The sequence below is a fragment of the Microtus pennsylvanicus genome, chromosome 4 (assembly GCF_037038515.1).
Source record: "Microtus pennsylvanicus isolate mMicPen1 chromosome 4, mMicPen1.hap1, whole genome shotgun sequence".
Taxonomy (NCBI): Eukaryota; Metazoa; Chordata; class Mammalia; order Rodentia; family Cricetidae; genus Microtus; species Microtus pennsylvanicus.
Genome location: NC_134582.1, coordinates 23,982,165 through 24,053,446, shown reverse-complemented (window position 1 = coordinate 24,053,446; position 71,282 = coordinate 23,982,165). Strand labels below are relative to the sequence as shown.

At 47.1% G+C, this 71,282-nt stretch overlaps 1 protein-coding gene across 4 annotated transcripts; it reads right to left on the bottom strand.

Moving 5' to 3' along the window:
- Nucleotides 1-22,304: 22,304 nt before the first annotated feature.
- Arhgef37 (Rho guanine nucleotide exchange factor 37) lies at nt 22,305-61,510 on the bottom strand. 4 transcript variants are annotated; one of them, XM_075968526.1, is made up of 14 exons: nt 61,356-61,510; nt 55,302-55,418; nt 49,754-49,950; nt 48,684-48,807; nt 45,333-45,480; nt 38,117-38,316; nt 36,486-36,616; nt 35,927-36,031; nt 34,889-34,999; nt 33,076-33,405; nt 30,775-30,903; nt 28,069-28,264; nt 26,427-26,587; nt 22,305-24,892 (listed from the first exon to the last, which is right to left on the bottom strand). In XM_075968526.1, the coding sequence occupies exons 3-14, from the start codon at nt 49,937-49,939 to the stop codon at nt 24,683-24,685; spliced, it is 2,031 nt and encodes a 676-aa protein (XP_075824641.1). In that variant the 5' UTR covers nt 49,940-49,950; nt 55,302-55,418; nt 61,356-61,510; the 3' UTR covers nt 22,305-24,682. The 4 variants fall into 4 exon arrangements, with proteins under 4 accessions (XP_075824641.1, XP_075824640.1, XP_075824642.1 ...); XM_075968525.1 differs by lacking the exon at nt 61,356-61,510 and adding an exon at nt 61,136-61,353; XM_075968527.1 differs by lacking the exon at nt 61,356-61,510 and adding an exon at nt 57,706-57,892.
- Nucleotides 61,511-71,282: the final 9,772 nt, after the last annotated feature.

The window sequence follows — 71,282 nt, the reverse complement described above, 5'->3', positions numbered from 1 at the left end:
AGGGTTTTTCTGTAGCTTTGGGACCTGTCCTGGAACTAGTTCTTGTAGACCAGGCTGGCCTCGAACTCACAGAGATTTGCCTGCTTCTGTCTCCAAGTGCTGGGATTAAAAGAGTTCATCACCACCGCCCAGCTGAAATAGCTGAAATTCCGATTATTTAATTAAGTGTATTATGTGTGTGTGTGTGTGTGTGTGTGTGTGTGTGTGTGAGAGAGAGAGAGAGAGAGAGAGAGAGAGAGAGAGAGAGCGAGCGCAACAGGACAAGGCATTGAATCCCCAATGCTTGAATTACAGGCAGCTGTGAGTTACCCAACACAGATGCAAAGAACCAAACTGGGATCCTCCAGAAGAGCAACAAGGGTTCTTAACAACTGAGTCATTGCTTCTGGGGCTGGAATAATTTTTCTAAATGGACTTCCTTCCTCCTTATCCTGAAAGAATCGATTGCAAGTTTTGTACGACAGTGTACACCTGTAATACTGGTACTCAGAAGGTCGAGGTAGAAGAATCTCAAGTTCAAGGCCAGTCTGGGCTATATAGCAAGATCTTGTCTAAACACTCAGCTTGTTTGGGGTCAGGGTCCTGGCATCATGAGTACTCCCCAGTGAGGGACCGTGGTCTGGATAACAGCCCTGATTCTGCAGAAAGATTCAGCTTCAGTGGGAATTTGAATTCTCACTGGGCTGGGCTTATGTGTTTACACTGCTCAAGGACACACTTGGGGAACTTCTGCTGAGCCTGAAGGGACTTCAGTCTCCCCCCCCCCCCCCCCATCACGGTCTCCACCTCTGGCAACAATTGTAGCCATTACCTTTGAAACTTCCCTGTAAGCCAACTCCAGGGGCAGAAGAGGGCTTGCCACCGGAATCCACCCTGTGTATTCTCTGAGTGCGTGAGGTCTGCTGACTGCCATGGGGGAAACATGACCAAGGATGGAGCAAGAAAAGATCTGAGTCCTCCTGGCTCCCTTTATTCCTGGCACCCAGCCACTTGGAAGGCAAAACTTCTCAGCATCCTGAGCCAATACCCACCCCCACTTTTGTCCGAGCCCATTTTGGGTGGGTATGTGCCATGTGCAGCCAATGGATAGATCCCAGATGACCATGTGGGATCTATTGTGCCTCCTGGGCCTCAGACTGTGACTCCAGCTCACTCCCTGGATGTTTTTTTCATCAGGCCCAAGGTTGAGCAGTAGATCCCTGGAGGTCACTTTGTCCCATCCCCTCCTTGTGTGAGTAGGACATTGGGGGCCCTGGGACCAAGGACTTGCCCTGAGTCATACATACAAAGTCAACTAAGGTATCAGGCCCTTGGTTGTGTCAATAACTACACCCAAACCGGTGGGTGATAAGAGGCAACAGGCAGCACCAGAGGGCCAGCCAAGGTTCCTCAAGGACACGGAGCAGGCCACTTGGCAGCCCTCATTGTCTTTCTCTCACCGTCTCAGATTCTCTGGCTGTATTGGCAACTGGAATGAAACCTGTGGCAATGATAAGCCACACACGAACCATGATGTCCACCCAGGAACCTACCAACCCAGCTTTCACTGCCAACATGTAGGAAGCACATTACATTAGCTTTGTCTTTTGTTTTGTTTTGACTGTGGAATTTTATGTAGGGCAAGGTATGTGTTTCATCTTGGATACCTAAACTGTTTTCCTGGGGAAAGATAGAAGCAAGTACTGGAAGGAAGAGAAGGGCTAGGACTTTTCCCCTGGGAGACTGTCAGACACAGTCTTGATACACCCTCCAGAAACTAAGGGACAGTAGAAGACCAGGGGAAGCTTCCAACAATGGTGACAAACTGGAAGATAAGGCTTGGTCAGCAAACTGAAGGACGTAGGGAAGCAGGGAAAATAGCCATGGTCTGCAGCCTTAAGTCAGGATGATTTATACAGCTCTCCAGAAGGGCTGCCACCACAAAGTCACTGGCTGGAAACCATTCCCTTCTCACTGCCAGACTCAAAGCTCTGGGAAAGAGCATTTGAGAGTACGTGTTACCAACTGACTACCAAGAGGTGAAAGAATAGGGTCAGACCCTTGTGACTACAACTGAAGGAAGTCAGTGTGTAATACAGGAACCAGAATGACCCATTCTAACGTAGTGGGGAGCAGTCATTTCCCTCCATGGAATGGGGTATCTTTGGGAGGAGAAAGGCAAGTGTAAGACTCAAATCAAAAGCTCTGACCCTGCAGCCCAGAAAAGGTCAGAGCTGGGAGACTGCTTCTTCCAGGTACAGTTTGCCACTGACCCTGGAGTTTGTCTTGACCTTGCTTCCTTTGCATGCTACTGGGAAGTCTGGGGAGGCACAGACTTGGTTTTGAGTGCGTGTGAAGAGCTGTAACATTCAATGTTCGGGTCTGTGTGGCCACAAAGTGAGCACAGCTACATGGGAGAGCTTTATTCTTTTTCATAAAACACGCTGAGAAACAAATGCAAGATAGCTGAGTACACCATGTTGACCAATAAAGCACTAGGCTCCATCCCCAATCTCTCTGTCTGTCTCTCTGTCTGTCTGTCTCTCTCTCTCTGTCTGTCTCTCTCTCTGTGTCTGTGTCTCTCTCTGTCTGTCTGTCTGTCTGTCTGTCTGTCTCTCTCTCTCTCTCTCACACACACACACACACACACACACACACACACACACACACACACACGCTATCCTTAGGGTATAGGGACTTCATCTAGGCTGGGCCCCCAGGTGTTAGTGACTATTTCCAGGCTCCTGCCACCAAACAACCAAGCTATGTCTTTTCAGCATGGCCCTCATGTGTCAGAGCCCAGAGCTGCAGCCCCAAAGATCAGTTTATTTTCCTCTGGATATGGAAACTGAACTGCACAATCACCCCAGAGTTGCCCTGGGGGAGGGATCCCAAGTTGGAGAAAGAATTCAAAGGAGTGGTGGGAGAGAGCTTAAGTCACGCAACTTAAGCCTTAAAGATTTGTGTGACATAGCATCCTTGGTGAAAAAGGCCCGTCAGCATCCATCCCTTGGGTACCAGTCTCCTCTTGTCTCCAGTCTATCCAGCTGCCCTGAAGTCTATCTCATGGCTTTCTGCTGTGCTTGACTACTAGAACAAGAACTGCACAGTCCATAAGATGCCACTGTCAGTTCCTGGTCAAGAACACTTCAGGAACACACTTATTGAAGGGACGAGAGGAAATGGACACCCGCATGGTGTCCTTCAGGGGAAGAATGGAAGTTGTGTAACCCCCAGTCAAGAGCTTCTCACTCATGTGAAGCTTGTTGACCCTCAGCACAGATGTAAGTGTGGAAACTACTCGGGTTCAAGTTACCATCTGCCACTGAGTGACTTGGGGAAGATCATTTAATATATATAAGCCTTTGTCACTGTGGTGTCCCTGGGGCACGTCTTGCTCTGGGATCCAGGAGTCTTTGGGAGTTTTGTTTTGTTTTAAAATTACATTTATTTATTTATTTATCCATCCATTTAGGTAGGGGTGTGTGTGTGTGTGTGTGTGTGTGTGTGTAGGATGCACACCACACCAGCCCCACCCCTTTTGTCATGGTGATCAGGTTTTGAGCTTTTTCTGGTAGAAACCAGGGTCTCATGCATGCTAGGCTATCGGTCTACTCCGGGCTACTGCCCTAGTACCCAGAATGGGGTGTTGCTATCCTTGTTCCCCCTTAGTCCTTAACTTGAAGCTACTGGAGCAAGATTCTGGAATTCTCTGAGCCCCACGTCCCTTCTCAGGTAAGTGATCTCTGCACTGCTCACCTGAGGACCTTGATCATTGGTTTGAATGACATTAAAAGAAAAATAGCAATAAACCAAGCAGGAAGGTTTCTGGCTGCAGTAATGACTTGTTTTTGCTTTTGCCGAGTTCTGGTTCTGAAGAACAATTCATCTCTAAGATAGCATCTTCCTGTGCAGTTCAGGCTGGCGTCGACCTGTGACCATCCTGTCAGTTTCCTGACTTCCGGGATTATCGGCATAAGCCACCATGCCTAGTTGAGAAACAGTTCTTAAACAACCTCTACATGAGTGTGTCTGAGTGTGTGTGCCTGAGTGTGCGTGCATAGGTGTACAGGTGTCTGCAACTCTCAACTTTTTAGTGCCTCTGGGTCTGTCTCTTCTTTTGCCCTCTGCTTGCTCTTGTTCCCTCTCTACTGTCCTTCCCCAACCAGGCCAGAGCTGAGATATTTTCACAGACATCTGGGGGCCCGTTGAGTCTTCCCTCACTTAGTGGCTGTAGTTGACAAGGTTGGACCAAGGCAAAGCAACCTCTGGACTCTGCTGGGGTTCTGGCTCCAGACTCGGAACACTGAGCCTTTCTGTTGCTTACAAGTCCAGGGGCTCTGATCTAGTTTGCTTTCTATTGCCGTGCTAAACACTACGATCAAAATCAGCTTGGTTTACAGGTTACGGTCCATCATCAAGTGAAACCACGACAGGAGCCTGGAGGCCAGAACTGAAGCAGAGGCCAGGGAGGCGAGCTGCTTACTGGCTTGCTCCTCCAGGCTTGATCAGTTTGCTTTCTACACACTCCAGGACCACCTTCCCAGAGGTGGCACCACCCACAATGAGCTGGGCCCTCCACATTCATCAGCAATCAAGGAAATGCCCCGCAGGCTTGCCTAGAGGCCAATCTGATGTTATCAAGAGGCCTTCTTAACAGCTAACTCTGACTTGTGTCAAAGAAAAACAAAACCAACAAACAACAACCCCCCCCCCCCATACACACATACACACACACCCCTAGGGGCTATTGTCCTCAGTTCCTGGAGTAGGCAAGGAAGTTCTGCCAGCTCTTGGTGGACGGATACAGTCAAGGAAGACCAGGCAGTGCTGAGTCCAGCCTCCTGCCTGCCTAGCTAGCCCTCTTGACTCTGCAGGCCAATGGCTAGAAGTCTGACCCCGCCTCTCCCCGTATGCCTTGCATAAGTCTTTAACTTCCTCAACTCATTGCTGGGAAATGGAGGCGATAAAGGAAAGTGTCAGAATCTGGGACAGCACAAGGCAGGGCTGTCCACACACCACACAGGCACAGCACGTGAGTGGAGAAGGCATTTTAAACCTGTAATTCCAGGAACTCAGAAGGCTAAGGCAAAGGGATTGCGTGGTTGAGGCTGGACTAATCGACGCAGCAAGACCACGTGAGACACAAACAAACGGAACGAAAAGCAGCCACATTTGGTTCATGTTTGTAAACAGCTGGAAAGGAGTCAAGAGAAGATCATCTCGTGCAATCTGAAGGCTGCAACCAGACCTGCAGTAGCACACGGCACACGAGCGCACAAATATGTTGCCATGACAGCAATGGGAGCAGCTATGGCAGACTGTGTCTAGCTACCCTCTGTGTTTAAGATCCTACTTGTCCCTTTACAGAAAATGTGTGCCAGCCCTTGTTTACAGGTTTAGGGGTACAGACGACTCCATTTCAAAGTCCTGAACTGTCACCAATTTTGTGGTGTTGGGAAGGTCACTTAATCTGTATACACTTCAGTCCCATCTATCAATAGCGTTGGAGAACTGGCTCAGCAGTTTTTAAGAGCACTGGTTGCTCTTGCAGCAGACCCAGGTTCGATTCCTGGCACCTATACAGTGGCTCACAACAATCTATAATTCTAGTCCCAAGAAGTGAAATGTCCTCTTCTGACCTGCATGACTACTAATCACACGCATGGCACACATACATTTATGCAAGCAAAACACCCATTAAAAAATGAATGTAAAAAACAGTAGAAGGGGCATGTTGAGGGGCTCTATGAGGTGTTTCAGGGCTGACTATGTCAGTGGATGGAAATCACTGACTAGCTCTGTCATCATGCTATATTCGTAAATAAGCAAGATTGTGGCTAGGAAGAATTTCCTTTGTATTTTAACGTTACCTGGAAGGAAGGGGTGACCCTATACCTGTCCTGGGTACACTTTAATTGTCAGATACTCAAGTGAAGACTTCAGAGAAAGATAGCCAAGGCCACGAGGGTATGCAAATGAAAGGAGTTATAGTCTGTGGGTGAAATGTTGTCCCCATGGGGCCTTGGTGGTGCCATGGCACTGCTGTCCAGGTAAAAGGGTAGAGGGCGATCCTGAGAGTGCCCTGTGTGACCTGGCCTGTGGCTTGTTTGGATGCCATTCAGTAACAGTAATAGTCAAAATGATGAAAGAAATGCTGTTTTCTTGTCTCTGGCCACCACACCACTTCCCAAGAAAGGAGCTCTGACTCCTGGCATCCTAAAGGAAGACAAGTGTGGGAACGGTTCTCCCCAGATGGGAGAAAGATGAGAACACCTGAAATGACCATGGAGACTTAGAAGCAACACGTTTGATATTTGTTTAAATGCAAAGCAGTCGGTGTTTTTGGCTGTATTAATGGAAGTGGGTCTGTGCATGGGTTGCAAGATGGCCGAGCAGGTAAAAGCTCTTGCCACTGAAGCCTGATACCCTGAGTCCGGGCTGCAGAACCCAGTTCACTCTCACGTACACAGGCTGGTAAATTAAAGTGAAAGTAATGAACACACGGAGAGAAACAGAGAAGTCAATCTGTGTGAAGAGGCAGAGATCTGTCCCATCATTGTGGCCAGCCGGTGTCCTGTTCTAAGTCGTCTGAGAGGAACATGAATCTACTGAATGGCATCTTCATTGCAAGATACAGTTTTCCCCACATCTGTATCATCCCAGTTAATAAATACAAATAGCTCCCAGTCTTCCAGGAGCTATGCAGAATATCCTCAGCCCTGCACAATATCCCCAGACATGCAGAATAGCCTCAGCTATGCAGAGCATCCTCAGCCATGCAGAATATCCTCAGCTAGACAGAACTCACCATCTCTCCTCTAGCCAAAGTGTCCCTGGAGGATGGGTCCTGCTGCAGGCCAAGAATTCAGCCTTATCAGCAGCTCTGGAAACTTGAATGGATTCCTTGGGGCAGTTAAGAGCCTGTTTAGCAAGTCCCAGGCTCACAAGGCCTCAGGAAAGACTACATTCTCAATGATCTCAAAGATCAGGTGGCCCATTAAGGGTTGTCCTGCCTCACTTTCTAACCTTCTCACTCATTACAGCCCTCACACATCCATGCCTCTGCCACAAAAAAGCATCATCAAAGTCACCTGCTGTCTCCATTGCATTTTTTTGTTACAAGGACAGCACGCCAAGGGAGATGGATCATCAAAGAGATTTATGACTCATGTGACTGAAATGTCCTGAGTTTTCTGGCATCAGGCTCAGCCGGACCCAGTAGCATTGTAGGCTGGTTTTTCTTTGCTTTATGTCTAAAACCCACTTAGGAGTGAGTACATATTATATTTGTCTTTATGGGTCTGGGTTATCTCACTCAATATGATGTTTTCTAGATCCATCCATTTGCCCGCAAATTTCAAGATATCATTTTTTTTTCTGTGTAGTACTCCATTGTGTAAATGTACCAAATCTTCAGTCAAGGGGCATTTAGGCTGTTTCCACGGATGCCATTCCAGACTACTATACCCAGCACTCCCACCAGCAATGGAGGAGTGTACCCTTTACCCCACAACCTCTCCAGCATAAATTGTCATCAGTGCTTTTGATCTTGGTTCTTCTTACAGGTATAGGATGGATTCTCAGAGGTGTTTTGATTTGCATTTCTCTGATGGCTAAGGATGTTGAGCATTTCCTTAAGTGTCTTTCAGCCATTTTAGATTCATCTGTTGAGAGTTCTCTGTTTAGGTCTGTACCCCATTTTTTTTAGTGGATTATTTGTTCATTTGATGTCAAGTTTCTTGAGCTCTTTGTATATTTTGGAGATCAGGCCCCTGTCCGATGTGGGGTTGGTGAAGATCTTTTCCCATTCTGTAGGCTGCCGTTTTGTTGACTGTGTTCTTTGCTTTACAGAAGCTTCTCAGTTTCAGGAGGTCCCATTTATTAATTGTTTCTCTCAGTGTCTGTGCTACTGGGGCTATATTTAGGAAGTGGTCTCCTGTGCCAATGCATTCAAGTGTACTTCCCACTTTCTTTTCTATGAGGTTCAGTGTGTTTGGTTTTATGTTGAAGTCTTTGATCCATAGGACTTGAGTTTCATGCATAGCAATATATATGGATCTATTTTCATTCTTCTACATGCTGATATCCAGCTATGCCAGCACCATTTGTTGACTATGCTTTCTTTTTTCTATTTTATATTTTTTGCTTTTTTGTAAAAAATCAGGTGTTCATAGGTGTGTGGATTGATATTCAGGTCTTTGATTGGCTTTCATTATTTCCATTGAGAAGTCAGATATAATTCTGATAGGTCTGCCTTTATATGTTACTTGGCCGTTTTCCTTTGAAGCTTTTAATATTCTGTATGTTTAGTGTTTTGATTATTATATGGAGATGGGGACTTTTTTTGGTTCAGTCTATTTGATGTTTTGTAAGCTTCTTGTATCTTCATATGCATATCTTTCTTTAGGTTAGGAAAGTTTTCTTCTATGATTTTGTTGAATATATTTTCTGTGCTTTTGAGTTGAACTTCTTCTATCCCTATTACTCTTAGATTTGGTATTTTCATGGTGTCCCATATTTCCTGGATATTTTGTGTTAAGCTTTTGTTAGATTTAATGTTTTCTTTGACCAATAAGTCTATTTCCTCTATTGTATCTCCAGCGCTTAAGATTCTCTCTTCCATCTCTTGTATTCTGCTCTTTATTTGTGGTTCCTGATCATTTTCTCCTATTTTCCATTTCCAGAATTCCCTCAGTTTGTGTTTGCTTTATTGTCTTAATTGTGGTTTTCAAGTTTGAATCATTTCTTTCATCTGTTTGGTTACTTTTTCTTGATTTTCTTTAAGGGATTTGTTGATTTCTTCCAATTTTTTGTTTTTCTTTTTCTCCATTTTTTTGAGGGAATTTTTCGTTTCCTCTTTATGGGCCCCAAATATTCTCCTAAAATTATTTATTTATTTATTTATTTATTTATTTATTTATTTTGGTTTTTTCGAGACAGGGTTTCTCTGTGGTTTTGGAGCCTGTCCTGGAACTAGCTCTTGTAGACCAGGCTGGTCTCGAACTCACAGAGATCCGCCTGCCTCTGCCTCTCGAGTGCTGGGATTAAAGGCGTGTGCCACCACCGCCTGGCCCTAAAATTATTTTTAGGTCATTTTATTCTGCTTCATCTCTATTGGGGTGTTCAAATCTTGCTTTTGTAGGGCCACTAGTTTTTGTTGGTGTCGTGTTGTTCTTTGTGGTGTTGAATGTGTTTTTTACCTTGATCTACTCATTTTTTTCCTCTGATTGGTGTAGTTGGGGCTGTGTCTCTGGTGATCAATCTTCCAGGTGCCAGTGGATCCAAGGTTCAGATGGTTGCTCCTTGTGGTGTATTCGGGGCCGTGGTTCCAGTCACCTCAGAGGCCACTTAACATTCCTAGAGGTTGCTCAGCGCTCCTGGGTCACTCTGTAATCCCGTGGTCGTTCAGGCCTGTTCATGCTGAGGTAGCTGACTCTGGTGGCTGCCTGCTCTGACAGAGGTTGCTGGCTCAGGCCTGCTCATGTGGAGGTCCCTGGCTTGGGACTGGTCCTGCAGAGGTCTCTGACTCAGGCCTGCTCTGGCAGACGTCTCTGGCTCAGGTCTTGAGAAGCCCTGTCTTGAAAAACAAACAAAACCCAAGTTGTTGTAACAGTTTGCTTAGAGAAGGTCTATATGGGCTCATGGTTTTAGAGGTATCAGTCTAGGATCAATTGGCCTCGTTGCTTTGTGTCTGTGATGGCGTGCCATGGTAGGGGCATATGACACAGCAAACAACTCACCCTGGGAAGTAAAAGAGACAAGAAGGGACTGGGGTCACACAATCTCCTTGAAGGCCACTCCCTGATGACTCAAAGATGTCTCAGTGTTTTCCACTTCCTAAAACTTTCTTCATCTCCCAGGTAGTACTTTCAAAACATTGGCCACAGCATCCTTTGCTCTTCCTAGGAAATCTTCTACAAGAGCCACTAAACCAAATAAACACCTCTAGAACCACACTAAGGCAAAGCCCCAGAAGATGGAGCAGAGCCTTAGGGCAGACAGACACTCCCAGCAATGCTGGTCCCCTTCCTTCTTGAAGAGCCCTGCTTTGTTTACGAGTTTGTTTTGTCTTGTTTTAAACTTTCTATTATTGTGTTTATTTACTTGTGTGGGCGGATGAGTAAGTGTGCCCCCGTGGGTGGATGAGTAAATGGGCAAGTACCACAGCTTATATATGGAAGTCAGAGGAACTCTTGTGGAAATCAGCTCTCTCCCTCCACCACATGGGATGCAGGGATCAAATTCAAGTCCTCAAACTTGGTGGCAAGCCCCTTCACCTACTAAGCCTTCTTAGTGGTCCCTGTTCTGGGCTTTTAATCAGTCCCAGCCTGGAGCAAAACTATTCAGGATTTCCTGCAAAATTTGCTTGAGAAATACAAGACTCTCAACTTCATCTAAAGGAGTCAAAACTCAATAGGACCGAGGTGACAGCCAAATGATCTGAAGGGAAAACAACAACAACACACACACAAAAAAACTAGAACTTATTGTCAAGATTAAAGTAAGGCTGGATCCAACCAGCTTGTAGCATGCAGCCTGTCTCTCTGTGTCTGTCAACAGCCCCTCCCTCTTGTCCTGATTCGCTCTGTGTTGGCTCCCTTCTCAGCAGGCTGTTCCAAGCTGATGGGCACCAGCTTAGAACCTCTGATGGAGGAGGGCATTTCTCTCTCTCTCTCTCTCTCTCTCTCTCTCTCTCTCTCTCTCTCTCTCTCTCTCTCTCTCCTGTTATTAGGACTTCTACTACAGACTGGCTCTGGCCCTGGACTGTCATCTTCCTTTTGATTGGCCATGTCAAGGACATACTTATCCCCTCAAATTTCAGGGAACCAGTCAGGGTCTTACCTGAAACCATGTGAATTTAGGGGTTTAGGAATGCCTCCCTAAGGAAACATAGAAGCTCTCCTCAGAGAGGAAGCAATGGGTTCTAAGCAGGCAAAAAGTGCTATTGAGTCTCACAATATGTATTTCTTTCCTTGCCAGTTAATTCTGATCCATAGGCAAGATAGGGAATTAAGACATCATGCAGCCATGGAATCTCTTTTCCCTAGCAAATCTTCAACAGGAGTGGATACGGCAAACAGAGCCAGTGGTCTCTAATGTGCTAGGACAACACACGCATCACCTCCCAAGGCACTTGGGTCTCCCTTAATCTCCTCTCACGAGCCTCTGGAGGTGGCCCCCTTTGGCCCCCACCCTGCCGAAGAAGCCGATAGCGGTGGAGTAAACAAGGACGGAAGGAGCTGATGGCTGACTCAGGGGCACCGCAGACACTCCCCTTGGTTGGTTGCTTCTGGCTTTGAAAGCCTCATCTGGCCTCTGGCCAAATAACGTTGCAGCTTTGCAGAGCCCTGGGCCCTGGGGCTGCGTGGGCACTGATGACGCTCTAGTCTGCCAGTGACGGAGGAGATGTCAGTAGCGCCGCATCTGCTGGAGCCCAAGGAGATGCTACAGGGACGGGCTGGCTGGGGAGACTTGGTGGAGGATGAAGTCAATTTCACACTTTATTAGTCAGCTCAGGGCCGATTGAGGCCGTTCTGAAATGAGGCTGAGGCCCCGACTCTCTCTCTCTTTTCCCTTGCTAGCCAGAAAGGCCTCTGCAGCCTGACAGTCTTCTTGGTGAAGGAGAGGTAGTATTTCCACTCAAGACCCCCAACAGTCAGCCATAAACTCGGGATCCTTCTTACTCTGCAAGAGGGTGCTGAAGCAGGAAGAGGCCCAAGAGCCCAGAGAAGACAAATGAGGCCAGGTGGGGGCTTGGGCCGTAGTACTCGGTCACTCAGTAGCTCATTCCTCCCCTGAGTGCAATGGATGTGTTTGGGAGCCTAGGTGCAGCAAATACAGCTCCCATGGTGGGTGGCGGTAAATGCTGACGGTGGGGCCCTTGTTCATTTACTCAGCAGCGTTTCACCAAGCACCTGCCATGTACCAGATAAGATGCCAGGCACCAGGGCTGCAGCCTGGGCAGACAGACGACAAACACCCTTGTCCTTGTGGAGCTAGCTCAGTGGGAGAGATCCTAAAGGAAAATTTCACCACAAGAGAAGAGCCCCTAGACAGGCACAGCAGAAGAACGGCTAAGCCGAGCAAGGAAAGCTTCTTGGAGGAAGCGATGACTACTGAGATTTGAAAGGAGCTCAAAGTGGGAAAGCGGGGATACAGATGTTTTACTCAGATGCCAGAGTGGGTAGTGAAGAGGCCAGAGACATCAGTGTAGACGATTCTGCTCAGCCACAGGGCAGAGTTAGAGGAGGGAATGAAAACAGGAGCCAGAGCATATGGCCACGGTCAAGAGTCCTGAGAAGGATGAACAGTAAATCTGCATATCTGGGGCAGCCCTAGCGGTGTCCTCTGAAGACTAGAAGGTAGGCAGATGGACTGGAAGTGGGAAATACACACAGGCCTTGTGGGAGCCGACGTGAGTCCTCATGAAACCCAATCTTAGTGAGCAGGGAGGGAAAAGGTTGGTACTTTGGCGCTCTATCAGAGGGGTGTCATGCTCTGAGGAGTCTCTCTAAGGGTACAATGGACAGACTGGAGTCAGATGAAGGTGTGTTCAAATCCCGCGCTATTCTTAACTCCTAGATGGCCTTCAACACGGCTGTGGCCTCTAAGACTCCTTCACAGTTTGGAAGTCTTCACACTCATCATGTGGGACAACAGCGCATTGAAAACTGTGGAGACCCGTATGTAAGGGACATGAGGATGCCAGGAAAGACAGTGGTCAAAGGTCAAAGCCCCACCCACAGGAAAGGCTCCCCATGTGACCGTCTACTTTCTAGCCTCATCAAAGCCGAGATCCTGGTTCTGGACCTCTTTCCATGACTTTCTGGTAACTTGGTTGCCTCAAGTTTTCAAGTCTGTTTTCTCTTCTTTAAAAGGGAGCTAGCGATCCCTACATGACACCGATGTCATGGAGGCTGAGATGTGTATGACGTGCTCGGTACGTTTGTATATGGTGGGTGTGAAACCCACACTAACAATCCTAGTTAACACGCTCCCACACCGTGTTCACCCACCAAAGTCTGCTGCGTGCAAAACTCATAGTGTCTGTTAATATTTTAAGGGAGAAAGGGAGAATCATAACATCCCAAGTCTAGCTACTTAAAGAACTTATCCTGAAATCATGTAGTGGGTTAGGGGAACTTCGATTTGACCTATGGTCTGGCTCCAGGCCCATATGCCATCCTGCCTTTGGAGGCTCTTGGTCCTGAGCCCACTTTGGATCAGGTCCTTCTGCTGAGGTGACTTCATCCAACTGCCATGAAGACTTCCTTGGTTACTCACTCTGTACACCAGGCTGGTCTTGAACCCAGAGATCCACCTACCTCTGCCTCCCAGTGTGCTGGGATGAGAGGCATGTACCACCACTGCCTGGATCTCCTTGGTTCGAGCAACAGCGAGTCCATGGAGTAGCCGAGAGCCCTGGCAACTACAATCTGACTCCCAAGGCTCAGTTCTAGCTCTGCTACTTAGCATCTCTGGCACTGTGGCATGCTATTTAAAGTCCCCAGTCGTCGGTTCTTCCTCTGGAGAGAGAGTATGGTGGTAGCATCCTGAGCATCACTGTGAGGTAGCAGCATAAATGAGCTGTGTATCCAAAGCACGTGGCTCAGCTCCTGGAATGCACAAATGCTCAAGACATGCAGGAGAATGTTTTTAATCAGCAAGACAATTTATTGATACCTGGAAAACAAACCGTAGGAAAGCCAGGAGCATAGCTGACTTAGATGACGTCGGAGTCCGACAGGAATTCTGCTTCACCTCTCACCTTGTCTCGTGCCAGCTTCTTTCCCTTGGGAGCATGATCTCAAGACACGGCCCCACGGGCCTTGAGAAGGGTTGCCATTGGAAATACAAGGCACCTAGTTAGGTTTGAATGTCAGACAAATGATGGATAATTTTTCAGTATAAGCCTATATGCCAGATCATTTGAATTTGGCATTGAATAAAAGATAATGCCCCTACTTCCAGGAAAATTGTCTTTTTTTAATTTTTCAGATTTATGTGTTTATTATATATACAGTGTTCTGTCTGCATGTGTGCCTGCACACCAGAAGAGGGCGCCAGATCTCATTGCAGATGATTGTGAGCCACCATGTGGTTGCTGGGAATTGATCTCAGGACCTCTGAAAGAACAGCCAATGCTCTTAACTTCTGAGCCATCTCTCCAGCCCTGGGGATCTGTCTTCTAACAGAGGAACCACAAACAAACAAGTGACAACTACTAGCAAATTAAAGAAAAAAAAGTAGTCTGTTCTGTATTGATAGTTCATGGTTGTGTGGGGCGGAGTGGGACATTCGGACTGAGTGATCAACCTGACTGCCAGACATCTGTTACATTTCCCATCCCTGGAAAGAGTGCTCCAGGGTCACAGTGTCCTCCAGCTCACTGCTCCTCCACCGGACTCAGGATCATTCAGTGGGAGGACTGTGTGAGGGAAGGGGACAGCTAATGCAAAGGTCCTGAGTCAGAGCTAGGCTTGGAGGGATCAAGGCCACATAAGGGGGAGCAAGAAGAGAACGGTATACAGGGATGACACTGTGGGCTGGGCCTGTCACCCTCCCACGACAGAGAAGAGAGTTTGGATAGTGTTCCCGTTAAGCAAAGGAGAGGCATCCTCTAGTTCACCTTTTTGAAGAACTCAATCTGGCCGCTCTCTGAGGAGTGGGTCGTAGATGAAGGACATGAGGAGGCAAAGGACATCAGGGACCACTACACAGGTCCAAGGAGAAGACGTTGGGGAAAGTACTGGAGCCGGTGCGGGTGGAAGGGAGGCGGAGTGATCTCTGGAGCTCTTGAAGGGAGAGCCGAAAGGACTCACTGAAGGATTGCGTGTAGAGAACCGAGATGGAGAGAAACCAGAAGCACGGCCCTGGTTAGTGGCATGGACAGCTTGCGGAGGAGAAGACTGTGTGACTTGGGGGCCCTGGTGTGGGAGAGGCATCTCCAAATGTTCTAACTTTCAGAGAGCTAAAGAAGTATGACGCCCTCTGGGTGGAGCAAGTGAAAGAATTATAATTCAGTATTCGACCTTAGTAAATAAGTATTAGAGGCATATTTCAGTAAGTTATGAAAAATATCTTCACGATATGAACTATAGAAATAAATCCAGACATGGTGATTTTTGACTGTGGCTCTCATGGGGAGGGGGCGGGGCAGGGGGGGACACATGGCCCCTAAGGGATGTGCTATACTTTGGAATCTCTAGCCTGGAAGATGAGGCTAGGAGTATGTGAGGGGCAAAGGACAGATGTATAGATGTTGAGAGTTTTCCAAGCGCGCATGTGTGTGTGTGTGTGTGTGTACATGTGTGTGTGCATGTGTGTGTTTATCTCAGTTGCTGTTCTAGCCCACTGATTTAAAGAAGACGTTTTAAAAAGCAAAATAAAAACGTTAAGAAATTTGAAAAAAAATCAGAGCCCCAAAAAAGCAGGGGAAAGGAAGCGCTCTCCCTAACATCTTCCACAACAGCAAAATCGTACAGCTGCACCGTCAGCAGCTTGAGGAGGCTTTTCAAAGGCAGAAACAATCCAAGATGGCTGACGTGAATCCCAGAGCATTTGAGGACAGGACACACTTACTTCCCAGGGGAGCCACCCTTGGCCTCTGGAGACTTCTACTTGCTTTCCAGTTTGAAAACGTTCATGCAGCCTAGCAGAGTAAGTGGTAAGGAACAGGGGCATCATGGGAAAGGCTGAAGGTGCCAAGGTTAGTTCCAAGCACAATGTGGGGTTCTGAGCCTGTGAGGCTTGGAGGGGAAGCTGGAGAGGGCTTGGTGACCAGGAATCAACTCTGCATTGAGCTCTATGCAGAGAAGACACGCTGCCCAGGGCTGCCATGCTTTATTCGGTTTCACATCTCAGCAACCCTGTGACTTATCTGCAAAGGGGGAAATGAGGTTTATAAGAGATTGAGTAACTTGTTTCAAAGAGGTTACCCAGTCCACAACTGTGGGTCGGGGTTTGAACACAAGCAGCTTGCAAAGGAAAAAAAATCAGGGCTCCTGGTGGCTCCATTTCTTTATTCCCATACCATTTCCCCTAGTCAGCTCCCTTAGCTCTAAAAACCAACCTCTCCCCAGATGCAAGGCTTTGGGGGCAGCTCCAGGCTGGGTCTCCAAGGCCCAGCACAAAGTCCCTTGCTTATACCCCTTTCTCAATACTATCTCCCAACATTACGGTGGTGTCACTAAGATGCCTCCGTCCCCTGTAGGTTTTTATTTGAACTCTGGCCCAAAGCCTGAAACCCGGCTGCCCATGGTGTAACCTGGTTTTGACCTCTGTCTTGTTTGGACACCGTGAGATGCCTGTCCCCAAGTGTCCCATTGCGGCTGTGTCTGCTGGACACCTGCTGCTCCCCATCCCTCGGGAGAGTGCCCAAGGGTCACAGTGTCCTCCAGCTCTCACTGCTCTTTCTCCTGACCCGACCTTTCCAGCTCTGGCAACTAGATCTGTAGCCTTGGGCTCGGCTCTGCCTCAGGGGAGAGGCTGGGGCTCAATCCCAATGCCTGTCTCTTGGGGTACCTACAGGAAGAACTCCACAGGGGCTGGCTGCCATGGCTGCTGTTGAGGTTTGTTGAGATTGTTTTTTTTTTTAAGTGCTGCTCTTCAGAGCTTTCTATGTGATAGGACCTGGGTTAATCATGTAACGTGGATTCCCTCATGCACCCTCCCCACAGCCCTGTGAGCTCATTAAGGCTACTAACATGCTGGTTTGCTCTGACTCTCTATTGATGGACCCAGGAGCCAGAGACCCTGAATCAAGACAAGCAGCCCCGTCTCTAGGGCCCTTTCTCCTAGACCTGGGGTTCACTGCCCCTCTGGAGACACCATAGCTTCCGACTTTTGTTCCTCCTGTCCCTTTCCTCCAGAGCTTGGCCTCACCCACATTCCTGCCCTGATACCGTGGCCCATGGGTCTTCTCACGACTATCTACTCGGGGACCTGCCGTGATAGGCTCAGCTGGCTCAGATGGGACCAGCTCAGCAGATTCCTCTAGCCATTACTCAGCTGTCTGGAGCTAAGGCACTTCAGTAGCTCCAGGTGAGGAGAAAAGATGCTCCCTCGGCCCTGGACAGTGCAGGCCAAATTGGTCAAGGTCCCCAGTGGCTCTCATAGGATGGGGTCTCTGAGAAACCCAAGTAGTTGAAGACCCAGCTCTCCTTGAACCTGGCTTCTGTGATATATCAGTCTAGGCAGAAACCAGAACCCACTCTATTGCAGTTAGGAGGAATTTAACACAGGCGGTGGATTTTACAGGGGAAAGATACAGTCCAGTAATTAACAAGAGCATGGCATTTGAACACCTGGACTGAGGACCCCTGAGATGAGAGACCCACTGGTGGGCAGGACTTGGAGCCAGCCAACAGACACTGGCAGCCTAGCCAGGCCTGTGCAGCGTGGCCAGGGGCCAGGAGATGGAAGCACAGGAAAGACCACCCTCTAGCAGATAAGCAGAGAAAGGCAGGGGTTACCTTGGCTCCTCCCACCGGCCAGGGCCTCCCCTGGATCCAACCTACCAGCTGAGCAGAGGGCAAAAGAGCCTTGGAAATGTTTCACACCTGCCAGCGCAGGAAACCAGGAAGATGGGAGCAAGCCGTTCAGCAAGCATAGCTGCAGTTTCTGCCCTCCCTCTGCCTGAGCCACTTGGGAAATCAGGGATGAAATCAGGGATGGCCTCTATCTGCAGCCAATGTGAAGAGCTCAGACGCCACCCAGGTTCCAAAGAGACCCCGATTCCTGAGGACTCGTGACAAGCACACAGACAGGGGCTTCTACCCAGGGGTGTGGCCATCCCTCCTTACTAGGCCTCCTGCACTGAGGCAAACAGGCCCTTCAACCTTTATAAATTCCTCCATCTCTTCTCAAGCGCTCCCACGGCAATGACAACTCTGTGGTTGAGCGTAGATGAGCCAAACGCTGGGAAAGGGGATTTATCTGTGCGCCATTCACTTTCTCAGGGAACCTTGGTGACTTGCTCTCTGTGGCCCTCACTGGTAAGTGCAAGGAGCTGACAGAAAACTGACATCAGTAGTAACCAAGAGGAATGACACCAGGGGGAACCCACACATCCCAAATATCCAAGGGAGAGAAATTCATGTCCAGAGAAGTCAAGACACAACCCTGTTTCTTCCGGGGAGATCCTCCACCCAGGACAGTCAACCCACATTCAGTCATAGGTACAAAGGTGGGCCTGTTGTAGACCACATAGAGATTTCCATATGAAGAGGAGGGCAAGGCTGGGCATGGCAGCGCACGCCTGGAATCCCAGAGCTTCAGAGGCTGAGGAAGGAAAATTGCTGCAAGCGAGGGGCAAGCCTGGCTTAGGACAAAATGAAACAAGCAAAAGTAATAAAAGCCTAACAAAACCTCCGCCCTCTGGCTTAGTCTGAGAAGTCAGCCAGTCTGAAGCCGCCAGTGGTGCGCAGATGCAGCTAGCAGCCGTTGACTCGGAGCCAGGAAGCTGCAACGCTTCAGACGTGGTAGGCAGCTCCAATCCAATGCAGTCCCCACTCTCCCCTAATGTCCCGCCCCCAGCCCTTCTCTCTGCCTCACTAGCCCAGCTACCTGCGTTGGCATTTCAGTTTGAGCCTCCCCAAAGCCTCCATGGATTAATAGAAGGGCCCTGCTGCCCCCTGGTGGTCACAATTCACATATTTTCTCCATTAGCATCAATATTCAACCATTCAAACCCTTTCTTTTTGTCTCATTTAATTCTTTTTTTAAAAATTCTTTTTCAGGCCTAGGTGGTGGTGGCACACACTTCTAATCCCAGCACTTGGGAGGCAGAGGCAGGTGAATCTCTGTGAGTTCGAGGCCAGCCTGGTCTACAAGAGCTAGTTCCAGAACACCTTACCCTGTCTTTAAAAAAAAAAAAAGATTATCTCATTTAATTTTTTAAAGAAATTTAGACTTATCTATTTTATGTGAGTGTTTTGTCTGCATATATATGTGTACCACTTGTGTGCCCTTGTGTGCCCTCAGATCAGGAGAGAGTGTCAGATTCCCTGGACACAGACGGTTGTGAGCCACCATGTGGATGCTGGCAATCAAACTATGCAAGAACAAGTGTCCTTAACTACTGACACATCCAAAAAACTCTTTTTTAGTTATTCTTTTGGTTTTTTGTTTTATTTTTTTTTGAGACAGGGTTTCTCTGTGTAGCGCTGGCTATCCTGGAACTTGTTCTAGATCTCTGGGTCTCAGGCCAGCCTGGTCTACAGAGTGAGTTCCAGGGCAGCCAGAGCCATGTAATGGAGAGACCCTGGCTCAAAAGAACTAAAGAAGGAGGAGCAGGAAGAGGAGGAGAACCAAGTCCAGGGCCTAGACAGTCAACAGATGCATTTGCCATAGTCTCTATAGAATTTTATTGGGGGCCTCTAACTTGCCCAGCCTCCCCACTAGGCCCCCAAAGTAATGACTGGGAGGTAGCAACTCCTTTCTAGGGACCCCCAGCTCTCGCCACTGGGACCTGGTTGCTAGTATGGAAGAGCTGTTTTAGAGATTCTTCTGGTAGAGCAGCTCCAAATACTTAGGACAAGGAGTAACGCAAGAACTTGGGTCCACAGCTACAGCATCTTGGGTGGCTAGGATGCTGGGCAATCCATTCACTAAATTTTCTTTTGTTTTTTTTTAGATTGAACCTAGGGCCTTATGCATGCTAGGCAAGCACTCTACCACCCAGCTTTATCTGTAGCTCGCTCATCTGTTTCCTTCTTGCCTCCCTCCCTCTCTGCCTCCTTCTTCCCATCAGTGTAGCACAGGCCGGCTTCTAACTCACGACCTCCACTTCATCTCCAGCATGTGCCGATCCTGTGTGCCATGGCAACGGGCTCATCTGTCTTTTTAGTCATAATCCCCAAACTTAACTTTCCTGTGCAGAAATTCCTGTTCTTGGTGGTGTTAGGAATTAAATGAGAGAAGCCAGGCCTGGGGGTGTACATGTTTAATCCCAGCACTCGGGAGGCAGAGGCAGGTGGATTTCTGTGAGTTTTGGGCCAGCCTGGTCTACAAAGGACAGCCATGGGTGTTATACAGAGAAACCCTGTTTCGAATCTCCCCCCTCAAAAGAGAGAGAGAGAGAGAGAGAGAGAGAGAGAGAGAGAGAGAGAGAGAGAGAGAGAGAGAGAGAGAAAGCTGGGTGGGCCCCCTCCAAAAAAAAAAGAGAGAGGGAAAAAAAGCTGGGTGGTGGTGGTGCATGCCTTTGATCCCAGCACGTGGGAAGCAAAGGCAAGTGGATCTCTGAGTTCAAGGCCAGCCTAGTGAGTTCCAGGAGAGTTAGGGCTACACAAAGAAACCCTGTCTTGAAAAATCAAAGGAAAAAATTAAACATAAATAAATTAATTAAAAACAAACGAAAAAGACAGCACATACTTTTAACCCCAGCACTCAGGAGGCAGAGGCAGGCAGATAAATCCCAGGTCAGCCAGGGCTATCTGACAAGACTTAGTCTTGATAAATAAATAAAATTAAGAAAAACAAAACACCAACCTACCATAAAGACTGATTTGTGTTAGTCAACCATTTCTGAGCATGGTTGATATATCCAATGTCACTTTATTGAAGAAAATTGATTTTTCCTTCCTCCTCTTTCTCTGTCAACCGTATTTCTCTATGTAGCCCTGGTGTCTTAGAAATCACTCTTTAGACCAGGCTGGCCTCGAACTCAGAGATTCACCTCTACCTCTGCCTCCCAAGCATGGTGGCATGTGCCACCACCCCTTGACTCTGATTCTCCTCTCTCTTGACAGCTGTCAATTTCAAATGGCTTCTTGGTTGGGGTGGCACCTGGCTCGAGCTTGTCCAGCCCTGTGCCTGCTGTCACAGTCTCCGTGAGTTTGTGTGCACATCTGCCCTGATGTGTCTGTGCTGGGCTTCCCAAGAGCAGGCTTCCTCTAGCTGGAGATTTCTCTCTCTCATTTGGTTTCCTAATCTTGCTTCTCTTCAATCTACCCCCATCTCTTCCTGTGAGTCCCACCATGACCACCTTAGCCCCCCAAGTCTCCCCCTTGTCTTAGCACCTCTAAGCCTGGTCCAAGCAAGTCCTATGTTGTCCGCAGTACTGAACTCTGCAGGCCCAGAGAGTTGTGTGACCCTAGTATGCCTCCAGTTAGGAGGGGATTTCCTAAAGACGGGGTTTCAGTGTTCCTGCACCTTCTGTGATGCTTATCTATGTGATATGTATTAGACACCTCTAACTTGGGGCTCATGACAGAGGCTTGCAAGGTTCTGAAACGAAGTAGCACGCTCTGTCCTTGTAAAGTGTCGTCATCTATAGGCACATCAGGCACCTAGCCAGAGCCAGGTGATTTCCCAAAAACTGCAGCCCTGAGCATTTCACTCCTCTCCTTTAACTGCTTCAGTGGCTCCATAGACAATCTGAAACTCTCTGCCTTGCTGGCTTGACCTGCCCCTCTCTTATTAATCATGTATACGGTGTTCCGTCTGCATGTTTGCCTACATGCCAGAAGAGGGCGCCAAATTTCATTATAGATGGTTGTGCACCACCATGTGGTTGCTGGGAATTGAACTCGGGACCTCTAGAAGAGCAATCAGTGCTCTTAACCTCTGAGGCCGTCTCTCCAGGCCCCAACTAACGTATCTCTTACTGCCTCTGCCACATCCCTCCATCCCTGCATTCTGGCTCCATAGTCTTTCAGTTTTGCTATCTGCTGCCACCTCTAGTTATTGCATATGCTCCCCTGACCACCTAAGCTCAGGTGTTCATTGGGTCTGAGGTCATATATCACTTCCTTTAGGAAGCTTTCCTTGGTTACCAAGTCCAGGTCAGAGCTCAGCACCTCCCTTGGGCTCCAGCTTCTGCCCTATCCCTTTCCTGACACCTATACTCAGAACTGAGGGCCGACTTGTCTACCTCCCTGCCCAGACTGTGGGTTCAGAAATGACACAGTTCATCTAGCTGATGTCTTGCTGTATACCCAGCAACAATGCCCAAATCTTGGAGGCACCAAGGGTGTGCAGCCAACACACAGACACATGAATGAACAAGACACATTTTCACATCTAGCAAGAGCGGTGAGTGAACGGTATACTAGCCAGCGGCAGAAAGCCCTTTATTGCCAGCCGTTCCCATCATGCGCATCACGCTAACCAAGAATTCATTCATCTCCCCTTGGATAACACAATCTCCTTGTATCCTAAACTAAGTTGGATCTCAACGGGTTAACGGATTCTGTCTTCACTTTGAGGAACAAGGATACCGTGTGAACTCCTGGGAGTTCTGTTCCATTCTTAGGCAAGTATCTTTGTGAGCGTGCACGTGACAGCCCAAGAGTGAAATAAATAAGACACAGTGCGATGGCTCTAGGCATTGGGGGCAAAAGGCACATTACGCAGAGTCCCCTGGAGAAAATCCAGGCCACGCTCCATCTTCTCAGCATGCCTTCTCTCACTCTCCAGTGACTTTTAATCTCACTGCTGGTCTGAGAAACCATAACCCGCATGTACTGAGTTCATTTTTATTTCCCCTTCATGAGATAGCCTTGGTCCTAAGTGTATCTCATTTTTCTCCCTTATGCCTACAAGAGCATCCAATATTGTTCAGGTCTCCTTTAATGGCACTTAATAAATACATATTCTGGGCCCTGACAGAACAGGCTGTCCTATTCCAAACTGCCTCTAAAGCTTCCTGCTTGGACAGCTAGCGTAAAGCCCAGCTGGGGCACAACCTAACTTACCCTTTCCTGCCTCTGTTTACCTCTGCGTGTCTAGGGCAGAGGTCCTGAAGGCAGCTGCCTGTGAGATTCACCTGGTTACCTTCCTGAAGCCCAAGGCCATGGCCATACCCAACCTGAAGCCGTCAGCTGTCTCTGGGTGGGCTCCTGGTTTGCTGCAGCGTAGAGCTACCCTGGTCATTGCAGCAAGCAGCCATGCTAAGAACCCCAGCTAGAATCTCAACATACAGTGAGCTGTCAGCCAAAATGAGTAGAAGCTACAGGTACAGGTCCTGCTTTGCCACCTGGCTGTCCCTGCTTCCTCTTTTTACCAGGAGGCTGAGAAGGAAACAGAAAGGAAAAGTGAGCTGAGAACATCTTGGAGTGAACCCGAGATTGGGAAACGGACTGGGGAGTCTTGCTCTTGCGTCAGACAGGCTTCGTGCTTTAACAAGCTCAGGGGAGGCGCGTTGCAGATGGTCTGACACAGACAGGGATGTCTTTCTCAAGAGCCCTTCAGGAGCCAGAGCTAACCAACTGGCACTTGAGCTGTCGGATGTCGTCTTGAAAACGCTGAAATAGCTACCTGTTTTACACTCTGGCTCCAGAGGGTTGATCCCTAATTTCTCAGTTGTACAAAGGTCACAGTGGGTCACCTTTTTCAATCTCGGGATCTTCCAATGACTCTTGACCTAAAGAAACAGCCGAGGGACATTGTCCAGTAGTAACTATGCCCGACGCTGCCCCATTAGGTCTGTCATCCTGGAACAGGATCTACTCTTAAGGGGCTTCTGTTTCCATCAGCTACAGACAATCACTGTGCGTTTATCATGGTCCCATGAGATTATATCACCTAGTGATTTCCTAACCTTGTTAGTTTGCACACTCCTTGAGGTTAATAGAAAACAACATCCCCTAACAGGGCATGTCTCAAATGTTAATCCATGTAGACTGGACCTCAAAGCAGAGCATGGGTTTAAGAGGGCACTGTTGGCACAGACCTGAGAGGTGGTGGCAGGACTGTTTCTCTACTGACCCAGGCCAGCCAAGGACTGGGCCAGCCTGACGCCACTGACCATATCTGCACGGGTGTCACACTTGCTGGTTGACAAGGGGCCTCTGCATCCTCAGTCTCTTGTCCTTACTGTACCCTGTGACTTACTTCCTTCTTGGTGGAAAACTGCACTTGTATCCTATGCCTAAGACCCCACATCCATCTCACAATGGTTCTCTGCTGCTTCCAGACCCTCTGAGGCAAACCTAGGCTACCTGGGTTTCCCTGGTTCTTCAATCCAGCACTGGGAAACCAAGCTATTCCTCTCCACCAAGCCAGCAGTCACCTATCTCACAGAGCTTCCCCTGTGATTGACTGCCAAGTCCCTTTGCGGCCTAGTCCAAAGAAAACAGCAATAGGAAACACCGTTGCCATCAGCCCCACACACCCTGCTAATCCACCCTCAAATCCCCATCTTCCCTGGAACCACCTCTGGGTTTGTAGGCACATTCCAGAACTGTGCGTAGGTCATATCCATTCCCAGAGCCAGTGGAGAACCGCCTGTGCCCAGGGCTTCTCCCTGAGCAGGGTTCTCCACAGTTCACTGTCTGCAGTAACTCGATTCGAGGCAACAAGAAAGTAAAGGTGACTGGTGAGCAATGGTGGCTTCTGGCAGCACTGTGGACTACTGAGCCAGTGATGCCCCCACCTGCGGCTACCTGGTACACAGGCAACATTCATCCCAGACATGAAAGAGGCAAGAGGCACAGGTGGGACCAGCTTCAAGCTGTGGCAAGTCCTAGCTAAGTCCTAGCGTGGAGGTGGCTTCTTTGCGCAGATGAGTGACAATGCCGGGACCGCCCACGTGGCCACCCACACCAGGCATTCTGTAAGGCCTCGGCACCACTTCCTCCTGCCTTCTGAATGCCCTTCTCTCCTCTCCCACCCCATTTGCTTCGCATCAAGCCTGCTAGGTCACCCAGCCTTAAAGCCTCTCCCTTTTCTTAGAAATGGGGGCTCCAAAGAGGGTGGGCTAAGAGGGCAGGCTCCAGCCCCAGGGAGCTGGGCCCGGGGTCCTGGCCAGGAAGTTGGAAGGCACGTATCCCCTCTGTCCATTCGCTTCCACCAGGCTCCATTCTGGGTTCCCCTTCTTGTCCTGGGCTTCTAGGATGGTTACAGGCTGGCCTGCCTGAAGACTCAGTTCGTGGGGGCTCCTGGCCACAAAAGGGTACGCTGCCACCACCTGAAACACACAGGATGACACGGAAATGGTCAGGATGCTGAACTCAGTCCATCAAGGGTGTCGTCCTTGCACACACACACCAGTCTCTATTGCTGGCCATACATCACTTCCCAAGCACGTTCTTAGCCCCGAAGACGCTATGCCCGCTAGCACTGTGGCTAGTAATTTCTAACATTGTTCTAACAGTTTTGTAGGCTTTGGTTTTTAACAATGCCATCCCTGTAGTGGCCCCATTTCCCCCAGAAATTGAGACTTAGAAAAGTCAGGAACTCACAATTATGACAATCACATAGCTAAACAGTCAGGTCTGCCTGATTTCAGAACAGGGGCTTTTTTTTTTTTTTTTTTTTTTTTGAGATAGGGTTTCTATGTGTAACAGCCCTGGCTGTCCTGGAACTTACTTTGTAAACTAGGCTGGCCTTGAACTCTCAGAGATCTGCCGGCTTCTAGCTTCTACCTCCCAAGTGCTCAGACTAAAAGTATGTACCACCACCACCCAGTAGAACCCCCTACAGCCACATTTGTAGGTAGCCTCAGCAGCCTCTCCCTTCCCAGATCAAGGGAGCTGGTTTATCTGTCCAGCCCAGTTTTTAACCTGGAATAGTGAGATTTGGGAGACATGACTCCTATTTAGGGGAAAAAAATTGAACCTGAGATAACAATAAGGGTGATGGTGGTACACATCTTTAATCCCAACACTCAGGGAGGCAGACCAGGTGGATCTTTGTGAGTTCAAGGCCAGCCTGGTCTACGGAGTGAGTTCCAGGTCAGCCAGAGAAACACTGTCTCAAAGGAAAAAATGGGGGGAGCATTAATCAAACTACTGTCTAACTTCCCTATGCCTCATTGTGATCATCTACAAGTGTCAATAACAACATCCTTCCCTTTAGGATGTGGGATTTCCTTCTGTGTGCTGTGAATACCATTGGTTAATAAAGAAGCTGTTTTGAGCTTGTGATAGGGTAGAGCAGAGCTAGGTGTTGGAAGGGGGGAAACTAAACTGAATGCTGGGAGAAAGGAGGAGGAGTCAAGAGAAGCCATGTAGTTCCAGAGACAGACGCCAAAACTTTACCGGGTAAGCCACAGCCTCATGGAAATACACAGATAATGGAGATGGGTAATTTAAAATATGAGTTAGCATATTTTTTGCTAACTCTCTATTCCTGGAACTCTGGACCTTAGCACAGCAGGGAATCTTGCATCTACTCACACACTCACACTGCTAATCTAGTCACCATTTCCTCCAGGCTGTAAGCTTGTCCGGCACCTTCATTCTCATTTAGTAAGGCACCTGGCAAATGCTGAGTGAATGGGGGCCTCCTGTTTGCCCTGCTGGTGGAGGTGATGGATTAACTCCCTGGTGTTCTCATGGGAAGTCCCTCCGTCTGGGTCCCACCCCTGGCCAGGATAAGAACTCATCACTGGTTACAGCCTGACCTCACCAGGAGCAGACCCTTTAATTGTAGAGGAAAGATCCAAGCCCTAGTGTAAGCAGATGAGGGGTGGCAAGCCCTCAGCCCTCTCCCAGACTCACCTGGGTCACCGTTGGGACAGTGGGGACAGAGGGTTGGGTGGGCTCTGGAGTTGGAAGCCAGTAGTCTTCATGTGTGACTGTCTGGCCTCTGAGCTCCTTCTCACTGGGGATGATATGGCGGTACAGCTGGACCTTTCCAGCAGGCACATATCCCCGGTGTCCTAGGAAACATGGAGAAGGTTCAGTGGCTGCCAGTCAGCTTCCTAGCCTTTCAATGGTGGGGAAAGCCAGCAAATACAAGTGCCTGGCTTCCCAGCATTAAAGGGACGATACAAGATCATCCGGGAACCCTGAGATCTCCCCCCACCGCCCCACCTGTATTCACTGCTCCTATCTGCTGCTGGCTCACCCCTCCAGGAACAGAGGCTTTCCACGGAAACATCTGGCAGATGTTCATTTGGGCTGGCATGACAACTGTTTCCCATGGGTGGCACTGCTCGCATCCCTCTAGTGGCCACCCAGAGTAAGGCTGCTTCCCCAGCTCTCAGGACCAGGGCAGCCTTCTACTGGTGATGCTGTCCTTCTGGGCTCCTTCTGGCCAGCACCGACCCTTGTGCTGCCCAGCTGCTGTCATCGTGAACATCCATCACTTCCTGCTTCCCAGGTAAAGTTACAGTCTCCGCACCAATCTGAGGTCAGTCTGTGTCACTGACACTACCTCTGCTTATGCAACTGAGCTCAGCCTCCCTCAGATCACCCAGGCAGGAAAACCCCGGAACCTCCCTCTAATGTCCTTATATTATACCCCCACAGATGTGTTTTTCAAACGTGCCACTTTCTATTTTATTTATTTCTTAAATTTATTATTATTATTTTAGACAAAGTCTCACTGTACAGTCCCTATATCTCTCTAGACAGTCAGGCTGGCCTTGAACTTGTGGTCATTCTCCTGCTTCTGCCTCCCCAATGCTGAGATTATAGGTATGCATCAACATACATTGCTCCACTCAATTTTTAAAAACTGCCTTGCTTACTAAAGCTTGGCCTTATGCCATGGAGTAATATCAATACCATCATGAGCTTGTGAACTAGCTGCATTTTTTATAATACACATAAAAGTGCTTAAGTAGCTATTCTATCACTGTGGAACAGCGAAACAACTGCCTGTGGGTCTCCAACAAGAATCCTGTGCAACCCTCGCGTTTACAAGATGCTGCTGGGCTATGTTGTTAGCCTGGGCTCACACTAGAGCTTCCCTTCATCCCAGTTACGCATGAACCCCAGACCTTAGCAGCACATCCCAAGGCCACAACCAGTGGAGATCTTACTGTCCCGGGCCTAAATCAGATTCTGAGAGTGCGGCTGGAATCCGATCATCCCTTCTCATCACTCATCTGTATTTTTCAAGGTACTATTCAAGTTCCTTCCACACATCGTATCACCCAATAGCATGTAAGTTCTCGAAGGCTAGTCTTGCTTGCACAGCACCCAGGAACTGGATAGGGGAGTTAGCCTGAATCGTATCAGCATTTCATGTACCACTGAGTCACTGTAAGCAGATTGAGCCACTGCATCTGCCTCTGGCCTCCTGTCTCCTGAATTTGCACAGCCAGATTGGCACACAAGAGCATCCATGCCTCCCTATCAGCTCTTGGCAGCTGGCTCTCCCAAAAGGGGACGAAGAGCTTAGAGGTCCACATACCCCCTGTGTCCACCAGCCAGCGACTGCTGTTGCCTTTGGTATCCTTGTTTTGTAGAAGGGCCACAATTTGGCCCCGTGGCAGGGTCAAGTCCAGAGTCCCAGTCCCATTGATGTCGCTCGTCACCTGGTATAGCTTCTCGGGGCCGTATCGGGTCAGGAGAGCCTGAAGCTGGTATTCAGAGCCTGGGAGGAGTGGCTGAGAGAGCAGAGAACAGACACAGGAGTTTGTGATAAATGTCAAGGCTGGCGCCAGCATGAGTTAAAAGCTAAGAATCTTGTTCGTTCCTACCTATCACTGAAGGGTTCATTCTGATGGGGACAACCACACCCTCTACTACATGGCTGGCTCTCAGCTTCCAATGGCATTTTAGGAGAAACTTTCGATTAATTCAAGTGTGGATATCTGTCAGTTATAGAACTGGTAGGACTGGGCCCCAAATTCTGTGCATAACCCCCAGCTAGTCATCCCACAGGAAATGCCTTATCCAGGTCTTTGAACCATACCAGGTTGTGGGCTTCATGGTACATCAGGGCCTTAGTCATCTGGCTTCTTCAGAGGCCAATACAGGACCACACTAGCCCCTGGCACACCATGGATGAAGGACAGCTAGCTGTGACTCAGAGTGTTTCCACTCCACAAGTGCCGGGCACCTACTAGGTAGAAGGCACCAGAGCATGGTTTGTACAGCAAGGACACGATGCACTGGTGCAGCAAGAACATGCAGCAGGGGGCTGGAGAGATGGCTCAGGGGTTAAGAGCACTGCCTGTTCTCCCAGAGGTCCTGAGTTCAATTCCCAGCAACCACATGGTGGCTCACAACCATCTACGGTGAGATCTGGTGCTCTCTTCTGGCCTGCCAGTATATATGCAGGCAGAGCACTCTATACATAATAAATAAATAAACCTTTAAAATAAAACACACAGTAGAGTTTCGCTCAGACAGAAATTACCATCTTGCTGGAGAGACAGAGATTTAGGATCTCAGTTCCTTCCCAAACTGCCTGGCATTTCCGTTGCTTTTCTCTTTCTTTCTTTTCTTTCTTTCTTTCTTTCTTTCTTTCTTTCCTTCTTTCTTTCTTTTTTGGTTTTTCGAGACAGGGTTTCTCTGTGGCTTTGGAGCCTGTCCTAGAACTAGCTCTTGTAGACCAGGCTGGTCTCGAACTCACAGAGATCCACCTGCCTCTGCCTCCCGAGTGCTGGGATTAAAGGCATGCACCACCATCACCTGGCTCCCTTGTTTTTCCATTCACTATTTTCAGCAAAAGTTTTACCAAGAGGGGGTTCAAATATGATTATATCCCCTTTTGTAAAACCAAGGGGAAGCCAAATGTGCAAATATATTACCATATTCTCTGCTTACACTGTGTGTATATGCCTGCGTGTACTCTCGGCACTGCATGTGGTTATTTTGGACTAGGGAGATGTTGGGTAAAGGGCAGGTAGACATCCATGTCTGTCAGGGACGTCTGGGTATAGAACCCAGCCCTGGCGTTGATGCGGAGTCAGCATTAAGAACCAGAATGTACACCTTTGATCCCAGCACCTGGGCGGCAGAGGAAGGCGGCTCTGAGTTCAGGGCCAGCCTTGGCTACACAGTGAGCTCTGTCTCAAAAGTCGGGGGGGGGGGGGGAAAGTCATTACAAATCACAAAACCAGGGACGCAAGACCCTGTGCCTTCTTTCTCAAATCCATCCAGTCTCAACCAGTTCAGAGGAGAGCAGCACCTGGAGTCCCCAGAGAAGGTACACAAAGACCGCCAGGACTGCCCCTGTCCAGAGCCACCCTACTTCTGCTGGCTTTTGTGCCTGCAGCCAGAACAGGGAAGAACTTAGAGGTCTGTGCTGCCTGCGGGGGGGGGAGGGGGGGTGTCCCTCCCCATAAACTGCAGCAGAGGATCACTTCTTTTTGCTTCGTTTTCACGTGACTTACAGCTGTTTTCTGTGGTAAGAATAGATTGCTTCTCCAACAAGAAAGATTTTAAGGAGAAAGAGAAAGGAGGTTCTCAATGGGCATTTTCTGTCTCCTCCCTTTCCCCCAGTTGCAGAGTCCATGGCCTCCTTGTGAGAACTTACTAAAGCTTGAGGGTGGAACAGAGGGTCCCAGGAGGTAGCCTCCCCCAGGTGGCTGCCCTCTGCCCTCTGACAGTCATGGAGACCGCCTTTACCTGCCCCACTTGCTTCTCTGCATCCCTGGAACCTCTGGTCCCTTCAGAGAAGTCACGTGCTGGTTTGAGATTTCACATCTCATGTGTGACTCAAGGCACTTTCAGTTTTCTCAAATCCAGATGTCACCAGATTCCTGGAGCCCTCTCTTTTCACAGCTGCCTCAGACTAAGTCCTAGCTATGTAACAAGTTCAAGGCCAACTTGAGGTATGTGAAAATCTATCTAAACAAAGAAAAAATCAACAGAAAGTAAAATAAAATACAATAACACAGGCTGCCTAGGTATGCTGTTCAAGTGGATTAGGAGATAACCTGTGTGTGTGTGTGTGTGTGTGTGTGTGTGTGTGTGCACGCACCTGTGTGTGTGTGTGCCTGTGTGTGTGTTGGGATATGGGTTTGGTTTGGTTTTTTTCCCCCACAGAAAGAGAGACAACAAGAAGAAATATTTCCATGAGTAACGGGAAAGAAATAAGAGAAAGGCGTGAACGAAGCTCACCCCAGTGCAGGAGAACTGCTGACTTCAGGGGAGGAGAGACACTTACCTGAGTGGTGGGGGGTGGCAGCACCTTCTCAAAGCTCTCTTTAACGAAGCGGAGCTGGCTGCTGTTCTGGGCTAGTGTGTCCTCCATCAGCTTCCGGAAGTCCGGCTCCGAAACGTGGTAATGAGGCAGCTGGGCGGGAAGATGCTGTCAGCAGAGCCTCTGCAGGAGAAGGGGCCCAGGGGTGCCTGTGCACCCACCCTCTAGTCCCAGACATCTGGTTGCTCTTTTTGTCTGCCCACCGTCCTGTCCCCTAAGCTGCTGTGCTTCGATCAAGGGAGAACAAGGGACTTAGGCCAGGCCCTTCTGTCAGACGCGGTGTGCAAAGGCTTAGAACACGGCCGTCCCCCTTCCCTTGGATTCCAAGGAGTAAAGGTACAGGCTTGGGCCTTCTCTGCCCACCACCACACAGAAACAAAGCCTGCCTGAAAACCAGCCCATCCAGGAAAGCAAACAGGCAGGAGATGGGGAGAAAGGCAGCGTTCCAACAGTGCAGGTCTATAAGCGACTGTGCTCGAGCCCTGACCCCCTCCTGGGGTCAGGTCATTCTGTTCTCTCTACCCCACCTACTTTAGTATGGCTTATATTGCTTATAACCCAGGGTGTTCTGAGCTCTCCCGTGAGGTGCCAACCCTGTTAAGGCTAAGGCTCTCCCGCCTTCTCATCAGACAGCTCTAGACTGAGTGAGACCCCACAGCCAAGAGATGTGTCCAGCCCTCTGGGTTATTGCCAGACTCCCCACTTTTATTTGTGATGGACACAGGGCCTTTCTCCTGGGCTGCAGAGAGAAGACGGTTTTTGCCCTGCACTGCAGGAGTGAGGCCAGGTGAATGACCCACTGGATACATTCAAGGGAAGATTAGTAGCAATCCTAGGTAAGCCCCGGCCATCCATAGCACAGACCAATCAGGAGACACCCCGACTGCTTACCCCCTTCCCCACCCCTGCCATACACACACTTCCTATGGCTATAAACCTCCCTAGACTGGCATTCCTAGCCCTGCCCACCCAAACTGCAGACTGGTAGGAAAGGGAGAGATTGGAAGACAGTCAAAGAATTAGCCAATCAAATTCATTCTTTACACACTGGGCCTGAGGCAGAGCCCTGTACAAAATACTGATGAGGGCAGAAGAGGAACCACACATATCCTTGCCCCCCCCAGCCCCCAACTGAGTTTAACGTGGATCCCCACTGCTCCAGCAGAAGGCAGGCTCTGCTAAGCACTGAGCAGCAACGTGACTTAAGTTCTGCCGCTGAGGGTAAGGACGAGAAAGCTCCCACTCCTCCAGGGCAGCACGAATTCTGAATGCTTCCTGAAAAGACTGGTTCATCTGTCACTGAATGGCAGACACTGAGAGAGGCCTGGGGGACAGTTGAGGAGGGATTTCCAGTTGAAGAAGAGCTTGTAGAAAGAGACACGGTGGCACTCAGGCAGTGTATTAGAAGGAGGGACACGGGGCCCTGGATTGAAGAGTTGGCTGGAGAGGAGAGGTCAGGAGATAGGAAGCAGAGACGAGGGAGAGTCAGGGGTGGGGAGTCAGCTGACAGGGAAACACAGAAGGCAAGGCATAGAAATAGCTCCCAACGCTTGATTCACGAGCCATTCAGCTCTGACACAGACATTCCAGAGTAAGATGCGAAACCGCCGCCAGTTCCCTCCCGGACCAGCTCGTGGTGGTGGCTTGCGTAGCGCTCTTTAAGATCTATTCCTGCCTTCAGCGGATAGATCCTTCTGAAAGACTCTTGAGCCCCGTGTTCAGAGTTCTATCACTGCACAGTCAGGGATCAAAACCTACTGTCCACTGTTCATCTGTGCACCAGCCGCTTTCCCTCTCTGGGCCTTGGCTTCTCAAACATGAAAGGACCACATAATGTACAGGATTGCCCTGAGGACTGAGGGAGACACAGCCTGGAAAGGGGGCCAAGCAGGCAGACAAGTGCTCGCCAGGAAATGACTGCTAGCAGTACCAGGAGGAGACCCAGCTGGACACATCTACTCCTGACCAGATAGAAGAGACTCCTATCTCTGCCACCATCTCATCTCCTTCAGGGATGGGTCTGCTACTGTTTTCCCAGAAAAACCTCCCTTGTTCCTGAGTCCCAGGATGACCTAAGGTGGCCTAGAGTTCAGCCTGGCCTCTGTCTCCACTAACTGAAGGAGGAAGAAAAGGCTTGAGAGACATCTCGAGGATCCCCACTAGGTCCTAGGTCCCAGTGGCCTATTTATCTCCATTTCTGCCCTGACAACAGCTAGGGCCTTGCCTGACTGTGCTCTACCGCAGCCGTAGTCCCAGCAGCCTTACCAGGGCCATACTGCTCTCTGCCCTTCGCAGGACCTGGTCGGCAAGGTCCTTCTGCAGGACCACGAATGTGCACAGGATCTGGCCCAGCCACTGTGTGACTAGCTGGTTAAACCGCGGGAGCTCGGCCACTAGCATGGAGTTGAGCGCCTGGTACGTGTGCCGGGCCGCCTCCTCCTCATAGGTCACACTGCCCACATCCAGCAGTTTCTCTTCCACTCGCTCGAAGTCCAAGAGTTTGTCCAGACGCTTCTTGATCAAGTTCTGAGGGCCAACCAGGGCTCTGGCCAGGCTACACAGTGGGTCCCATACTAGGCCTTTCAGTCGCTGCTTCTGCAGGGAGAGGAGAACTTGAGAGATGGGTTAGGAGGTAGCAAAGGGTAGGGGCTTGGAGGGATGCTGGGGGCAGGGAGCTGGGGTTCCAGGCCCCCTCCACTGACAACTTCTAACTTGTAACGTATCCTAATCTCTGCCTGCCTAAACTGTGGGGCACAATCCACATGGGGTTGGGAATGAACATGGATGTTGAAAAAGATTTGGCAACAGTAAAAGTCTAGGGTGGAACAATGGTCTGTATTCCCGTCAATTATATTTTAAATAAACGCTGACTGGCCAGTAGCCAGGCAGGAAGTACAGGCAGGACAAACAGACAGGAAGTAGAGGCAGGTCATTGAGAACAGGAGAATTCTGGGAAGAGGAAAGCTTGGCCCGTAATCCTGTCCCAGCCACAGAAAAAGCAAGATGTGACTGCCCTGCCAATAAGGTACTGAGCCACGTGGCCAACATAGACAAGAATAATGGGCTAATATAAGAGTTAATAAGAAGTCTGAGCTACTAGGTCAATTAGTTTATAACTAATGTAGATCTCTGTGTGATTTCTTTGGGACTTAACGATTGCAGGAACCGGGCAGGACAGAAACCCCAACAACAAAAGTTTTCTGAATATATGATAACCCAAAATTCTGAAATGTGTTTTATGTGAAGTGACGGTCTCAGCATTGATGATTATAAAATCAAAATTTTCATCAACTCTGAGACTCTTTGAAGATGTTCTGTGTCTTGAGATCTTATATCCATATCAAGTATTAGGCCAAGATATAAAATAAACAGCATATCATCTCATTAGTGCACAGACTACTTTTAACAAATACTCAATTATATGCATACCAAAGAATTGTTTTAAAATAAACTTCCTTACGATTTATTATCAGTAAATTATAACGGGTATCCGTTATATATACCTATATATCCAGGTCACATAAAAGTTCCTCAGGTAATGGGGTTGATGTGGAAAAGCTTCAGAAGCTTTGCTCTAACCTCGCCGAGTCTTGGCTTATGGTTTGATAATGCAGACGGTACGTAGTGTACGCAGAGTGCGGCCCAGGGGAGGTTCTCAATTCCTGGCACTTCTCAGAGTTATTATTATGTTTAGTGCTTGCTTGAAACAGGTTTTGCGCAGAATGCTACTTTTTAACTCAGACCTCATCTGTGTAAATGACCCAGAAGATGGCGCTCTCTGGGCCCTGAGCTCCCATTAGCAGAATGAGGCTATTAATAGTGTCTCACCCCAAAGCACATGTCGAGGGGTAAATGAGGTCAAGAATGGAAAAGGTGGGCACGGCGCCTGGTACAGGGTGCGGCTCACTGCACATCAGTTGGGCTATTTTTATCAGTAAGTGCAGGAATAGCACTCCCTTCCCTACTGGATATGACAATTGTATAAGTGCCTGACTTCTAAATATTACTCTTGTCGGAGCCACCACCTGCCTATCAAAGGAGCGGGGGGGGGGCGGGGGGGGATGGAAATCCCACTCACAAACTGCAGGAAGGCCTCGAGCTGAAGGTCCCTTGCCAGACCGCAGTACTGTTCGGCAGGACCACCAGGAATGTCCAGACTCCATTCGTGTGGCCGGAAGCAGAGGAAAGCCTAGGACCAACGAAGACAGGTGGTTAGGTCCCACCATGGCCGTCTTACTGCTAACCCCCAGTTCAGCAGACCTCCCAGGCAGTTTTTCAGGCCCTCTACATAACAACCACGCACCTACACCACTCTGTTCCTGCCCACCCTAGAGGATTAGAAGGGCCTCGCCAAGCGGGAGTCTGCATCTCCTCCCTCCTTTGGGACCCACGAACATCACACCTATCTGTGTGCCCCCTGGGTGATTCTTTGCCAGATCCATGTTCTATAGATTCTATTAATGTTTTTCTGTAAGACAATGAACTGCTCCTATTCAAATCAAGGCATTAAAAAAGAAAAGGCTGGGGTTGAAGAGATGGCTCAGTGGTAAGAGGCTGTTCTTCCAGAGGTCCTGAGTTCAAGTCCCAGCAACCAAATGGTGGCTCACAACCATCTGTAATGAGATCTCACGCCCTCTTCTGGCCTGCAAGTGTACATGCAGACAGAACACTATGCATAATAACTAATTAAATAATTAAATCTTTTTAAAAGAGAGAGGGAGGGAGAAAGAAAGAAAGAAAGAAAGAAAGAAGAAAGAAAGAAAGAAAGAAAGAAAGAAAGAAAGAAAGAAAGAAAGAAAGAAAGATGTCAGGGCAGGGGCTGGAAAGATGGTTCAGTGATTAAGAGCACCTGCAGCTCTTGCAGAGGCCCTAGGTTCGCTTCCCAGCACCCACGTGGCAGCTCACAACCATCTGTAATTCCAGCTGCAGGACATCTTTGACCCTTACCCATGAGAACTCCAGTGGGGTGAGAGAAGCTGTCTTTAGCCCCCAGTTTTGTGACTATGGGTCACAGTGTGCTCGCCAGCCCTCCTGGCTGACACCTCACACCAGAGTCCCTGCAGTTGGTACCTCTACAGCTTGTGGGTCTGACCTTCGAACTCCGCAGGGTTCTCACCTCCAGATTATCCATGTAAGCACTCACATTGCTCTTCAGCTCCGTCACACACAGAGACACCCACTGAAATCTCTCCTCCAAGTCATCGAATTCCTTGTCCTCTGTCTGTAAGGAAAGCCATCCATGTGAGGGTCAGAAGATCCACACGGGGGCAGTGTGCAGCTGTTTTCCCTACCTCGGGAACTCACGAGGGACAACCTCGTCACAGAGCTCACTTGCTTCCTAGCTGTGTGGCTGTGGGCAGACATTGCATCCTCTGGGAGCCTCTGCTTCTTTGTGTGAAAACGAGATAAGGATGCCTACTTAGCCCTGCGGCTCCACCGCTGCCGCTGTGGAAGAAGTACGCACTCAGCCTGAGCAGCTACGAGGAACTGTTCAGACTGGCGCTCTGCCCAAGCCCAGAGCCTAGCTCTCCTATAAGCAAAGAGGCCCCCAATACTGGTGAATCAAGTGGTGTGCCTCTCTGTGGTCCCTCACTCGCAGCTTCAGCCACCTCACTGTTCAAAGGTACCTCACCCTGTGTTCGTCCCTGTATCTCCTCCCACCAGCACGCACTCACCCTGGGTACCAGCCCCGCCTCCTGCTTCAGCAGCTGGCTCAGCCTGGTGGTCTTCTTGGAAAGAGTATGCGTGTTGATGCGGGCCAGCCGCTCCCGAAGGCTCAGTTGCTCTACCTTGGTATACTTTAAAGCTGTGGTGACACCAAAGAAAAGGACATTGTGGGTGACTGAGGCTGACCCAGGAAGCAAACAGCATCACATCCTCCCTACTTGGAACTCTGCTCCACCAAGTTACATCCAGCAGAATGGTAAATGCTGGGAAATCCAGTACTCGGGACCTCTTTGTCCCAGGAATGAGTCCTGGGTGAAGAGTGTTCTGCCTGCTGTACTTTAACAGGTCACCTCTCCTTGGGGCCCCAGTTTCCTTTCCTGTAAGACGAGGACTCCCATCTTGCAGGGTTACTGAGAGGATCACCTAAGACAGCAATGTAAAGGGGACACTTTTCTGGGGTTCCCCAGTTTTATTAAGGTCAACCAAACCCTCTCCTCACTGGGCACCTCTGCCCTCTCCAGCATGGGAGGAAACCTGAACTCTGTTTCCTAAGATCCAGTTGCGACAAGCAAACTGTTTACCCCTCAAGTGGAACTAACTGGACTGACCTCAGTTTATATGTGTGTGTGTGTGTATGTATTTGTATGTATGTATGTGTATACGTATGCATGCATGCATATATACAAACACACACAAACACAGCCGGGTGATGGTAGCACACATCTTTAATCCCAACACTCAGGAGGCAGAGACAAGCGGATCTCTGTGAGTTCGAGACTAGCCTGGTCCACAGAGCAAGTTCCAGGACAGGCTTCAAAGCTACAGAGAAACCCTGTCTCAAAAATATAAAAAAACAAACAAACAAAAAAACATATACTTAACTTGGTATATGCCTTTAATACCAACACTTGGGAGGCAAAGGCAGGCAGACCTCTGTGTTTGAATCAGCCTGGTCTACAGAGTGGGTTCTAGGACAGCCAAGGTTAAACAGAGAAACAGGTTAAAAAAAAAACAAAAAAAAAACCGAAACAAACAAAATCTATATTGACCACCAGTCCATCTGATCATTGCACACCGTAAAGTGCACGGAGGTATCAAACTCTGCCCCACAGATATTTGTGAATTTGAGGTAATTATTTTAAAAGTAAACATGAGGGTTGGAGAGAGAGAAAAGAACACTGGCTGTTCTTCCAGAGTACCTAGGTTTGGTGCCCAGCACATACATGGTGGCTCACAACCACCTATAACTCTACTTCCAGAGCACCCAACAGCTGCCTCAGGCCTCCAAGGCAAGTCTGTGGTGCACAGATACACATGTAGACAAAACGCCCCCAAGCACACAAAATAAAAATGAATACTTTTTAAAGAGTAAACATGAGCTAAATTTCCAGTATCGTGCCATCAGTGGGCAGCCGAGTTTCTGGATGCATGGATGCTGCTTCAGTTTGCAAACCTATCTACTGCAGCAACGGAAGCGGCAGATGCACCCCACACATTCACACACACCACCTTACCTCCCAGTGGTGACAGAACTTGAACCCAGGGCCTTGCACTTATTAGACAAGCATGAAGGATTCTCAGGATGAGTTTTGCAACTAAAAATGCTGCCCTTGATGTGCCCATAAACGCAAGTCCTTACCCACTTCCTTGCGCATCTTGTACTCATTGATATTGCTGTTGACGTCCTGGAGGGCAGAGGCAGCTCTCTGAAGGACAGGGTGGGCACGGGCATCTGTGGGAGTGTTCTCCAGGATTTTCTGCAGCAGGAGGGGGTACTTGGTAATCCTCTGCAGAGGAATTACAAGTAAGAAACTGAGACCCGAAGGTCCAGCTTGAGGCCTGAGGGAGAAGGTTGCTATTAGGCAGGTAAAGACCATCCTTTAGGGGACTGGGAGGGGCTTGCGGTAGAGGCCCAGCTCTGTCGCTTAGCTCAATGTGATAACAGGAAGTTCACTCTCTCTCTGTGGGCCTTTCTGTATCTCATAGTGTCTAGATATCAGGCAGGCAGAGACCTTCCTGGGCTTTGATTCCCGGTCTGTTCAAAACCCAAGTGCTCTGTCAGCCTTGTGCACCCTCTCAGCAGTAAACGTGCTGACCACATCCTCTTCCTCAGCAGGACCCAGAGACCCTGCATCCAGTGTCTTCTCATTCCATAAGCTACTCTTTCTGCCAGATGCTAGAGCATTCTGGAGACCCCTTTCCTCCATATGCTCCCTTAGTGACCTCCAATAGCTTTTAATGTACCCCAAGCCCCCATTTCCATCTCTCTGTTCTCCCCAGGGCTCCAAACTCACATGGTCCACTGCCCTCAACTGTGACGTCATATCTCTACTCAGATAATGTCCCAAGATCAACTCTCAGAGGTCATCCAGTTCATATTTTACTTAGCAAAATAGGTCGTTGCTTTTAAGACACTGGAGAACCAGAGGGATGGCTCAGCAGGTACAGGGATTTACCACCAAGCCAGAGGACCTGAGTAAACCTCCAAAACTCACATGATGGAAGAGAGAATTGATTCCCACAAGTTGTCTTCTGACCTACACACACACATACAGACACATACACACACACACACACACACACACAGAGAGAGAGAGAGAGAGAGAGAGAGAGAGAGAGAGAGATGCTTTCACGCTAAACAAATAAGTGTGAAATTTGTAATCTAAAAAAATGTTTTGAAAAACCATGGGAAAATAATTTTTAGACTATATGGGGAACACTCATAGCTTCCTTTAAATAGTTTAACATAAAATAGATAGGATATTTATATATTAACTCTTTCTCATTTAAGGTGGTAGGTATGAGACTATCCATCATGTCATCCTCATTTTCTGCAGTTTGGAATTTTTATTTTTTAAAAAGCACTGTGAGGAATGGTTTTGATGCCCAGGTGACCATCAGACTCCTAACGCTGGACGTCTGGGGTTTCATCAGGATTGCCTAGGTCAAGGGCAACTTGGGAGTGGCTCCAACAGGCGTGTAAGAATTCCAGCCCCTAATTGTCTCAGTGTGCCTCCTACAAAACTCACAGGTCAGGGACCAGCCATCCGCACTCTATAATGGAGCCCTCAACTCCTTCCTAAGGGAAAATCTCCTGACCAAATGTTCTGCAAAGAAACTGCTCAGAGGCTAAGAATAGACATGGCAGGTGGGAGCCCAGGGTGGCAGCGGGTCCATCTGCTCTCCCCAGGGGTGTCCTGAGCTCAGACAACTGTGGGCAGGCATTCTGGAAACTCCATTCTAGATTGACATTCCACGGGAAAGAGCCAGCTGCCTCCCAGGGACAACTGCCACCACAGTACAAACCAGAGGCCAAGGGGCTCTTAAAGAGATAACTGCATTCTTTTTTTTTTTTAAGTCATGAAGGAGCCAGGGCAAAATGATGAAAGTTGCTGACGTCTGTGGCTCTCTCTCTCTCGCTCTCTCTCTCTCTCTCTCTCTCTCTCTCTCTCTCTCTCTCTTTCTCGCGCTCTCTCTCTCTCTCTCTCTCTCTCTCTCTCTCTGTGTGTGTGTGTGTGTGTGTGTGTGTGTGTGTGTGTGTGTGTGTGTGTGTGTTATGTTTTGTTTTTCGAAACAAGGTTCCCCTGTGTATCTCTGGCTGTCCTGGAACTCACTCAGTATACCATGCTGGCCTTGAACTCACAAAGATCCGCCTGCCTCTGCCTCCCTGAGTCCTGCACCACCACCACCTGACTCTGCAGCCTTCTTAAAGTAACTTGGAGGAAAACACATAGACGATAAGAGCAGAATGATAGCCTAGAAGACTGGGGGGGGGGGGGGGGTGACGGAAGAGGGCTCCTTACACTCTCATAGGAGCGTCACTGGCTGAGATCTTGGGCAGTGAAGCAATTTTCGAAGCACACAAATCCTTTGCTCCACCAACCCCAGCCTAGACAATGTCTACCTATAGAAATCTTGGCTCAGACAAACAAGGATAGAGGTAAGTTGTTCAGCTACTCCATGGTTGAAAAGAAAAATCCATCAATAAAAGAGTGGGTGAGTAGAGTCTGTGAGGCAATATTCACAGCTACAATGAAAAAGTTCTAGAAGAGCACAGTAGTCTCTTTAAGAACAACACCACCCCCTACCTGCTTCTCTACCCATCTGTCTGTAACTATACAGAAGAAAACTGAACAGAGGACGGTAATCCCTCAGCCAACCAAGAATGGACTTCATGTATTTGAGTATTATTTAAATATTACTTTTATATTCAAAATAAATACGACTAGCTGATACAGGAAACCAGAGGCTGTTTTCCTTCTGCAAACATTGCTAAGCCAGGCAGCCTTCTAGAACTTTGACTTCCAGGGCTGCTCCACCTCTGCTCAGCCTCCTTTCTTTCCCTCACCACCCACAAAAGGTCCTCCCCAGTACAGAGCTCCCTGCCTGGTCTGCGTTTCTGTCTTAAAGGGCAGGCTACCCTGAATGCTAACCCACATGAAGGTGAAACTGTCAGAACACATTCAGGAATCACAGGGACCCTCGAGGCACTGTCTTACTGTTCTACTACTGTGATTAAACACCGAGACCAAGGCAACTTACTGAACAACAAATTGAGGGCTCACAAGTACAGCGTGTTCGAATCCATGATGGTGGGACAATGGCATGGCAGCAGGAACAGCCCGAGAGCTCACGTCTTGATCCACAAGTTGGAAGCAAAGAAAGAACTATTTGGGAACAGTGAGGCCCTGCACACAGACCTGTGCTACAGAGAGTAGCTGGGGTCTCACACGCCAGAGCCTAAACAGGGCCTCAAAATGTGCTGTGGGTTCAAGAACCGAAATGCTTGTGTGACTCTCAGACTCAGTCACATGACACAATACTAGATTTTTTTTTTTTTTTTGGTTTTTCAAGACAGGGTTTCTCCGAGGTTTTGGAGCCTGTCCTGGAACTAGCTCTTGTAGACCAGGCTGGTCTCGACTCACAGAGATTCGCCTACCTCTGCCTCTCTGCCGGGATTAAAGGCGTGCACCACCACCACCCGGCTAATACTAGATTTTTTTATACACTATCTTTTAGAGATAAGATGCAGGCTATTTGCATTTTCCTACCTCCCAGGCCGTGAGCCACTATCTTCTCAGTGGTGCCTCACACCCGGGGAAGTCAGGACTACCATCCCTGTGGGTTGCCACCCTTGGGTACGCACACCCTCTGTTTCCTCGCTTTCTTGTACTTCGGAAGCAGAACAGCCTCAGGAATTTCTTTTCTGACCTCCAAACTAACTTACTACCCAGAGAAGCGAGCTAATTTTAGAGTGCTTCCTCATAGCTTCTAGGATTGTTGTGCCCGAGTGCACACTGAAACCCACATTACTAGAAAATGCTTTCCTTTTCTTCCTCCTTCATATCGTTGTTATATTGTTATATTGACTTTTTCCCAGTTCATATATAGAGGTGGGGTCTATTTCCAGGATTTATTGCAGGATGATAAATATATTTCATATTTGTTATAAAAGGAGGCCTTGGGACTGACAAGACTGAAAAGCTGCAGCGTGAGACAGTTCCTGCCCAGCTGACTAGAATAGCTGGGACATATTTAGTGTCCCTTGTGCCGTGTGTCTACGCTCCACCAAGTGCCGTTAGGACTCCCATCAGACCCATAAGGAAATTGGGTTTAAGATGTGAAATCGCTCTCACAAGAAGAGACTGAGCCAGATCTGCCACCGTGCAAGCCTGGCTCCAGATCTGCAGACATAGGACAAACAGCCTCATTGTCAACTAGTCATTGCTTCTAGCATGGCTGGAGAGAACGGGACTCATGGGAGGTGTCCCATTGAAGTTCCTGCTGCTTTGGAAAAATTTGGGCACATGTGAGCCACAGCACATGTGTGGGACTCTATTGTCTCCTTCTACTATATTCCAGAAAGTGAACGCAGGCAGTCAGGATTGGCAGCAGGCGAGTGCCTTATCTTAGTTAGGATTTCTGTTGCTGTGGAGAGACACCCTGACCACGGCAACTCTTATAAAGAAAAAACATTCAATTGGGGTGGCTCTCTTACAGTTTCAGAGTCAGTCCATTATCATCATGGTGGAGTGTATGGTGCTGGAGTACTAGCTGAGAGTCCTACATCTTGCAGGCAACTGGAAATGCTTGTCTGAGACACTGGGCAGTATCTTGAGCATATATGAGACCTCAAAGCCGTCTCTAAAGTGACACACTTCCTGCAATAAGACCGCACCTACTCTAATAAAGCCACACCTCCTAATAAGGGCCATTTTCTTTCAAACCACAGCTTGCCTTTACTCACTGAGACACCTTAACAGCCTGGTCAATGTTGTTTTCAGGCATTGTTTTGGGTGGTTATCTAACAGCTACTGACAGCAACAATCTCCTAAGGCCATGCCAGGCTTGATACAGGGTCTGTCACTTCCCTTTTCCCACAGTCTCCACTTCTCCCTTTCGTCCTTTCGTCCCACACTGGGCTCTAGCTTCCCTGACTTCTGTGATCTGCCTCTGTCCTACAGAAACATATCTAATGGCCCTGCAAAAGCCTACCTTTTCCAAACCTATGAGAAGAAAATATTTTTCCCGGTTTTTTTTTTTTTTTTTTTTTTTTTGGACCTAGGACCTGGTGCTTGAAAAAGAGACTTTGAAGGAGGGAGGTTGAAAACTGAGAGAAAGACAAGGCAGGTGAGACAGGCTGGCAGGCTGCACGGGACATGCCGTCACTGCACACACCTCTTCAGCACTCTTTCCCTTGGGCATAAGGAACACCTGAGTGAAGTAAAGATGACTTCTCTGTTCTCCTTCTACCACTCTGGTTTCTAAAAACCGACTGTCAATTTTCACTTGACAAACCTTTTAAATTTTGTTTGGGGGTTTGTGGTTGATTCTGGGGTTTCATTGTTGCTGCCTTTTTTAGCATTTTGTTTTGTTTATAAAAAGGATCTTGGGGCTGGAGAGATGGCTCAGCAGTTAAGAGCACTGGCTACTCTTCCAGAGGACCTAAGTTCAATTCCTAGCAACCCACACGGTGCTTCACAACCATTTGTAATGAAATCTCATGCCCTCTTTTGGCCTGCAGACAGACATAAAAGCAGAACACTGTATACATTATAAATAAATAAATCTTTAAATAAAATTTTTTAAAAGGGTCTTACTACATAACCATGGCTGGCCTGAAACTCCCTATGTAGACCAGGCTGGCCTCAAACTCACAGAGATCCTCCTGCCTCTGCATCTTGAATACTGGGATTAAAGTGTGCACCAACATGCTCAGTCAAGTTTTGGATTTATGAGATACAGTCTTGCTATGTAGCCCAGGAGGGCCTTGAAGTTGTAGCAACACTTCTGCCTTGGCTTCTTTAACAAAAAAAAAAAAAAGTGCCGACCTCTATATAAGGAGCTAGAATTAAATAATGACTGCTAAGAGAGGGAAAAATCTAACTTCTCCAGGTATGGGCCACCTGATAGGTTATCCAATCCCAAGATGTCAGCTCTTGTTTATACATATGATTTCAGCTCATATACATATGAGCAACACTAAATATATTCAGTAGGATATACATATGTGCATATATGTTGTTACATGTGTATATATATGTAATATGTATGTGCATATATGTGTTTGTAACAATAATAATTGAAGAAGAGGTCATGAGTTTGAGAGGGAGTTGGATGAGACCCAGAAGGAGCTGAAGGCCGGGAAAGATGGAGTGAAATGATGCAAATACAACATTCATGCACGAAATTCTCAAAAAAAATGTAAAATTTTTTTAAAAGGACTAGTAAATTTGTGTAGAAGGAAAAAAGAAAGATGAGAACCAATAATAAATCAAATAAGCAATTAGAAATCTGCTTTGTTTGGGGTTTTGTTGTTATTAAGACAAAGTAGCTCTGGGCAGCCCTGTCTGTCTTGGAACTCACCCTGTAGACCATGTTGGCCTCCAACTCAGAGATATGCCTGCCTCTGCCTCCCGAGCACTGGGATTAAAGGCGTGAGAAATCTATTTTTCACACAAACACAAATTCTTAATATAGAAAATATCACAGAAATGAAACAGATTCACAAGAAAATATTCATAAAGGACTCTTAAATGTCCAAAGAAATGGCCAACTTGCCATAAGATAAAAGGAAAAGTCAAAGACCTCATCCTGACCTACCCAACACAAGCATCCTAAGGTTTGGTGGCACGCTGCTCTGGAAAGGCCGTGGGAGACAGGCACCTGCTGCTGACAGGAATCTAAATGGACCTTTGTAGGGGAGGTTTTAACTAACGAAATTCTCCATACATATCTCCCTCCGATCTATCCATTCCACTTCTGAAAAGTGTACTTTGTGACACAGTACGATGACTGCAGATCCTGAAAAGAATTCTATAGCCCCACTTATAATATTGAGAGAACGGAAACAAACCAATGTCTACCCTCCAACACGGGTCAGACAAGTTGGCATGACCACCTGGTGGAAGAGTATGCCGAGGGTCAGTCTCCAGGAAAGAGATAGATGTACTGGCTTCTGTTTAGAAGTTTAACCAGTCATGGTGATGTGCATCTTTAATCCCAGCACTCGGGAGGCAGAGGCAGGAGAATCTCTGAGTTCGAGGCCAACCTGGTCTATGGAGAAAGTTCCAGCACAGTCAGAGCTACACAGAGAAAGAAATTCTGTCTTGAAAGACAACCCCCCCCCAAAAAAAAAAGGAGAAGAAAGGAGAGAAAATAAGATCATATATTGGTAACTACTTGTACCCTTAAAACAGCACTATCCAAAACTGACAGGAAATTGCACAGGGACGCGGGAGACGTGGAACCGTGTCTGAGACTGTGTGAGGCCTGGCTGCTGGCACAGGCCCGAAGCAGCCCGAGCAGACCCGAGCAGGATCATGACTTGAACTGTCCCTGGACATGTTACTCACACTGCGGCTTCGATGATGCCCTGGATGGCCTTCTGCAGCTCCGGCTCCTTCCGGTACGCCTTGACCAGCTGCAGGGCTTGGTCGTAGTTGGCACAGTAGACTTTATAGATGTGTTCAAACTCCTCATGGAATTCTAGGAATAAGTTACCTGATGGCGAACAAGCAGCAAGAGTTACCAGGGGCAAGTGCGCAAGTCCCTGGCTTGGAGTGGGGAGGCGGGGCCTGCTCGGTGGGGAGGGTCTGCTTGGTGGGGAGGGCCTGCTCGGTGGGGAGGCTACTAGCACGTCACTAGTACAAGTTATCTAGCCCTCCTGTTGCTATTTTTCAGGTTTCATAAAGTTGCTGAGTGGATGAGTAACAGTCCAGGTTCCTCTTTTGTTTTCGGTTTTAGAGACAGGGTTTTCCTGTGGAATAGCTCTGACTATCCAGGAATTCACTCTGTAGACCAGGCTGGCCTCAAATGCGGAGATCCTTCTGCCTCTGCTTTAGTGTTGGGATTACAGAGGTGTGGGCCACCACCACCTCCAGGCTGAGGCCAGGTTCTTAAACAGTAGGTCACGACCCCAGATGGGGCTGCCTGCAGACCTGAAAGTGGGGTCTGGAAATGTTGGGGAAGAGTGAAAAGTTTCCAAACACAGGGCAACCTGAGATTAATTCTAAAGCAGAACTGTGATGAATCTGAGGCGTTTCCGGACACACGCACTCGTGTTGCATCATGACATGTCACTGCAGCCTTGGTTTTGAACACTCAACATTCCTACTTGGTCCTGCTGGAATCAGCATGCCACACAACTCCAGTGAACACTGCCTGCCACACTTGGGCTCAGGTTAGAGACAATTGCACCACCGGCACTGCGGGTATCCTCACCATTTGAACAAAGCCTTCTGCTCTTAGGATTTAGTTCTGGAAAACAAATACTTGTGCTATTTTTCTACTGTCCCTCCATGTGTATCAAATTAGTGTGCCTTTGGATTGCATTGGGTTAGAGCACCTGACTTTTCTGCTTGAGAGGACTAGAGAAATGGCTTAGTAATTTATAGCGCCTGTCATTCCTTCAGAGGGCCTGAGCTTGGATCCCAGCACCCGTACTGGGTGGCTCACAACCACCTGCAACTCCAGCTCCAGAGACTCCAGTCCCTCTGCTGGCGTCTGGGGGTACCTGAGCGCATGTGACATACATACACACATACATACACAGACACACATACATACACACACACACACAAATAAAAAATTAAAATAAGTGAATAGAATTAGCTGCTTGACTTGAGTTTCATTTTTAAAAGCTGGGTTTCATTTAAAGTTTTGGCTTTGAATTAGGACAGAACTTCCAGCAATTTTTTAACGACCCTGAATACTTCTGCCAACCTTAGACCTGTTTGCCTCCGCCTCCTGAATGTTGAGGCATCTTAACAGTTGCTTTGGCCTGTTGTCGTTTCAATATTCATTTCCTGATGATTGGCAGGTTGAAAGCCTCACATATTAATGGAACATTTCCATGCCCTTTCTAGCTAAAAAGCTATTTACGTCATTTAAAAAAAAATTCTTCTGTCCTACAGGTAAATTGTATCAAACATTTCTTTAAAGAAAAGGAGTATCTGTATTGAACACTTGAGGACTTTTTTTTCTTGACGTCATCATTCCCTGAACAATACGGTATAGCAATCTTCTGTATGTCACCTACATGGTGCTAAATGTCGTGACTGGTCTAGAGAGGATTTCAAGTATACAGAACTCCAGAAGGCTTACGTTAATACTATGTCATTTTATACAAGGGACTTACTTGAGGGGGCGGGGTGTCATGGAAAACCATCGTTTACAGAAACCGCGGGATGATTATATATTCCAAGGGTCAAAGTAAGGCAAATAAACATCAAAGACTGGGTGGTGGCATTGGAGGAGGGTGTCTCCCTGAAGAAGGCTTCCACAGATAATGTGACCATCTGCCAGAGAGCAGAAGTAGCCAGCCCCAGAAACCTCAGTGGAGGGGCAGCTCCCAAGCTTGTGGATGGCAATGGCAAGGGTGACCCTGGCCCGAGGACAGCCACGGACTCTGGTATGTCTGGAGCAGAGTGGGCCAGGCACAAAGGGAGGGAAACTGACGGACACTAAAGCCAAGCCGCATGGGGCATCAGAGTAAGTAGGGTGGCAGGCGCTCGGTTTTGTATTCCAGCGGTGGCAGGAAGTCATGGGAGAGGGTAGAGCTGGGGTCTCACTAAGTCTCATTCAATAGCAGCTACAGTAAAGCTGCACTGGCACAGAGAAGATGAAACAGACCCAGGGTCATAGCCTAAAGTGTTTTGTGTCTTTAAATAAGAAACCAGTTAGGTATAGGGAGCAGGTGGAACGGGTGGGAAGAATAAAGGAATAGGAGTGGTACTCTAGGGATAAGAGAAGATGACTTTATCAAAGTTAAGGTTAGAGGAGGGCTGGAGAGTTGGCTCAGTGGTTAAGAACAATGGTTGCTTTTCCAGAGGAACCAAGTTCAATTCCTAGTACCCACATGGCAGCTCACACCTGTTTGTAACTCCAGTTTCAGGGACCCAACACCTTCACAAAGACACACATGCAGACAAAACACAAATGTACATGAAATAAAAATAAATAAATTATAAGAAAGTAATAATGTTTGGGATAATTCTGATTCTTGGCACCGTGATGGTTTTTTCTATAAGCCTAACAGTGCTCTAAAAAATAAAATCTGTTAATTAAGAAAAATTAGGAGTCAGAGAGATGGTTCAGCAATCAAGAGCACTTACTACTCTTCTAGAGAACTGGGTTAAATTCTTGGCACCCACATGGGGGTTCACAACCCTCTGTAAATCCAGTTCCAAGAGGTTCGATGCCTTCTGGTTCCCTGCAGGCACCGGGCACACAAGTGGCGCACAGACATGCATGCAGGCAAAATATTCATACATATAAAAAATAAGTCAGGTGGTGGGTGGCGCACTCCTTTAATCCCAGTACTCAGGAGGCAGAGGCAGGTGGATCTCTGTAGGTTCAAAGCCAGCCTGGTGGTCTACAAACCAAGTTCCAGGGCTGTTTCACAGAGAAGCCCTATCTCGAAAAACCAAAAATAAATAAATAAATCAGTACCATGTTGAGACTAAACTGGGAAGCTCGTGGTTTCAACACATCTTCCCAAATTCGTGTGCTAAAAGCTTAATCTTGAGGAAGAGGTAAATTGGCCTTGAGGATCAGACACTCTACAGGGCCCTGCCGCCTCTGCTGTGCCGTGACTCCCCCTTTGTTGTTTCTCCCTGGGGCTCTGGAACCAGTTCTGGCAGAAGCACAAGCTGAGAGCAGAGCCCAGGGAAAGCAAGGCAGTGAACACCAGGTCTTTTGCTTACCAATCAGGTCCGCCTGTTCCTCTTCCCTGCAGGCTGTCTCCTGCAGCCCGTGAAGGAATCTGCTGCTCACTTGGATGATGTCATCAATGTTCGAGAACAGGACATCCAGATCTCCAGGTGGCAGCTGGAAGTAACGAAATCGCTGTGGGCAAAGACTGGGTGGGGAACAGTCCTGAGCACTTGCGTAATCTGGGGTCCTACTGTTCTTGGGAAGACTGACTGCCCAATGCAATGTTTGGAAAGATTTGGGATTCTTGTAAGTTAGGCCTCCTCGTTAGTCTACAATAAAAGGAGACATCACATCCAGCTCAGAAGGAAAGCTGATGGTGCTGGGAATGGAATGGGGGGAGGGAGGGTTGCAGGTAGGCAGAGGTTAGAGTTGTGATTTGAATGTGGAATGTTCCCCGGCTGATGAGTTTAAACACTTATTCCCCAGCTGGGGGCATTATTTGGAAAGGCTATATTACCTTTAAAGGGTTTACCTTACCGGAAGAAATAGGTTATTGGAGGTGGACTTGAAGGATTTATGGCCTGGTTCCTGCTCCTTTTTTGCCTATCCAATAGCTCATTTAATTCTGCACTTTCTGTTCTTGAAGAGGATGCAGGTTCCTAACACCCACATGGTGGCTCCCAACTGTAACTCTGGCTCCTGGGGATCCCACATCCTTCCTGGCTTCCTCAGGCACCAGGCACACACAGGGAATACATGAACATAGCAAACACTCATACACATAAAAATAAATCCTATAAAATCCTATAAAATTGAATAACAAAAGAATACAATGATATTTTTATACTGTTTTAAGTAATTTTACTATTTTATGTTGGGCTAGGTTCACAGCTATCCTTGGCCGCAAATGGCTATTAGGCTACAAGTTGGACACATCTGAGTCATTCAAGGTCTTGCTGAAGGTTGCATGGCCAATAAAGCCCTGGGCTTATATCCAGGCTTGTCAGGCTCCTGCCCACCAAGGGTCCTTTCCAACAAGCCAGCCCAGGAGTAAGGAGAGACCTTAGAGGCAGCCTGCACCTGCTCCTAGAAAGATACGTGGTTGGGTCTGCATCAGTACCTGGTGCAGACGGCTCCTGATGTCAGAGGCACAGAGTCGGAGCGTGTGCAAGTAGGAGACCTCTGTGTCGATGAGCTCTCTGATGGCTAGCTTCTGATGGAGCAGTGACCGGTCCTCTGAGCTCCTGTCCCCCAGCTCAGGACTCTCTGACCTGGAGGAGAGCTCATCTGCTCCAACGTCAGCCATGTCCACAGGTTCTGGGAAAAACAAAGCAAAACATCCACTTGTAAGGTAGATCTCCTCATGACGTCGCCTGGGAAATGATGTCCCTAGCTTGAAGACTACTCATCGAGTTGCCTGGAACATCACTAGCTGCAAACAGAACCAACTGTTTATTAAACAGTCAATGAACTGGTGGCATTTGTGGTCAGTGTCTCTAAATACGAGAGGACAAACAGCTCGGGTCGTCACTGACATCTGAAATTCATTTCCTAGGCCTCAGACAATGTGCTATCCTGAAATTTCTTTTATCGCCCCCCCCACCCAGTTGGACCCAGAATAATTTATTCATTCATTCATTCATTTTGAAAATATATTATGGGCAGGGTAGCGGTGGTGCAGCCTTTAATCCCAGCACTACATGTATTATGCTGGGTTCATAAGACCATGTCCATATCGATATGTGTATTCTGATCCCACTTCCTCCTCATTCAACTCTTCCCTTTCACATCCTCCCCTTTGTACCTATATGGAACCAAAGACCCACGAGTGAGCAGGTGCTTGTGATACCTGTCTTTCTGAGACCCACAGCACATAATAGCCCCAGGTGCCTGTGTTTTCTTACAGGTGACACAATTCCATTCTTCTTTAGGGCTAAAAAGAAAGTCTTCCGTATCTAAAGCCATGCCATCCCTTGGTTGGTGGACAATGTAGCTTGTTTCCAACTTAGCTACCATAAAAACCACTGAGTAAACCCGCGCATATCTCTGGGCGGTGTGGACTAGGAGTATTATTGGTGAATGCCAGGGGTGGCGTAGCTGTGGATGTAGACTTTCTTTGGATCAGCTAAGTTCTCTCCCCTTTTCTCCTCATAGTTCCTGGCTCCCGTCTTGGATACAACACAGAGATCATGGCCAGGTGATTTTCTTTCTTTTTCTGGTTTTTCAAGACAGGGTCTCTCTGTGTAGTTCTAGTTGTCCTAGAACACACTATGAAGATCAGGACTGCCTCAAACTCAAGAGATCCGCCTGCCTCTGCCTCCCAAGTGCTAGGATAAAAGGTGTGCGCCACCATGCCCAGCTTTGCGAGGTGATTTCCAAAAGTTCTAGGACCATCTTTCTGAACCAAGACCTCTCTCCAGTGCTGCCACCCATTCACATTTGTCCAGGATGTGCTTCCGGGTTAAAATTCTTGAAGCAAGCTGTGATCCTGGTTCATTCCCTGACGCCCACAGCATTCATAGCTCCCTCCTGCTCAACCTCATTCTCCCCTCCAGCTGGGGGGGGGGCTTGTCTCTATACCCCTGCTGTGCCCCTCCCAGCCTCTAGTCGCCAGGATTTCTCCTTTCTAAGCACATTCCCGATCCTCTCCGGTTAGTCTCTGAAACTCCTAGATTTTAAAACTATATAGATAGGGCAGTCATATGAACAAAAAGACCTAAAAAAATCTTTCTACTACCAAACGCTTAGAGGTGCAAAAACGAATGTAACTTGAACTGCAGGACTGGGCTTACAAAAACATGAGCAAAATCTCCAGGGAACGGAATCAGAGCAGGGGTGAGAGGGAGCTGGTGCCATTGTGGCCCACAGTGGAGAAGGACAAGGAAATGATCAGAAGCCAATCTCAGCCAGCCAGGAACTTACCAGAAAACAAGGTTCTTCTGTGGAATGATAAGTCGGGGGGGGGGGGGGGGAACATTCACCCACCAAAGAAATAAGTCAAGAATGAGAAAGATGAAGAATATTGATACACACACTGGAGAAGAGTCAGAGGGATCCTTAGGGAAGGGGAGGGGACACTAGAATTGACAGCTGGCTCCAGGTAAATGGAAAAGAGTCAGGGCTTGAGAAGGTTTGAAAATATCTTGAGAACAGAGTTACTAAAGTAGCATGGAATATGGTCTTTAAATTGGGGGGCATTTACACAGACAATCCACAGAAAACTAAGAAAACAATAAGACCAAAAAAATTTTATAGCAATTTTTTGGCAGAAAAAAACAAAAGAATCTTGTCCCATCTCTGGAGGAAGAAATATCGTGCACAAAGTGCCAGTCCCGAACAGGCCTCCTGGGGGCTCCCTTCAGTGTGTTCTCACTGGCTCACGCCTCGTTCTTTCCAGTCATATTTCAACATGCGCATCAAAGTCAGATAGCTTCCGAGTCTGGAGCCTCTGTGTCAGACTAAAACTATGACCAAATACATCTGTGGTGATCTTCTCCTGTTGATCATTGGCAGTTTATTTCAGAAGACTCAAATAGCAAACCTTCTGAGGGAAAGCGTGGAAGTTGTGAGTTCTGGGGACAAATGCCTTTTACCCAATGAGCCAATTTGTCAGCCCAAGTTACATTTTTATAAGCTTGCTGCAAACTGAAAGTTAACTGAAATAAATGAGATTTTTTTTCAATTTTTCTGTAAATTAATAATAATAAACAACTTATGAGCTGGGTATGCAGCTCAAATTCATACACAGCAATAAGAAGCAGAAGCCAGTGAGGTTGCTCAGTGGGTAAAGGCTTTTGTTGCCAAGTCTGAAGATAGAAGTTCTAGTCCCAGGATACACATCATGAAAGAAAGGTACCAACTCTTACAAGATATCCTCTGACCTCTACATGCACACAATAAATAAATGTAAATTTTAAATTATAAAAAGAAACACAAAGAGAAGTTACATGGCCATTTATGCAATATCTCACATGATCAGTTGCAAAACTACATACAGTACAACTACTGGTCTGCTGACACTTATAGAGCCAAGATCTGGAACATTCCACGACAATTACCCTTCATCTGCCTTTTCCTCATGGCTCTAACTCCTCCTGGGTACAATACCCTGGAAAATAATTTCTCAGTTTCTTTTAAAATGAGACATCAAACCATGTGGTGGTGGTGCACACCTTTAATCCCAGCACTCAGGTGGCAGAGGCAGGTGGGTCTCTGTGAGGTCGAGGTCAGCCTGGACTACAGAGTGAATTCCAGGACAGCTAAGGCTGTTACACAGAGAAACACTATCTTGAAAAATCAAAAACAAAAAACAAACAAAAAAAGACATCTATTTATCACTACCCATGAAATACTTTCGTACACAGTGAATACATATGAGAGACTGGAAAGAAAAGGGGAAGGAGTTACCAGGAGACATGGGAGCTGCCAGCCAGATGCAGAGGGAGCAGAACTTATAGAAAATAAGGTAACAAGGCTTCATATACATGTATTATGCAAATGTCCATTTCCTGACGAGTATTTCTGTGTTAAAACAAGATATAGCCATTAGACAAGCAGTGTTCCAGGAGCCGAAGAAGCTCCCGCAACAAAGCAGAAGGAAGGAGGGCAAGGTACTTGCCACCAAGCCTAATGACCTGAGTTCAATTTCCAAGAAAAAAAAAAAGCATGAGACCTACAGTCTGAGATTTGGGGATGGTTCATAGAAGGTTTGTCCAAGGTAAAGGTCAGGAGCCATGACAGTAAAAGAGAGAGCACTGTAGAGACGACAGTGGCTGGGTTGGGGGACCCCGGCTAAAGGGCCTGGTTGATGAGACCCCTACAGCATCAGGAGACACAGCCCTACACAAGGAGCTTCCAGCTCTCAAACTCAGAAAGGACTGAAACTGGAAAAATTATACTAATCACCTCCTAAGCTCTGCCCCTATTATGACTACTAAGTGTATCCATGTGGGTATGTGTCTGTCTGTCTGTCTGTCTGTCTTTCTGTGTTTGCATACAGGCACACTCAGAGAGGTCAGAGGACTTTTCTTCCACCTCATTTGAGACAGGGTCTTTGTTGTTTGATACTAGGCCTTGTACACCAGGCTAGCTGACCTTTGACCTTCCAGAGAGTCCTGTCTCCACCTTCCATCTACCACAGAAGTGCCGGCTTTCCCAGTGAGTGCTGTTCCAGCTTCCTGAGTGGGTTGTGGGGATCAAACTGAGGCCTGCGAAGCCAGGGCCTTTAACTGGCATCTCTCAAGCCCCACTGCTAAGTGGAGTCTTAAGACTCATGCTCTGTGCCCAGCAGTAGACGGCCCACAGAGAAACCCAATGGCATCTTCAGAGATTCCTTGTCTCATAATGCCAAGGCTTTCTTTTTTCTTTTTTAAAATTTTATTTTTTATTTTAGTTCTATTTTATTTACAAATTATTTTCTTCTCTCTTCTTACAGGTCCTCTGTGTACACATTATGGCTCCCAGTTTAATGTTTTTATGGGACTCCTGAGTGTGTGAACAAGCTCTCTCTCCCTTCTGCTTTCTTGTTTTATCCTATTCCAATGTATTGGTAGAGTTTTTTTCTTATTATATTTTATTTTATTACTATCCCTTAGAAGCTTGTTTGTTTTCTAAAGAGAGGCAGGAAGGGGGTGGATCCTGATGGGAGAGGAGGTGGAGAGGAACTAGGAGGGGACGGAGGGGAAATTGTAATCAAGGTACATTATGTGAGAGAAAATAAAATCTATTTTCAATAAAAGGGGGAAATATTGATACTCCCAAACAGGCATATGACTTGTTGGCTCCTGGTTTGTCTTCTTGGTCCTAAAAGTGACTGTGTGAGGGGGACTGTGACGGCTCAGAGTCCAGGCCTGGAGCCAAGAAAACCTAATTTCAAATTGTTTTTTGTTTACTGTTTTGTTTTTAGACTTTTTGAGTCAGGGTCTCATGTGGCCCAAACTGGCTTGACTTCTCACATAGCCACTCCTCTTGATCCTTCTCCCAAGCGTCAGGGTCACAGGCAATGTTCCACCACGCCCAGCAACTGGTTGGAAATTCTGATTCTGTGATCAATGTGTTGCCTTTCCCAGCATGCTTATCTAACCATCCTTATGGGGTTCTTAGAATATTTCATTTGTGGATGTCTAACATGGTGCCTGGAACACAATAAGATCTCGCTGGTTATTTGCTATTTTTTATTAAGCTAGAAAGAAAGCTAGTTATTATCATTGGCCAGGAGGATGAAAAGTTACCTATGGATACTTGCTAGCTGATCTAGGTCCAACTAATCAAACTCAGTAAATGGATTCAGAACTGCTAATCATGACAAAAATAATTATCATCATCGTCATCATCAGTGGTAATAAGAATTATGAGTTATAACCTGAAATTACAGCTATTTCCCCAAAAATAGAACTGAGAGACTGACAGAGACTGAGTGCTGAGGCTGCAACTCAACCCAGTCATAATGGAGATTGATTCTTTGGGGGTTTTATTTTCACAAGAGCTAATATATTTTTCTTCTCTCCCTCCACTTTGGCTTACGGCACTCTGGATTGGATTTCTGCCACATGATTAAAACAAATGATTTTTTTAGCCCTTGGAAGGAAATAGGTCACTGGGAGTCAGCACAGACTAATAAAAGGGTTTTAAAAACAAAACAAACAAAATCCACAGAAGACAGGCCATACCAGATTCTCCTCATTCCCTTCCTGACAGTCAGCAGCATCAGTAGATCAAAGGAATGCTGTAGGCTTTGTAGTCCAGCAAGCTGGCCCAGGGAGGTCTTGTGATTCTCTCAGGACATCCTTAAAAAGAAGAAACAAAAGATGTGATTGTGGAAGCTGGGGGAATGTGCACTGAATGGCAGTCATGCGCACTAAAAAGCTGATAAAGCTGGCCAAGCAGGCTGTACCCCCGGTGCAATAATGGCATGGCTGTTAGGGTGAGTAACCAACTGATTTTTGATTGCATTTGAGGTCTGTCCGGGAGGAACTAATGCCTGGCACTGTAATCCCGTCAAAGGCCATATGCCCTACTGGGGAACCTACTACTTTGGGTTTATTGAATAGACAAGTTGTCAAACTGCCTTCTAAATATTTATTGCCATACCTTAGTGTTGTTCTCAACCTTAGCAAGAGAGGCTTCCTTTTACAGTGGGCCAAAGTTAATGCCCGCTGAGGACAAGCAACTGTTGAGTCCCACGTTTTGCAGAGATCAGGGAACGTGGCAGAAAAAGGGATGGAAAGAGTGTAAGAGCTGGAGGCGGGGGGGAGGAAGGGGTGCTGCAAAAGGTGTCTTCCAGACATGATGTGTCCCAGTGATATTCACAAATTCACAGCTGGGGTTACCTGCCCAAGAGCAAGACAGTCGACACTGCAGCATGGGTTGGGGAGGGGATCATGAAGCCCCACCCTTAGCTAAAGGATTGTGGCCTGGGGAGGGGTGTTTTATTTCCGGGGGTATGGCTACATATCTATGCACACACAGGTAGAACTAACTGAACTTCATGGAGTATTTTTTTTTTTTTTTGGTTTTTCGAGACAGGGTTTCTCTGTGGCTTTGGAGCCTGTCCTGGAACTAGCTCTTGTAGACCAGGCTGGTCTCGAACTCACAGAGATCCGCCTGCCTCTGCCTCCCAAGTGCTGGGATTAAAGGCGTGCACCACCACCGCCTGGCTTTGTGAAGTATTAAAAACGGGGAGACATGAGGTAGGAAAGGGGTCTGGGGTCTAGAGAGAGTGGAATGGGAAGTTAGGTGTGTATATGATCAAAATACATTGTATGCATGTATGAGATTGTGAAATCAATTTTTTAATTCTTAAAGAAAAAACTGGTAAAAAAAAAACAACAACTTATTTTTGTCCTATTTACCAACATCCACTAATCTCTCCAGTGTTTCCTATCTCAGAGACCATCTAAGTTCAAATTCCACCTTCCTCCTGGAGGAGCAAGGCAGGCTCCTGACAGGATGCCTGGCAGCAGCAGACTGTGGTCTTTAAAACGTGACGGCTAGTACTCACCTTTGAGAAATATCTGTAGTAGGGGCTGGAGGGATAGATGAGTGGTTAAGAGCACTGGCTGCTCTTCCAGGGCACTTGTTTCAATTCCCAGCACTCACAGGGCAGCTCACAACTGTCTGTAACTCTAATCCCAGGAGATAAATGTCCCCTCTCCTTAGGCACAAAGCACACATGGGGTGTACAGGCACACATACAGCAAAAACACTCATACGAGTAAAAATAAATAAAATTTAAAATAGACATGTAGGTTTTATGCTTAGCTTGTACAAGGCCCTGAGTTGGATGCCCAGCACACGCACACACAGAGACATGCACAAAACAAACATTAATACATGTGAATGTGGATGTGCACAATGATAAATATTAAAAAAAAACATAGACCAGTGTTCTTGACTCTGATGCCCTTTCTGAAGAATCATGCTTGTCCTCAATAATAAATTTACTTATTTGTTTTATTATACAGTGATTCATTCAACAAAATACAAATTTCGCCAGGTCAGAGGATCGTGTCTTATTTTTTTCACTAGCATGTTCTTACTGTCTGCTCTAGAGTTAGCACATAATACATGCTCTGATAATAAACTGACTGAATGATACGGATGAACACAAAGAACCGTGACTCAGTTGCTAGGGATACTGCTGCCTGCAGAGTTAGAATAATATGACCTTATGCAAATCTTTGGTTCTTCTTGGAAAACACTGAAGAATCCGAGGTCAGAAAAGGAATAGCAATTCCCCTCGAATTGTATACAAAGGGAACCAGATGTTATGTATTCCCTATGGTTGTCTCTCTCTCTCTCAGAAAACTTATGTTGTGATCTGACCAAGCAGCAGCATGTAGTATTACCTCACCGCCTTCACAGGTACATAATATTCTGCTATGGACATACATACGTTGCTGTGGATATACATGTTACGGGTATATGCTTGTCTGTGCAATATGACAATATGATCACCAACATACTGGATGAACAACTGGTTGTTTCCTGGTACCTAATTTTTTTCATCTGTTACTACAGAGCTGGACTTGGTAGTGGAAGGTTTGGGTCACATGGTAGGGTTCCTTAACTTACACGGAAATGTTCAGTGCTTTGTAAAGTGGTCTTCCGGTTGGCATGTCCGTTAGCAGTGTGAGCTCATCTACTCTGCTTCCTGGTCGCCACTGACACGGTCACAGTCTTTCTCACTTCTCGGAGGTTGATAACCGTGAGTATCCGCTCAAGCACTTAACAGCCACCCATATATTTTCTTGAACAACATCTTTAAATTTAAATTATATATTAAATGTATAAAATTATAAAATAAAACTAAAATAATTTAAAGTTGTGCTATTTAAATTGTTAATATTTAAATTACAAATGGGGCTATTGCTCATCATAGAAGTAAACACCTCAGAGGGGTGTAAACAAGAGGGCACAGCCCTCCACGCTAACCACCTAACCACCGCTTGCAGCACACAGGTAACCACAGGGAATGAGAATCTTCAGAAACACACACGTATTAGGCACAGAACTTCCCCTAAAAGGTTTTGAGTCAGTGGTCTGGGCTGAAGCATTTTAGCATATGTCCAGGAGTTTTTTGATGCACATATTCTCCAGATCATTTCTTGAGAAATTCTGTTCTGCAGGGAATGTAGTTAAATGGGCCTTAAGGAAGAATAGGGGGACACACCACTGTCATCAGACAAGGAGGAGCCTTTTGCTGAAACAGGAAGCCTTTTGCTATAGATTGTCCTCTATGGAGGACCTAAAGCTGAAGTCTAAAGGTCTAATTTAAAAAAGAAAATTCAGGGCTGGAGAGATGGCTCAGTGGTTAAGAGCACTGACTGCTCTTCCAGAGGTCCTGAGTTCAATTCCCAGAAACCACATGGTGGCTCACAGTCATCTATAATGAGACCTGGCACCCACTTCTGGAAATGCGGTTCACACATGGAAGGAATGCTGTACACATAATAAATAAATCTTTAAAAAAAATAAAAAAGAAAAAAGAAAATTCAAAATGTTAGAAACAACTGTGGGCTGGAGCAATCGTTCAGCTATTTAGAGAGCACTGATGGCTCTTCCAGAGGACCTGGATTCAATCACCAGCACCCATGTGTCAGTTCAAAACTGGCTTTAAAGCCAGTTCCAGGGAATCTGGTGCTCTTTTCTGGCTTTATGTGGTACACAGACATACTTGCAGGCCATATACACAAAATAATAAAAATAAAAAAATAAAAAACAACTGTGAAACAAAACCATAGTACAAGCACCGAAATAATCATTTCGAAGAAAAAGGACCCCTGTGAGTTAAGAAAACAGGGATACGAAGGTGGGAAAGAGCAAAGACATCACACGCGTGCACGCGCGCACACCACACACACACACACACACACACACACACACACACACTTCGTTCTCGTTGTAAATGCATGGGCAGACAGGTGGTATGTGTCTTAACCCAAATTAAACAGCAACAGCTATTTACCCTTCTCTGGCTCTCCTTGGAAGGCTGAAAGGTAGAGAAAGGAGGCCATGTGGTATTTTTTATTTTTAAAGAACAGGTCTTTTTATAGACCTGTGGATCTGCCCAGACGGTGACTTCACAATCCCAGGTCCACAGATTCAAAGTTCTTCAGCCCATCAATAAACAAATGCCAGGCTGTGGCGCGGCAAGCTTGATAAATGCCATGCTGCTTTGAGGACAGCACTCGGACACACACCCCTCCTCCGTAGTTAAATAAAAAGCCATTGATTTGAGCTGGAGCAGAATCAACTGAAGCACTGTTTACCACAGTAATCCGCTGAGCCAAGGGAGATGCGAGCCAGCTGCTGGTGAATCCTGTGCCCCGGCAGAAATTCAATGAGCCCATGTGTCTGAACAAGAATGGTGTTGCCAGGTCCCAGTTCATGTCCTCTTTCCCTCACTTAAAAACACACCATAAGTTTCTGGCCCCATTTGAAAGAGGCAAGCAATGCTTAAGAACCATCCTTGTTAGAACATCTGGTGGTTTCCATTTGCAGTTTTGACTTTGGGTCATATAGTGAACTGAGGGGCTGGAGAGAGGGCTCAATGATTAAGAATGCTTGCCGCTCTTCCAGAGGACCCGAGTTCAATTCCCCTTGGCAAAGTCATGCAGCTCCTGACCACCTGTAGCCATGGGGATAGGAGGCATCTGACCTGAGAGAGTACCTGCACTCACATGCTCATACCCACACACAGGCACACACATGCATATAATTAAAATAAATACAAGTATTTAAAAAATAGTGAATGGAAATGGGCGGTAGTGGTGCATGCCTCTAATCCCAGCAGAGGCAGGCAGATATCTGAGTTTGAGGCCAGCCTGATCTACAGAGCGAGTTCCAGGACAGCCTCCAAAGCTACAGAGAAATCTTGTCTCATAAAAATCAATCAGCAAATAAATAGTGGAGTATAACACTGTACCCTTATTTAAGGTACTCTCGCCAAGGTACGTGCTGGGTTTTGCAAGTCACTATTATCGTTGATTTTATTCTACTTTCATGGGTACATTTTTGTCTTTGGGGTGGTGCATGTGAGTGGGGGCCCGAGGTCCTGGCGGGATAACTTCCTTGGTCTTTCTATAACCTATTGTTTGGCGATCTCCCACTGAACCTGAAGCTCACCTATTTGGTTAGGGTGGCTGGCCAGCAAGCCTCAAGGAACTCTTTATCTCTGCCTGCCTCCAACCCTTGGGCTGGAGTTACAGACTCCCCCAGAAGAGTGGGGCTTTTAAGTGTGTGTAGGGGATCCGATGTCAAGCCTTCATGCTTGCCGGGCTTTGTCTGTTGCGCGATCTCCCCAACTCGGCCCATGTACACACGTTTAAAGTTTTCATCTTATTTTACTTTGTATACAGTCCAATTCTTTCCAGGTCGTCCCTAACTGGCACAGCCATGTTTGACTGGATTATCAGCATCAGCCCTTCTGTTGAGCACGAACTGCGTGCCAAGCAACCAAGCTTTCCACTCAAAACAACGTGGAGGGCAAGGCACTGGGCCTGGAAAAAGGTGAACTGGTCTTCCCAGTTCACATGAGAGTTCAGAAGGTTGCCTACTCTGGCACCGGCTCCCTCTCTGCTATGGAACGAACTGTTCGCAGAAGTTCTGTCCTGAATGTTCAGTGGACAGTTATTCCTCGGGACCACTGACCTCCAGAGGGCCAAGAGTCGGCACCTGCGCCAAAGGGGCGCTTTTCCACCTCAAATTGGCCAGCACTCAGGAGCCTCAGTTCGCTTCCTGGACCCAGTTCTGACAGCACTTCTCTACCGGGCCAATACTCTCTTCAGTCCAGCTCGGATTTCTGATCTTTTCGTCCCTGGCCTTGCCGATCTACTCAAAAGTATGTTTTTAGCCTGGATTCCTTACCGTTGTTTGAATCTTTCCTTTGTCTTAATGAATGGCTTCTTATGAAAAGCCGCCTCACATCCGACACAGGCAACGAGATTTAAAAAAAAAAAAAAAAAGTAAATACAGAACAGTAATTTGCTCTAGCCCAGCTTACCTTCCTGGACCTGTTTCTCACCCAGAAAGGGGCGCGGTGGAGCCACCTGGATCGGGTGGATTGAGCTCTTAAGAGGCTGGAGACCCAGCACCTTGGGACCTGGGATCCAGCCGCACCCCGCCTCTCTGCCCCCCCCCCCCCCCCCCCGCGCTCCTCATCTGTCCGGCAGCTGTTTCCCCGCAGCCCTCCTGGCGGCATCCTGTCGCCGGGCTGGACTCACCGCGCACGCGCCCTCCAGTGTCACTCGCACCCGCTGGGCTCGGGCAGCAGGGCTCTGGGAGGCTCCGCTGCCCGCTGTGCACGCGCAGAGCGCGCCCCCCGCCTTTGTCAGTTGCCACTCTGGGGCCAGTTTGTTTGCCGCGCGCTCCCTGAGTCACCCAGAGGCAGAGGGCGTTCCCGGGCCTCGCCTCCGCGGGTTGAGGGCGGGGCAGCGCTCCACCTGCCAACTCACCTGCCCGACTGCTCAAAACCCCACTCCCACCGCACTGGGGTGACGAGTCTGCTCGTGGGCCCTCTTCCTGGGAAAGGGTCTCAGTGCTGGTACCCGAATCACTGAGCTCGAGGGCCGTGTCTTAGTTTGTTTTCTTTCTTTTTTTTTTTTTTGTTTTTTTTCGAGACAGGGTTTCTCTGTGGTTTTGGAGCCTGTCCTGGAACTAGCTCTTGTAGACCAGGCTGGTCTCGAACTCACAGAGATCCACCTGCCTCTGCCTCCCGAGTGCTGGGATTAAAGGCGTGCGCCACCACCGCCCGGCTCTTAGTTTGTTTTCCATTGCTGTTTTTAACACCATGACCAAAAGCAATTTGGGGAGAGGACTTCAGTATCATGATCACAGTACACAAAGGCAGGAACTCAAGCAGGGCAGGAAGTTGGTGGCAGGAACTGAAGCAAAGACCATAGAGAAATGCTGTTGGCTTGCCTTCTCCCAGGGCTTCAAGTGTGTCACCACCCACAGGGCTGGGACCGCCCACAGCAATCGTTAATCAAGAAAATAACCCCACAGACTTACCTATAGGTCAATCCGATAGACGCACTTTCTCAACTGAGGCTCCCTCTTCCCAGATAACCTTAGCTGGTGTCAAGTTGACCAAAACCTAACCTTAGCTGGGACTTGTGAATTCCATCCTTGGAGCACACAAAGCTGCCAGTGGTTTCTTCTTGGCCATGCTGATATTTTATTTCATATTACAGGGAACGAGGGTCCCTTCTGGGCACCGAAAACTCAGAGGTTAATTCTACAGACAGGGTCCCCAGTAGCCATAGCCTCCGGTGCTAGACATCGAACTCATACTTGGAAATGCAAATCACTGTGAAATTGACAAAACATTTTTTTATCCGGATAACCTAAGCTTGTGTGTGGGGACGGCTCTATCTAGTATTATTTATCCAAAGACAGCATCTCACTAGGTAGCCATGACCTGGAACTCACTATGTAGACCAGCCTGGTCCCGGACTCACAGAAACCTGCCTGCCTCTCCCAAGTGCTGGGATTAAAGGCACGCAAACTACACCTGGCCTGGGTTTTTGTTTTTTAAATAATGATTTCTCGAACATTTACAAAGACATAAACATCACTTCCCGCCTCGTACAAAGATAAAACCCAAAGATAAAAAGGATTCTCCTGTACTTCTTTCTCCAAGAGCAATCAATCTTTAAACTTTACCTACTGAAAAAAAAAATACATTTGTCTCATTTAAAATTCAAAAGCGTATTCTCAAGATTGTTTCTCATTGATCTTTGGATTTCTTCAGTAGCTGGCATACTGCCATAGATACAGTTCGCGCTGAACTAGTGTTTGTTGAGTGGGTGGATAAGAGTACAAACTAAGAATTGTGAAAGTCAGAGAGAGAGATGCAATTTGGATTGGGACAACATGTATTTTGAGAATCAAAGGACAGTTACCCTATCTGCTGCTGTTTCTCCTTTTTCCTGAGGCACGCAAGACTGAAACGGAACCCAGACAGAACTCCAAAACCAGTTGCAAAACTAATCATGGATTTATTTAGAGATACTATACACTGCAAGATCATACTCTTTGGGGTTAAGTATATCTAGAAATGATGGAATAGTTGGGCTGCTATGGTCTTCAGTAGTAGCAAACACTGATACTGGCTAACAGAAGCAGAAATGGAATACATTTTAAAAACTCCTTGGGGAGCTCACTGAATCGCTAGAAAAGTCTAAAGAGAAGGCTTGAGTGACTCAGCAGTTAAGAGTGCATGCGACTCTTCCAGTTCCCAGCACCCACACTGGCAGCTTATAACCATCTAGAACTCCAGCTCCAGGTGGATCTTCTGCCCTCTTCCGGCATCCACGTGCTACTGTATACAGGTTCAGAGTCATACAGGTAGGTGAGTGTGCACACATATATTCTTGTGCATGCACGTGCACACACATACACACACGGGGTTTTAAAATAATAATGCATCTTAAAGGAAAGGGTAAAGAATCAAGTTAGAAACATAGGCAGGCCATGAAAGCAGGCTAGATCAGTGGTTCTCAACCTGTGGGCCATGACCCCATTTGGGGATCCTATATGAGATATGTTGTATATCAGATATTTACCTTAATGAGTCATAACAGTAGCAAAATTACAGCTATGAGTTAGCAATGAATCAATTTTATGGTTCATAACATAACACAAGAAACTGTATGAAAAGGTTGTAGCATTAGGAAGGTTGAGAACCACGAGGTAGGGGATCAGACCCACAAAGAAGCCACACCACAGAAAGGATGCTTCTGCTCTTCTGCTGAACTCTGGCCGTGTGGCTCTCCCATCGCCAGTCTCTGACTCTGGGGAGGAGCTGTCAGAGCTGACTCAGGTGCCATCCTGCAAACAAGCACCGAATTCACTACAGTCAACTGATACTTCTATGAATTTGCCTGCCTCTCTTCACTGCCCCCTCTCTCTTGCATCACACTCTAAGATAAACTGGGTGTTAGGTTTTGTTGTTGTTGATGATGCTGTGACAAAAAGCTCAAGAGAGGAAATCGGATTTGTTTATGGTCTCATAGGTTTAAGTCAATGGTTGTTCAGTGCATTAGTTTTAGGCCAATGGCAAGGCAGAAGCATCATGGAGGAAGTTCATGGTAAAGGAAAGCGGTTTACCTCCAAGAAACCAGTAGAGAAAGGAAAAGGGAGTAGGGGAGGGAGAGAACAGAGATCCATCCCTCCAGCTAGACCCCACCCCAATAGCCCCTTCTCTGAACTCAGTGTATTAATCCACAGAGGAGATCAGTGTTCTAGGGTCCATTTGCCTCCCTAATAAAAACAAAAGTGTGGTTTCATGATGTCTTTATAGTAACTATGATAAAAATAGTCTGACGAGAGCAACTCATGGGAGAAAGGGTTTTGCTTGTTTGTGGCTTACAGTTTTGGAGAGATACCGTCCATCTTGTCTGAAAAGGCAGGGCAGCAGGCAGGGAAGCAAGGTGACACTCAGAGACAGAAGTGTGAACAGGAAGTGGGACCAGGCAACGAAGCCCCAAGGTCCACGGTAACTCCCCATCCCTCCAACAAGGCCTCACTTCCTAAAAGTTCTATAACTTTCCAAACAGCACCACGGGTGGTGGGAGATGCTGCAAGGGTTCAGACATGAGCCCTTATGGTACGGGAGCTTTTCATATCGGAGCCACAGCACACACCATGATACGGCAGCTGTCCATGTCCAAGCGGTGCCTGCATGGTGTTCAGGACCATCTATAGACCAGGCCCAGTCTTCTCTTCCTCAGTAATCGACACCACACATCTCTTGAGGATGAAGGCATATGCTTGGGGGTAGAAGATGCTACAGCAGGAAGAGGAACAGTAAGCATCTGGGCCACTTCGTGGAACCCGCTCATGCCTGCAGCATGGACTTGAGCTTGATCATGTATACAACACATCCCTTTAATGATAGGTTGTTTCTGTACACAAAGCTGGGTGTCTCAGAAGTCCCTATCTAGGGTTAAAAGCCTGAAAGTACCCTAGAGAGGCGCTGGTAACAAACCCACTTCGGAAGGCTGACAATGCTGGATTCTGATGTTAGCAGAGGAAGGCAGCAGCAAAGACAGACAGGCAGGCTCACACTGCTCTTTCCTTAGACTTCTTTATATCTGGGCCACATCTTAAAGGGTGCCACTCACGAGGAGGGCAGGTCTTTCCCTGTCAACTGTTCATCTTTAGAAACACTCTCACAGACACACCTAAAAGGTGTGCTTCCTAGGCAACTGTCAAACTAATGATCAAGGCCAAGCATCGTGTTAGGGAGAGTGTTTCTAAGGAGAAAGCAAGAAACAAAAAGAAAGCTGGGCGGTGGTGGCGCCTGCCTTTAATTCTAGCACTTGGGAACTCACTCTGTGAGTTTAAGGTCTATAGAGGAAGTTCCAGAACAGCCAGAACTACACAGAAAAACCCTGTTTCAAAAAAAAAAAAAGAAAGAAAGAAAGAAAAAAAGGAAGAAAGAAAGAAAGAAAAAATTTATTAGCTACAGTCCCCTTCATCTGGGCTGGAACTAGTAGATGTCAGCCTGCCTCCCGCCTCTGGAGTTCAGGGATTAAGGGTCTGTGACTCAAAGCCTGAATCTTAAACAGAGTTTCTCCAATTTCCCCACTTGCAGCCCTTTCCTCCTAAAATACCAGATATATAGAGATATAAAATAGTTCCAACCCCCCCCCAAAAACCCACAAAACCCAAACAAACAAACAAAAACAAATAATAAAATGGCAACAACAATAAACACTCAGTTGGTGCCAATCAGAGGGGCACAGATAATCTGAGGAGCCAGGAACGGGTTGAGCAGGTCCCTCTGCTTGTGATAGGCCCACTCTTTGAACTGTTACCCAGATCTTTGGATCCCTGGCAAAGCTCACAGCACACCATTGTGTAGATCCTTGCTTTTGGTAAACGGTTCCCACCCCAAGTGTGGCTGTGACACCGACTTCTAAAGAGGATAGCATAGGGGTGAACTTCATCATTGGGGCCCCGGAAGATACTACCACAGCCAGAGGCCCCAGTCACTGTGGATTGTGGCACCCAAGTCATAGCCGGGTGGTAGTGGCGCACGCCTTTAATCCCAGCACTTGGAAGGCAGAGGCAGGCAGATCTCTGTGAGTTTGAGACCAGCCTGGTCTACAAGAGCTAGTTCCAGGACAGGCTCCAAAGCTACAGAGAAACAAAGAAAAAAAGAAAACTGGATACTCTTATTTTACATAAAGAATTCAATGTGAGGGACTAGAGAGATGGCCACAAAAATTAAGAGTACTGGAGTACTAGCTGCTCTTCGGAGGACCCCAGTCTATTCCCAGGACCCACAGGGCGCTCACAACCATCTGTACCTCCAGTTTCTGGCACCTGGTGACCTCTTTTGACCTCCTCAGGCACTGGGCATGTTCATGATGCACAGCCATACATACATGCAGGCAAAATACTCACAGACATCCAATAAAATAAGCAGATCTTTTTAAAACATTTTCAGTAAATACTAATCAGTAGGTTTGTTTTTCTCAGTAGTATGAATTAGCAGTTCTGAAACTACTCTATGGGCATTTAATCATTGAGCAAACAACTGAATACACTAAGGATGAAGAGAACCAAACTTCTGACTTTTTGTTTTGTTTTTTTGTTCGTTTGTTTGTTTTCTTGAGACAAGGTTTCTCTGTGTAGACCTGGCTGTCGTGGAACTCATTTGTATACCAGGCTGACCTCGAACTCACAGAGATCTACCTGCCTCTGCCTCGTGAATGCTAGGATTAGAGGCATATGTCATCACTGCCCAGCCAAACTTCTGATTGTTAAGAAGGAACAGGGCACAGGAATTAGGAGTATATCCATTGAGGAGGGAGAGAAAGGGAAAAAGAAAAAAAATGTTATTTAAATTCATAGAAATAGAGACAAAGCAGGAACAATGAGCACAGCCAGCACCTAGATCTTGGCTTCTGAATACTCTTCCCCCTAAAAAGAGACACAGCTCTTTGAAGAAGGGGCTGGTAAACCTGAAACAGCTTGTTCTAGTTTGCTGTCCTATTGTTGCAATCAAACAGTGGTCAAACCAGGCGGGGGTTAAGAGCAAAGAGCATTTTCTGTTCTCCCAGAGGACCTTATTTTGTTCTCTGCTTCTGGTCAGGTGATTGACAGCTGCCTTTAACTGCAGCTCTAGGGTCTCTGGTGATTTCCTCTGGCCCTCTTGGGCCGTGTACATGTAACATATATTCACTTAGACACACAAAAACATAGACAGACACATTTTCCCTCCCTCCCTCTTTCTCCCTCTCTCTCTCTCTCTCTCTCTCTCTCTCTCTCTCTCTCTCTCCTGTCTCTCTCTCCTAAATAAAAAACAAATTTTAAGGGCTGGAGAAATGGCTCAGCAGTTAGGAGCACTGGCCGTTCTTCCAGAGCTCATGAGTTCAATTCCCAGCACCCACATGGTGGATCACAACCACCTGTAATGACATCTGGCGCCCTCTTCTGGCCTGCAGGCATACATGCAGACGGAACACTGTTTATATGATGAATTTTAAAAAAATCTTTAAAAACTAGTGTTATGTGGGGCTGGAGAGACTGCTCAAGTGATTAAGAGCACTGACTGCTCTTCCAGAGAACCCGGGTTCAATTCTCAATACCCACATGGTGGCTCACAGCTGTCTGTAGCTCCAGCTCTAGGGGCCCTGACACATGCAGCCAAAACACACACACACAAACCAACTTAGAGTTATAAAAAGATGTCATTGTAATTAAAACATACATAAGATGTAGGCACATGGCTATACGTAATTGGAAGTTATGTGTATATCTGTACACATATTCATAAAAGAAGTAGAATGCTATCCCATTCTCAGCAAATAGTCCTGTTGGAACCTAGTAGTGAGTAAAGTGGCCCTTGCCATTTGACAGGACAACGGATCTAAAAATTTCATCAATTGGCCCCTTTAATTATCTTTGTGATTATGGACATATTCATTAGTATTTCTGGGACACAGTTTCCTGTAGAAGTTAACTCAATTCGGAAAATAACCAGGCTAGCTAAGAAATAAAGCAATTATATTTTTATTTATTACAAGGGGAAAACTCACAAAAGAGGAACGAGAAGTCCAAGCATAGCTGTGCTACAAGGGAGCCACACAGAGAGCAGGCACCTGGGCCCAGAAAGCCACCCCCTTACTTGGTCCCAGCACTTAAAGATAACTGGTTGGCGAAGATTCCCCATCAGTTTCTTTGTGTGAATCCAGTATAAAACATATATGTCTTTTTTTTTGAGATAGGGTCTCACTATATAGCCATGACTTGTCTAGAACTTACTAATATAGACCAGGCTGGCATCCAACTCAGAGATCCACCAACCTGCTTCCTGAATGCTGGTATTAAGGCATGCAGCACTATACCCTGCTAAATCTGTCTTTCCTAACTGACAAAAAAAAATGAGGGACTGGAGAGATGGCTCAGCAGTTAAGAGCATTGCCTGCTCTTCCAAAGGTCCTGAGTTCAATTCCCAGCTACCACATGGTGCCTCACAACCATCTGTAATGAGGTCTGGTGCCCTCTTCTGGCCTGCAGGCATACATGTAGACAGAATATTGTATGCACAATGTTTTTTAAAAAATAAAATGTATAAGAAAAGTATAGGGGCTGGAGAGATGGCTCAGTGGTGAAGAGCACTGGCTGCTCTTCCAGAGGTCCTGAGTTCAATTTCCAGCAACCACATGGTGGCTCGCAACCATCTGTAATGAGGTCTGGTGCCCTCTTCTGGCCTGCAGGCATACATGTAGAATAATATTGTATACATAATAAATATTTTTTAAAAAAATAAAATGTGCCGGGCGGTGGTGGCGCACGCCTTTAATCCCAGCACTAGGGAGGCAGAGGCAGGCGGATCTCTGTGAGTTCGAGACCAGCCTGGTCTACAAGAGCTAGTTCCAGGACAGGCTCCAAAGCCACAGAGAAACCCTGTCTCAAAAAACCAAAAAATAAAATAAAAATAAAAAAATAAAATGTATAAGAAAAGTATAAACTTCAGAATGCTGCAGAGTGGAGTGGTCATGTAGCTGCCTCATAGTATTTTGTGGAATTCTTTGAGTTTATTATTATTTATTAATTCTGAAGCCGCAGACAAAATGACATGTCTTAGTCAGGCCTTATCCTGGGATAAGATGTCCTCATCAAATAATAAAAGCCTCCATTTAGTTGGTAGTCGAGTCTAAGTCTAGACTGGAAACCTCCTAAATGCAGGGAGATTAGAGCTTTATCACTTGCTATCATGGCTGGCCCAGAGTGGTACTCCGTAAACCCAGTGCTTGCCGCCACATACACATGCCCACTGGCTACCCTTCTGAGTGGACACCGAGAAGGTCGAGTATGTGTTAGCTTCTCTTAGTCACCAATACGCTTTTGTTACTCATGAGTAGTCGGAGTAGAGGGGGAAGAGTGCCGGCTGGTCAGGGAACCTAGAAAACTGGCTCAGCAGTGGCTTGGACTTGGTCCTCTGCTCTCTGTCCATCCATTTAGGTCCCCAAACACAAACAGACTTGATAGCCATTCTCATCGATCATGGTGTCCTGAGAGACAGAATGCACTTCACAGTGATTGTGATACAGTGGGATGGCAATGCGTTAGGAGGAAGAGAGGGTTCTTTGGAGTAGGCACTGCCCTGCATTGTGCTCTCATGTATTTTTCATCCTCCCTGTTTTATAAACATCGGTTTTTAATCCAAAGTGAGTTCAACACTGTGTAGATAGATCCTCAGCGGTTATTTTCTTCGCTGTGACTGTAAATGGCCATATCGGTGCATTTAATATTTGACTTTGGTTAAAGCTAGGCAACCTAATTGTGCATGTCCTAGAAGGCTGGCTCTATTAAATGCCCACAAGATGGCAGTATTGTATAATGTTGAAAACCAAGACGTTGTGTGGGTTCTTGATTCCCTTTTGTATTTATTTCGAGAATCTCTTTAGATGTCTATTTTTGTAGTTTCTCTCAATTATTGCATAATTTGCAGTTTCCTTCCTTGGTATGTTCTGCAGTCCTTTGTATGTTCTGAAATGGAGGTGCTTGAGTAATGAAAAGCATATTCTTTGATGTGAAAAAAATAATTGAGTTCAAATAGAAGATGAGCCTCAAGAGTCCTATCAGAAAATTTGATACATTGAAAGTATTTTCCTATGCAATTTTAGGGCATAGAATGATGTGTATGAGAGTAATAATAGCACCATAAATAATATGCTGTTTAAAATAATATACACTATTTGTGGCATAAGATAATATGTACAAAAAATAATATTATACATAGATTGGATGCAGTGGCAAATGCCTTTAAACCTAGCACTCCAGAGGCAAAGGCAAGAGCATCTCTGTGAGTATGAGGCCAGCCTGACCTACATAGTAAATTCTAAGTCAGCCACTACCTAGTGAGACCTTGACAAAAAAAAGAAAAAATATGTAGTATGAAGTTCTGTAAATATTACAAAAAAATGAATGCAGTATTGCAAGTAATGGTTTACTTTGCCTTAGCACGCACAAAAAAAATCAGTCCTCGTATATGCCGTGTGAACACCCGGTATTATCACACTGAGTAGAAGAAAGGCTGAGAGGCCTTCAGAAGAGCCTGGAAAAGTCTTATTTCTCTTTCCTGTGACATACTTAAGCACCAACAAGAACCTTGGCAACAGGAATTGTCCACATGAAAAATGAGTTGTGGAAATGCTGCTTTTTCTCACTTCAGACATCAAACGATAATTGCGCATTCCTTTTTGAGCTGGCAGCCTATCTCCTCCCACTAGGGGGTTAGAGAATGTCACCTTTGGTTTGCTGAATTGTCTAATAATAGCCACAACAGCATGTATTTCTGTGAGGCTTATGGACGAGACATAGTGCTCTCACATCTCCTAGTTCAACAAATACAGAGGGCTGAGGTCCTTGACACAGTGAGGGGGACCAATAGTAAAATAAGAAAGAATGATAATAGAACTTGGAGTTCTGAGTAACCTTTAATAAATACTAAAATGTGAGTTCCCTGTGGGCTAAACAGTCTAACCAGGTAAGCAGAAAGTCTCTCATTTGTCCTCAGAGACAGCATAGGTAAGAATCACTTTTAGGAATTATGAGAAAAGTCAAAGCACAACAGGAAGTGAGGAGTTAGTAAAGTACAAACCACTCTTAAGTGTAAAGGACTAATTCAA

Bases quoted from the DNA above. Each gene is read 5' to 3' on its own strand.
- Arhgef37 (XM_075968526.1), bottom strand. From the start codon at position 49,939: ATGGCTGACGTTGGAGCAGATGAGCTCTCCTCCAGGTCAGAGAGTCCT. The intron at 38,317-45,332 runs GTGAGTAACATG...CTTCTCCCTCAG, and splicing joins GGCATCATCGAAGCCGCAGT to GCCTCAAGCTGGACCTTCGG. The intron at 24,893-26,426 runs GTGAGTCTGGGA...TGTGTGTTTCAG, and splicing joins CTGTCCCAACGGTGACCCAG to GTGGTGGCAGCGTACCCTTT.